Raw genomic sequence first — 72089 nt, 5'->3', positions numbered from 1 at the left:
AGTTGGAGGCCAGTGGAGGTCATGCATTCACCTGCTTTCTCCAGGAGGAGGCAGTATAGGGCCAACACAAACACATGTACTTTGGGACCAATAAATAGAATGAGGTGTAAATATGGGCCACTATGTGTTTTTTGTAAAGAGACAAAGTACAAAAAGACTGTGTCTCGTTGTATTGCTCAGGCTGAACTGCAGCGTCTATTCACAGGCGCGATCCCGCTACTGAGCGGTACGGGGGCTTTGACCTGCTCCGTTGCCGACCTGGGCCGGTGCACCCCTCCTTAGGGGACCTGGTAGCCCCGAGCTCCCCCGGGAGCACCATATCAACACCGAACTTAGCGCGGACACCCGCTCAACATAGCCCACCACAGCTCAGAACCCCTGAGCTCAAACGATCCGCCAGCCTCAGCCTCCTGGTAGCTTGGATTACAGATACGCGCCACTGCACCCGGCGGGAAGCAGTAGCACGAGCAGTGCTTTTGACTGAAAGGCATGTGACGTCACCATGGAGCTATAGCGACATCTAGTGGTTTTACGTGGGTATGAAACGATATTTTTCAGTTATTCTCACCTTAATTGACGATCCAATAAGCTCTTACAATCTTTAGAAGAGCCACATATATTAGCCATAAGAAATCAAGCCAATATCCGGTCTTTATCACTTTTCTTACTATAGTTTTGTGATAGCAGTTAGCGGCATGACTTTCTAATGAAATGATTTATTTAAAAACTTTCACTTAGGATTTAGAGCGCATCGATGAATAAACTGTTTAAAAACTACATGTGTGGCTAGAGTACAGGACAGCTACACTTCTTAGACTCTTACCAAAGTCAGGGAAAAATAGTGGATAAACTTTCACCGGCCACATAATGACATGAAGGGCCAGACTTGAGCGGAAGGGTGGTGGGGGAAGCAATGGCAGACGTGCCATTTGAAGAGAAAGGAGAGCAACTTCAGGTCCGTCAAATTCCCTTGTCATCCAAACATCCAAACTAACATTTGCTGTTAGGTTATAAGGTGACTGAAAATAGAAAAAAAATAATTTTATTCATACTGTTGTCTCTTTTCATCAAGATCGTGGCAGTTTTTGAGTGAGAAAAACAAAAAACAACTTGAAATGTTGGCAGTGGGGATTTCTTCAGTATTGGGGGCAACCATGAAGCAGTACTTGTTGTCCACAGTTTCTTCTTCACAAATCTCTTTTTGATGTTTACTTTCTAAACAGGATTCCACAACCACTGCACACAAAAACTTGGTTAACGTTGTGCATTGGCTCAAGTACATCCTGGTCAGTTTGTCCATCATCTGCTGATGTTTTGTTAGATAAGTCACTATCACTCCAATGTCCCGTGTCTGCTGCTGCATCAGGGGAGCATGTTGAGTGTAAAATGAACTTGTAGGAAGATCTGTCCTCATCCTCACTGTCTGAAATGAGCTCCTCATCAAATCCTTCAATAGGGCACACCAGCATCTGATCAAAGGCGTTGTCCACACTGAAAGAAAGAAACCAATCACTAATGCAGCCTGGAAACAATTTTTATTTTTTATTTTTTAAGTATGAAACAATGCCTAAGACAGGTATTTGCTTAGCTGAGTACTGTATCATTTGAAATTGTTGATTATCCAAAGTTTTTCCTTCTCCTTGTGCATTTTAACAGTTGCAGACACTCTAAAAACACTTGGGTCAAAAATAACCCAACTATGGGTCAAAAATGGACCGATCCTCTACTTGGGTCGATTTGGCCCAACTTTGAGTCAAGAAATGTTTGTGTGTGTGTGTGTGTGTGTGTAGTGTAAAACAACTCATAAATATTGGTCAGATCCTTTACTTGGGTCAAAAAATTGGGTCATTTTGTATAAAACAACCCAGAAAGTCCAAAATTGACCCATACAGTGTGTCAATTTTTGATCCATAATTGGACCCAACTGTTTTTAGAGTGCATACATACAATTGCCACTTTATGCATGTAGCACTGTTAACTCATTTTCTCCCAAAAACATATAAATAAGTTCTGCTTTAAATATTAACATGCCCCCCAAAGACGTATTTATACGTTTTTTTTGTTTTTGTTTTTTATGCTAGATCAGGGATCCTCAACTGGTGGACCGCGGTCTAGCTCCAGACTACGAGACCCTTTCATCCGGAGCTCCAAGAATTTGTAATGTGTGGGAAATAGATTCAGTTTTACCAATAGGCGATTTTTGAATAGGCGCGCACGAGGCCAGCTATGCCTGAGCGGTCAGCAGGTGGCAGCAGAGTATAAGAGATCAACCAGGGCCATGTTGCAAACGGCTTTTTTCCACACTGTTTTAAACAGCTTTGTGATGCTATATTCTAATGCTAATTACTGATAAATTGGAAACCGATAGACTCTAATCTTTCTTTTGTTATGGTTCCATGTTTTTATAGCAATAGAACACAATATTCTGTGCGCTTTGCAAAATCAGTTAAAATCCAGTAAAACAACCGGGATTGCTTCAGTGAAAATGGCTGCGAGTGAATGAGTTAATTTACTTACTAAGAGCTTGTGTCACTCTCATGAACCAGATGAGCCATCGAGACATAACGATGCTTGAGAGCCTCCTCTGGAGCGATTCTTCTCTCAGCTTGAATGTTTAGAAGTCTTTTTAGAAAGCTAACAAATTCATTCTGATCTTCAAATTCACTGATCACCTTTTTTTTATCCTCTTGGCTCTGCTGGGTGTCAACACAAAGATGTCTGATCCACTTATGGACTACAGTATGAAGACCTCTTTTCTAAAACGAGAGCAACTATTGATCAAAATAGACCCTGCCATGTCATTTTGTTGTCTACGGACTCTATTATCTTTTATTGAACATGTTGACAATGAAATGATGAAATTATTGTTTGTAAAACGTACTTGTCAGTTTTCTTATAATGAATAATCATCAACATGGAGTGATAACATTTTGGAAAAGAGTTCTTCCAATTCAAATAGTCATGCATTTGTTCTTTCCTCTTAAAAAAGGGACCACTTACAGTTCTAAGGGCATCCAGAGACTTTAGTCGTATCTTCCATGTTTTCGTCTCTTCTCCGGTCGAAAGCTTATATTCATTTGGAGTCTATAAAACAAACAAAAATGCATATTTTCAAACGGGCTGTCTGAAATGTTTGAAATTCAAGAACGTTCTTCATTATTACCTTTAGCTTCCACTTTTCAAAGTTTAAATGGCTAAAAAACTTCTGGCTGTATTTGCCTGCTACGAGGAGCGAGTCGGCTGGCTGCCCTTGTATTTGTATGATGGTTCTCATCTTGGGGGGGACAAAACATGTTCGATATCATCTCGTCTTACTTCATAACTTTGCGGTATGTCAATATCAAGTGAAGTATTCCGTCCTATTTACCATCTGGTACTCGCAGTTTGTTGCAAAAAGGTGTTGGCCAATGTGCAAGAAAGTGAGCGCACAGCCAAGTCCCCACATGTCCACTTGCTCAGAGATTGGAAGGCCAAGGGTGACCTCGGGTGCTCTGGTTGGAGCAGAAACAAGCAAGTACATTTGACAATTATTTTTGGGGAAATTGTTAACAAATATATAGTGGATATATAGTACAATTTTTGAATTTATTAAGCAAAGTATCTATACTTGAGCCTGAATCAAAGGATGTATATATGACCCATAATATGCCCTCTTTGCTTGGAACTAAATCAACCTGAGATCACCTTTTTAAGGTTGTAAACAGGTTCATTTGGTTGACCCTGGGATGGAATATTTCATTTTCCATTTTTCCCAATGTCATATTATAACAAACAAATCAACCAGGAACGTGGTCGACCTTGCAGGTTCCATGGTAACAAATTTGAAGAGAAATGAACCCTACCTGTACCCCATAGGCTGGATGGTCATTCCAAGGGTTACTGCAGACGTCTGGAGGGAGCAGCCGAAATCTATTAATTTAACCCTGAGTGGCTCACATGAATGGTTTACCAGCATGATGTTGTCAGGTTTCAGGTCCGCGTGAATGATTTGGATACCTTTAAGCGCCTCAAAGGCCGTAAGCAACTGCACAATAAGAGGAGGAAATAAACTCAGATGCAATCATTGTCGCAAGTTCAAAGGGGATTTTAATTGAGTGCAATCTTTTAAGACGTAATGTTAACACAACTCTTCGATGACTGATAACTTTACCTGATGCGCAATCGGCCGGATCTCACTGACGGACAATGGCTTCTTACGTTTCTTGATAACAAAATCGAAAAGGCTCATTTCTAACATTTCAAAAGCCAAACATGTATACCCTTCATGGTCAAAGTTTTCGATAAACTTCACAATGCTCTTTTTTACTGGATCCAAAACACTTACAATCTCAAGCATTTTGATCTGTGGAGAAAACAACACAAATAAGTCACCTAAGCACTTGGTTAGGCCATAGCTTCATACAGATTTAGGATATTATACCTCCTTATTGGACACCGCATTTGTCTTGGTTTTAAGGACTTTGAGGGCTACGATCTGTGACGTGTCCAAGTTTTCACACCGGGCAACTATACCAAAGCTTCCTTCACCAATTAAGTCTTTAAACAGGTAGGAACTTGTTTTACTACTCAGGACGACAGATTGTAATTCTTCAAATGGTACACTTTTTTTCTTCTCCTCTGCAAACGTCAGTAGAATTTTCAATTAAAGAGAGCATGCAAAGGTCATGGAGTCAACACTGATTACTCTATGCTTTAAGCAGGAACACCTACCAGTTTCACTTGGTGAGTGCAGAGTATTTGAGTTTACGCCCATTGCCATTTTTTTTAATTTTCATATTATATTAAAAAAATACATCTCAATAATATAACAAAAAAAAACAACAACTTATTTTGGACTGTTTACATTTGACAAGAAGAGCACTCTCAGCGCCATAACCACTCTATGATGTCGTGCCATGTGATCACGGATGTGACATCTTAATCCATGATGACGCTTACAAGTGAGTGAGATGTGTGTGCGTTGTCATTTTTTTAAAATCTCACTACAGCTTTAAGTAATCGTTATTTGGGTGGCATCCATGTATTATCCTGTGATATGTCTTATGACTTGTGTTATTTTTTTATTAAAGACATGAAAGACATACATGTTGATGACATTTATAGTGGTAGGTATTGCACTTTATACTAATTTCAGAACATCCTTGACAAAAAAAATAAAAAATAAAATAAAGCTATTTGATCAAATATAATTGTACACATTTGGTCAATTGATACAATGCTTGTCTCTAATTTAGTTGTGCTAAAATGTCTTCCAGGTCCAATACAGTTGAAAGTGTATAGTCAGGTGTTACTGAACCAACAGGCAATGCATCACCTGCACCGTTTATCCAAACTGTAGCACGTACTTGTGCATTGAACCCTCCCTGGATGTCAGTTTCCAGTGAGTCTCCAACCATTATGCAGTCCTGGGGTTCCACCTGGAGCAGGTCAAAACACACGTTGAAGATGGAAGGGTAAGGTTTCTGCTCAGCATAATCTCCCCCGACCACAATCCTATCAAAAAAACCTTCACACCCGGCAGCCTTCACTTTCTCCCATTGTGTTTGAGCAATGCCGTTGGTCAGGAGCAGAAGCTTGTATTTCCTCCGAAGTTGTTTCAGAAGATTGGATATCTCAGGGGACAGCTTCAGCAGCTCCAGTCGACTATTTTTCCACATGTAATAGCACTGAGCTGCCAGGGAGGGTGTTGAACAACTGTCCACACTTTCCTTAATGCTGTCTTCCCAAAGACGTACTCGGACTTCATCGATGGTTCTGCCAGCTGCCGGGTCAAACGTCTGATGCAGAAGTTTTTCCATGAACTTGTCGCAAATGTTGATGATGGTGTCATCATCAACAGCAAGTGAGGTCTTCAAAAGTTCATGGGTCTGTAAAAGTCACAAAGGGCAATTCAATTACAACATGTAAGTAAACCATAAGAATGTACAGAAATGTTGGATTTAGAATACAATATAAGTAAATATAAAGTCAGCTCAAAGGTTTTGTTGTTAGACCTACAGGTATTTGTAATATATATATATATATATATATATATATATATATATATGCACCAAAACATAGAAATCAATCATTAGACCTTCATATAGATATTACTTCAGTGAATAATTGGTAATCCAGAGAATTCAAATGATGTCATGTTTTAAAGGGTAAAAAAAAAAAAAATACGCAATGAGCTAACAAATTGGTAAACTAATAGTTATGTAATAAAAGTAGTAGAGCAGGTACGTTTAAATAGAACAGATCATCTGAATGAATAAGAATGAAAAAGGGCATCTTAATTATTGGAAACAAAGTTAGGAGCAGTCGGAAATTTAATTATTTGTCCGCAAGGGTGTGGTTGTTGTCTTTCCCAGTGAATTTGAACGCAATCCATCCGTTGCTTACACAGGTTAACTTGTTCACTTGGCATTAAAACAAGAAAACACTTTTAGCAGGAGAATACTACCTTTTGCATCGCCAATTCACCAGCCTGGTATGTTTCGATGAGCGTGTTGTCCAAGTCAAATAATATAGCCTTTATGTTATTACTGTCCATTGCTACACTCCGTTGAGAACACGGAAGCAGGGAGTTTAGTGAGTGCCGGAAGTAACCGGGACAGGATGAACGCTATTAATAATGGGAAATGTAGTTTTTATATGAAAAAAGCGCACTTTCCATTTACAACCCCTTGAGGGCGTTAATAAACCAAAATGGCGATCATCCAAGGTTCGATTCCAATATCCTATTATCCTTTTTAAAATCAGGATGTTATTACAACACTTGGTGGGTCGAAAGTGTTCACGCAATCACATATACAGCCACAGGGGAAAAAACAAACAAACTAGGAGATGACGCTTGTTTCTTCAGTTTCCTGTTTATTTTAAATGCCTAGTACAACAAATATATACTTGTTTCGACAACCATATTAATGACAACAAAAACATAACTTAACTCGAGTAAGTTTGTTTGTTTGTTTTTAAATAATAGCTAAAATCACTTCACAAGTTCTTTCATAAATAACTATGGTATTGTACTGCCAATTAATGTAAAATCATCAAATGGAAAAAATATTTAGAATCAAAGACTGTAATAGCTTTCTTTGGTCCTTGAATAGAATCCTGTAAAATACAACCGTTAAACAAAATTATCAAAATGGCTTTTTTCTTATAGAAACAATTCTCAGAACTTCTCGCTTCCATGTTTAGTTGTGCCCACAAGCAGCACACGTCAGAAGGGTTCATTTGCATCTGTGAGGCCCCGTGAAGTTAACTTGAGCAGGCCATTTTAATCTTCAATGATATGGCAAAGACATCACGTAGCTACGACGGACTGTTCGAATTTGGCTTTGTAAAGTGCATAAATTACTTGAGATTTCTTCAACAAACGTAAAAAAAAGTCAAACCTCTTATAGTGGCTAGTGGCTAAGTTTGGCTGCAGGTTATAGGCCATAACAGGAAGTGAATAAAATTGAGTGAAATTTGTTTTTCTTATTCATTTTTTTTATTTTTCTTTAATCTAGAATGTAGATTAATATCTAAACTTAAACTACACATTGCAATGCTTAATTACACCAAAAAATGTAGTTCATTTTTCACAGATTTTTGTAAACAGCTAAACTGAAATAATGAAAGTCTGAAAATCATGAATTAATGTTTGAAAACGTGAGTTTTGGTCATGCAACTTATCTGTTATTCTGTGACACACAGTCGAGCAAAAGCAAAACATACTTTAGTTCTTATGCAACCAAGTCATTCTCTCCTCTGGCTGGCAACGAGCCAGCGGTTCACACGCAACTACGTGCAGGCCTTTTTTTTTGTCTCCCAGACCCAATCAGAACACACAACAAGCGCTTCTCACATTACCTGAGATCATCCGTTTGAGTGTCGCTCAGGTGCTTGCGTGAGTACTTCAATCGGCGTTTAAAAAAAAAAAAAAACACAGATAAAATATAAGCCAAGAAATATTGTGAGACGTCTAACTTGCTACTGTCTATCAGAACAAACAACGCCTGACTTTTGCACGCGAGGTGAGAACTAAGCTTATTTAAGGGACAGGCGTGCAGCAACTCGAAACTCTTCTTAAAAAAAAAAAAAAAAAAGTAATCTTGGAAGGAAGTGAAACATTGTAAGTGCATGTGAAGAGATGGAGCTATCACGTGCAGAGTCAAGGGAGAGCTGGAACTGATCTCAGCTGACTGGGCAAAAGGTGGGCAACATCCTGGCATGATCTCGCTCAAGATCCTTGACTGTAAGGCGGACGTGCTAGCAACACGTAGCAGTGTTCCGCCCGCACTGAACGGTTCCACTTTTATCTTTGTGGGTGGCAACACGTACACCATTTCTCAGCTGGCCATGAATCACCCACATAAAAGCAGAGATTGGAAAACTAGGTCAAAAAAAGTAAAAACATTGCCACAGTTTGGCTTTAGCCACAGGTGCTTCTCGTAATGACCTCGTTTACATGCCGGTTGAGTACCAAGCACCTGTAGCGAAAGCCAAACTGTGGCAAGGTTTCTCATCTCTGCGTAAAAGTCATTCTAAAAAGGTGCAACTTCATTTCTACCGTCTAACTAACAATGTTACAATGATTCTCCTTGATTTGTACTTAGGGGCGCGAGGGGGGCCTCTGTAGGTGTTGTGTTTGTGTGGGTATACACGGGAAGGTCATTGCTAATTTTGACTCTCCATGTGAGTCATTAATGTTGATCTTGTTTCAATTTACTCACAACTTTACTTGGTGAAGTCGTCGTTGGCATAGATTGAAAAAAAAATACATTTGTAATTAAATAAAATAAAAAATAAAATAAAATAAATAACCTACTGACAATTTCAATGAAATTGAACTGGCACCTGTGATGATCTCTCCCTGGTTGGTAATCAAGGGCACATCTCTGTCTGTGGTTTCTATAAATATGTTTCGAAGATAAACTCAAGCTGGAATGGAAAAAGAACTCAGCTGTGCTGTCTTTGTCACGATGCTTCCATCGAGCTTTGTCTCTTACGGAGACATATGCACGTACACACAAGCGCGCGCACGCGCGCACACACAGATTGGAGATTATATCAAGGACGGGCATGAACTAGAGCGTCAACAGAAAATTCTGATGTATTTAATGACACTATAGTCGTGCGGAAAGAATGGCAACCTGCACGTACATACAAACAAAAAAAACATCCAGCGATATGCTTATGTAAGATTTTTTGCAAGGGTTTTCCTTCACGTCCATGTTGCGCTGAATAAAATGACGCCACTTAGTTTTGAGTCCTGCACAATAATAGTGGACATGCTTGTGAAGTTCTTTTTGAATGTTAGAATGTGGAAAGATACACTTTCGGTTTCCCAGGGATTACAAAAGTTTCGTATTTTCCTCGGATACACCTGAATTCTCCTGACCGGCCACTGAACCAGCATGCGCTGTGCGGGTGCGGTGTAGTGGGATTGGGTTGGTGAAATGAACCCTCATAACATTTTCTATGAGAGACAGGTCTGGACTGCTGGCAGGCCAATATAGTACGTTGCAAAGAAGCCACGCTGTTGTAACACATGCAAAATGTAGCTTGTTGTCTCTTTTGTTTCTTTGAAAAGCTCCATAAAGAACATGTGTACAGTGATATTCATGTTGGAATTGGCTTCAGGATGCCAAATTGTGCTAAATACAGTACATCGAGAAATTTCAGTCTGTCTTTTGTTTAGCTTAGTCAGTTTCAACTTTTATTTGCTTTAATGGCGCCTTTATAGATGTGCGAGTTACCCATGGCATGGGCACTAAACACCCCTCCAACCCGCATATCATTTATCACAGACGCTGGCTTTGGAACTTTTTAGTACAGACAAAGTATTTTAAGCATATATTTTTTTTAATGTTTCTGACGGGGAGACAACCCCAATTTTTCATGGAGAACACAACGCGAGGTTTACCAGTGTTTTTAGAATGTATATATTTTTTTTATTTAAAAATTTTCCCCGCCCATTGCATTTCAATGGGTGTCAATTTTACTCAGATTTTTGCTATTCATTGGTAGGCCCGGTCTCGGTCGAATAGTGGGGTCTACTGCACAACAATCAATATTTGTCCTTGGTAAACATGTCTCTGTCCCTATTATTTTTTAATTATTTTTTTTTTTCATGTGTTGCAGGCATAAAATTCAAAATGAGTGAATATTTGTTTAAACCAAAAAAAGGGGGTGGGGGGCAAAAGGTAATCAGTTTGAACATCATGTCTTAGTAGTGTTTTCAATTGAATATGTGTTGAAAAGTATTTACAGGTTGACTTAAACAGGACAAGACCAACCAGGTTGGGACAAGATTGGGCGATGGAATGGATTCATCTTACTGAAACGCACAAGAAGCCACAATCCATAATCTGCCTGCCTGCACATTGATTAAATCCATCAAAATAGTGTTACACACACACGTTACACTGCGCCACAACTTAGACCGGTTTTTAGAAGGTCTAAAGTCTAGTCTATTTTCTGCCGCCAAATTGTCAGGTCCGAAAACAGCCTCGGTCTGCCATTTTCTATCAAAAAGTGACTATGGCAGGGGCATGTCGAGGGGTGGGGGGAATCCATGACTTATTATATTCTGTAACAACATGCTACAGTCTTTTTCCACTTTTCTTCGTCCTTTACAACAAAATCATCATTCACCAAATTAAAATCCAATTTGACTCAAAATTTGGCTCCGGAATCATTTATGTTTAACAATATCCATTCAATGTCATAACAACTTTACACAAACACTTTACAATGGATACAAAAGGCCAAAACATTTCCTGGAAGTTTGTTTTCAGAGGTTGTATTGTTTACGATGGGTCTTTCTTTTGTTCTATTTTAAGTTAGTGTGGTAAGTCATTAGCGTTGGAGTTTGTAATGCAAGCACTTCCGTGTGGAATCTCTGACACCATCGCTTTACACATTAGGTTTGTCTTGAAAGAATGTTTTGAAAGTTGAGATGATTTAGTCATCATGTGTGATGCTCACGAGCGCTCAGAACTTTAAAGACTGCTTTTGTCGAAAATGTCTCACAATGAAATACAAGGAAATGGACCACGTATAGGAAATTCCCATTTAAATATGGTGGTGTTCTAATTTGACATACAGACGTCATAAAATTTGGAATGTAATTTTTAGAGATACATCATTGTAGTGAGTTCCAGCATGTTTTCTCTCTCTTTGTTCCACCAGACTGATCACCTGTTTGACTGCACTTCCCAGAGTTCGGCCCAAGGTTGAGGAAACGAAGCCAATCAGTCCTTCATTTTTTTGAGCGTTGAGATTGGTTCAGGATGTGGGACGCAGTGACGCTGGCAGTGGAGAGAACAGATGGCCTTTAGCTGTTACAGGCTGACAGCCGCAGGTGCTGACGCTTTCTATGTGAAGTGCTTTTGCCTTCGTCAAAGGAGGCGTGATTATGACACGACATGCTCAATGTCAGTTGCTTCATTTTGAAAAAAAAAAAAAAAAAGGCATCCAGGTGGAAGGTCTGGCGTGACTCCATATGGATGTTATGTGTCTTTATTGCTTACTTGTGTAGCTTCACTGTGAGATCGCCCACCATGCAGCCTCATTCAAAGTTTCGCAATTGAACTCATAGAAGACATTCCTCTTCTCACCCAGTTGTGTAAGCATTTACTATAAACTACAGCAACGTCCCACAAAAATAATTGTGATGCTCAATTTTTACATTTCTCCCACCATGAACATCAAATTAGCAGATTTACAGAGACGTGCCGCCATTTTCTACTTTGCATCATACTTTCCTTCTTTGTAAATTGTCATCAACCACAAAAATCTGTGAAAAGACAGAAGACAACAAAAACCCACTCATTTTACTGTAATTGTGGAAGTTTTGAGGCATATTTTTCCAGGCAATTTAGTTTAAGCATTCGTTTTGCTGAGCATTTTGCATTTATGTTTCATCAAGTGTTAATATTTGACATATTCAAGGTGAAGTCAACCCAAAAAGTATTTATTTTTTTATTTATGTATAGCCTATGCCCTATTTAGCCTCATTTGCCATTATGTTATGATTAATATTGCATTTGTGGAATGTGAATAAGTTAAAGCGTTAACAAATTATCACAAAAAATGATCGCATTAATCATGTATTAACGCAGATTAATCACACCATTATTTTTGACCGCAGATGATCCTTTAGCTGACAGCGGATGTTTACATTAAAAGGTAGCACAGGTTGTGTTTGAGCAATAAACATAATGCATTAAAGTATTTAATACATGTTTGTGCATGATATTCAGAATATTTGTTCATGTCAAAATATTGAGGTCATTTTTTTTTTCATTTTAAATTATACAATTAACTGATTAGAAAAATAGGAGGATGAGATGCAGTGGATCAAAAAAATGTGGAAGACGTCCTCATAACATTAAATGTCGAAAGACAAGGTGCCTGTCAAATTTGAAGGGGAAAATGCTGATTAAAAAAATGATTAATCAAAATTCTCAAACGTGATTAAACTGATTAAATAATTTACTCTTTGGACAGCTCTAATATTAACACATTTTATCCATCTCCAGGGCAGCCATTTTGCTTCTTGCTGTCGACTGAAAATGACATCATAGTTGCTCAGCTGCTCAGGTAACAACCAATCACGGCTCAGCTTGCGAATGTCACATGACCAAAGTCAGAAAACAGGTGAGCCGTGCTTGGTGATTACCCGAGCCTGAGCAACGGTGATGTCACATTCAGTCGACAGCAAGTGTCAAAATGGCCGCCTGTGAGATGAATAAAAATGGATGGATTTGGTATCCTAATTGATATTCCACAAACAAAATATTAATCAGAATGCTGTGTTTAGTGTGTGGGCACATACAACAAATTTTGGTTGACTTTACCTTTAAGAATCCTTTCGGCATAGACTTATGATCCGGCAATGCAGTAAATTACAACATTCAACTTGCATCAACATCTGTTGTTACTTTGAAACATTCCTGACGGCCCTCTTTGAAGTAACCTGAGGGTACAAATACTGAATTGTAAGAGTAATTTGGTTTACTATGACTAAGAAACCCGGTGACGAGTAAACTGGGATTAAAGGACCGAGTCATTTTTTTTCCAAAGAGTGTTGAAAGCAAATGGTGACGCAAACTTATAGTTGCATTCCTGGAATAAAGTCAGTGAGTCAAACTGTCTAGCTAGTAGAACAGTATGTGTGGACCACAGATCATTACTGTGTCTTATTGCTTAATCCTACCACTGGATTGTGTTTCTAAAGACATGATGTAGCACTCTACAAGCCTTTGTAGTAAATCTGCGTTACCACCGCGAAAGTCGAGATTTGCTTTATTTTCAACATTATTTGGAGAAATTTGCAAGCAAGGTCCTCAAGGATGTTTGGATGAGCAGAGGTGGCAAATCCACGTCCAGAAATCCAAAACCGTGCAACAGTTTGGCTTTAGCCACAGGTGCATCTACTCAAATCTCCACTAAGACGTTCTCGTTCCCAGGAATTACTCTCTCTCGGAAGCTGAAGTAGGAGACCAACATCAACTCCACGCTGAAAAAGGCCCAACTGAGGAGGTTACTTTTGGACCCTCCACATCCTGGTCACCACCTCTTCCAGATATTCCCTCAGGTAGGTACTTTCAAATATATTAAAAAATAAAAATAAATCCAATCGCTCTTCCATTAATGTCCTAAACAGTTGACTAATTCCATAGTGACTTTTTTGCCGGTTTTTCCAAATTTTGTGCATCTCTGTTGTGAGAGAACGTTTTCACACTTTTCACTCTTTGCCCCATTTTAGTTTTTATATTACAGGTATTTTATTTATTTAATTAGAAAAAACAACAACATTTTTTAATGTCTTTTTAACCTTCAATAGTCAAATAGACATTGCTCATGTGGGCTCTAGTTCCATAAAAGCAGTGACACGAATCCAATCCAGTTTACCAGACATTTAGTCAATACCACTGATGACCTTGTGTGACATCTTACATTAAAGCTGCGGTACAGGAAGAAAAGTAGCACACAGTGAAGTCATTTAGCAACGAGTAAACAAATGAAAACAATGGCTTGTCTCTACGTCCAGAGGAAAGCAAAAAGGGAGGAGGAAAAATACATGCAGGTTAACAATGAATATGACACTACATGAGAATTGATAATTACACAACAAATGTTCCATTAGTATGATTGACATGATTGAATTTATCTATATTCATTTACTCAGAATTTACTTTCAGGCCACTAAAAAAATAACAACCTAGACCAGGTTATTAACTTATTGCAAGTTCTGCACTTTAAAACAATCAAAAGTTGAAGAAGAAAAAAAAAACTGTTGTCTGAGGGCAAGAGTTTTTAGTCACGTTTTACAGCAATGCTTGTTTTAATGTGCTTTATAAATAAAGTTGAGTTGAGTTGGGTTGAGTAGATGTCATATTGGATTTTGCAAACAAGGACAAAATTATCCTTGTTTTTTTTTTTTTGGGGGGGGGGGGGGGGGGGGTGTTGTTTTTACAGCCAGATAAATTGTTTATCATTCATCTTGAAAATTTACCATATTCATTGAGCAAACGTTAACATAAAATATTATAAAATAGATAAAAGTTCTTAGGAACTGCTGGTATAAAAAAATAAAATAAAAAAATAAATAAATAAATAAATGAGTAAATAAGTTAATAATAATAATAATAATAATAATAATAATAATAATAATAATAATAATAATAATAATAATGCATTATATTTAGAGGTGCCTTTCTTGGCACTTAAGGGCAGCATACAGTATGTTGAGAGAGGACTTTAAAAAATGGGGTGAGGTGGGGGTGTAGAAGAGAAGAATGACATTTAAGTTGGGTATGCAGTTTTATACAGGTGTGTTTTGAGTTGTAGGTCAGAGCTCTCAGCCTCAAATGCCTGTTTTGCTTCCCTTCAACTGAAAATTTGAGATTAAATTGGATTTAAAAAAATAAGGCATTTTGATTAATGGATGGTTCATCATGAAATGGATATCCTGTAGTTCCAACAACTGGAAAATCCATTTTTAAACAATGAAATAAAACCTAATTTCCTCACCCTTCAGACTTCAGACAATTCTGGCATACGTAAACAGAGTTGCATTTTTCATTGGCCCATTCTTTGCATATGTGACAACAACAAACCCCAAAATGACTGAGACAAGTTGCCCCAAACTACCATGTTGGTTAACACTTGCTCTAGTTTAAAGTTAGCTTAAAACAGAGCAATGACTGAGGCATGACAAGAGGCCCGATTCTCTCCTCTATCGAGTCCACATGATTTGCTGCTAGAATTTGTTTATGTACAACGCCTGTTTCAAAATATATGAAGTTGAAAATGTTTACTTTGGCTTGTGCAAAACAGATAACTGGCACTCTTCTCAGCTCACAATGTGTGTGCTATTCTACCCCTGACCATTTATACGAAGTACTAGCATATACTAGTATTACTCTTTTTCGTTGCGCCCTCTGGTGTAGAAGAAAATTGCAACTTTTCGCTGTCTCGCTGTATCGCGGATTTTTTTGTTAGTGCAATTTTGCATGCATTTTTTCTTTCTTTTTCTTTTCTTTTTTCTTTTTTTTTTTTTACAGTAATGTACCTATTTTTTTAAATTTATGAATGTTTTAACATTGAGGATGTTCAAGAGAAATGTGAGAAAATGTAAATGCCTCGGTAAGAAAAGTGTATAAACTGTGTGGTGTGGGGTTTTTGAACCTTTTATAATAAATGCAAAACATAAAGCCAACTACTTCGCGGATTTCATTTTTTGCGGGTATTTTTTGGAACCTAACCCCAGCGGAACATGAGGGAACACTGTACATTGTTTGCATTCAAAAAAGTTCTCTGCCACTTGTTCAACCTGCACACTGTGATGAACTCTTGGAGCAAAACGGTTATCTGATGCAACAGTCTGTTAATAGTCTGTTAATAGTTACCTCTAAGAGATCATTTATGGATATTGCGCTACCTCTGCATACTCTCTCCCCTCCCTTGCATGTTCTTTCGTGAGAAGACGCATGCAACATAGTTATGAGGCACGGCGGCTGCATGCAATGGTTGTGACGTAACAATAGCTCGCCGACAGCTCATCTTACCGCTGAACAATCTGCGCCGACGACCGCAGCCAAAATCGCTATTCAGAAATTATGCGCAATGAAAAATAATTTTGCAAACAAAAGGTTTTCCTTCATTGCAAAAAAATAAAAAATAAATCGTCTGTTTGCATGCAAAGGTTGTGAAATTCTAGGGCATTGTGTGCATCTGCTACTACAACCTTGTCAGTCCAGTTTGGTGTCTTTGAGTATAATCCTTTACCTCGTTGCAGGAATGTAAACTACAAAGTATGTCACTCACGTACACAACAGACTTGCACGCTGGAAAGAACACGGAGATCTTTATGAATGGAAATGCTTGACTTCATTCATAAATCCTCCTCAAAGTAAAGGAATTTATTGAACAAAAAATGTAGACGTTTCTCATGAGTTGTTTGAACTGTTGAACACGGTGCATTCAAAATGTCATCAATAAAATGCATCTGTGTTTGTTATCCATATTGCTTGTCCGCAGGGCTGGACTGGCCATCTGGCATACAGGGCAGCTGCCAGGTGGGCCGGCGGTGTCTTTTGGGGCCAATGCAGTGCTTTTGCATTATTATTATTATCCATCCATCCATCCATTTTCTTGACCGCTTTTTCCTAACAAGGGTCGTGGGGGGTGCTGGAGCCTATCTCAACTGGCTTTGGGCAGTAGGCGGGGTACACCCTGGACTGGTTGCCAGCCAACCGCAGATTACTATTATTATTATTATTATTATTATTATTTTATTTTATTATTTTTTTTTTTTTTTGGTGCCAGTCCAGCCCTGATTGTCCACACAATAACTCCAACACCACTCGTTCATTGCTTGTCTCGGATCCCTGCAGCCAGCATGCCAAATGCCTGCTCCCTCAAAATCGGAGACTACGTGATAAAACCACACCTTTTAGACTGGCCTTTAAGTGTGAATAGCCTAAGACACACCTGTGCAAACATATTTCTGTCTTATGAGAATTTTGATATGCCACAAGTGTAAGGTGGATTTATGATGGTGGTAAAGGAGAAGAAGTAAAAATTACATTTGACATATCTGTAAAACCGGGTGGATGACTGGTTAGCATGTCCGCCTCCCAGTTCTGAGGACTCGGGTTCGAGTCCAGGCTCCGGCTTTCCTGGGTGGAGTTTGCATGTTCTCCCCGTGCCTGCGTGGGTCTTCTCTGGGTACTCCGGTCTCCTCCCACATTCCAAAGACATGCTTGGAAGGTTAATTGGGTGCTCCAAATTGTCCCTAATTGTGCTTGTGAGTGTGGATGGTTGTTCGTCTCTGTGTGCCCTGCGATTGGCTGGCAACCAGTTCAGGGTGTCCCCCGCCTACTGCCCAAAGCCAGCTGAGATAGGCTCCAGCACCCCCCGTGACCCTTGAGGGAATAAGCGGTCAACAAAATGGATGGATGGATATCTGTAAAACCGTGGCAGCACAAACAAAAATTTTAACAGCACAATCCAGCACTAACGCAGCACCAACGATTGGCCCCATTTCGAAAGAAATGGGGGGCTGGATGATGTCATCACATGAAACAAAAATGTTTAATATCTATAAAACCGTTACGACACAAATGAAAATTTTAACCGCACAATCTAGCACAAATGTAGCACAAACAAATGGACCCATTTCGGGTCCTTTTCTCAAAAATGGGGGACGGCTGAACTCTGGATGACCTTAAAAATAATTTCTAATAACTGCAAAATAGTAATAGCACAAACGGAACTTTTTATGGGACAAACGCAGCACAGACAAAACAGACTATTTCCATCAAATTTTGCGTGGGGTCAGGGGGCCAACATGGGATTTACGTACTGAAGAGGAAAAAGTCCGAGATCTTTGAGTTCCATTCATGAGAAATGGGAGCAAAAAACACAAGTGTTGCAAAGCGCTTAACATACATTTTGTCTCAAGCCAAAAGTTTAGCACATGCACACAAACTTGATACCAAAAGTTGAAAAGTGCATTTGCAGATATTTCCATCCCATTGCTCCTAACTCAAACTTAAGTAAAAAAAAAAAAAAAAAAAAAAAAAAAAAACATACAGTAGCCTCCGTTCCTCCAGTTTGTGAAATCCATGTGGGCCTGTCAGCACGTATCAAAGCCCTGCTGAGACTAAAGTAATCCGGAGTGACAGGTCAGCTCTCACCTCTCAAGCGGCGTACCGGAGCCATCACAACGCTTCTAAAAAAAAATTCTGCCTCAAACTTCAGTCACTGAAACAAAACAATCTTACAGCACATAGGCAAGCACAGCGGACGCAGCCGACACAAAGACGTAAGAAAGACATTATTTTTTTTTTTTTTGCTGCACGGACCACGTTCTACCATCACACGACTCAAACAGGCTCTCATTGTCGGACGAGCCAGCAGTTTGAGGTCATGCTGTCAATCCTGGGCCGAGGGAGGGACACTAGGATGTAATTAGAATTCAGTCTGGGTTATTAGAGCATGTCTGCCTTTGTGCCTTCAAGCGCACACAAACACAGGCCAAGAATGGGAACCTTCGTACGTTTCGCCTCAATTAGACCTGTCAACAGTGGTACCGAAGGCTCAACTTAAACGTACTGACCATTGAAGTCGCTCGGCAGGACGTGGAACACAAACGCTTCAATGCGGTCAACGATGCACCTGCACTCGCACACGTGTGTCATGTCGCCATGTTTTCATCAACTTGGAAAACTTTAAGGCCTGGAAACATATCACTTGCATCAGGTGGAATTCTTGTATCACCAAAATCATTACTTTTTTTAGGAGACAAAAAAATACAATCTTTATTCAACATCAATCATTTGTAAAAATAACTCAGACGTGTGGATTGAGCAATAGAATAGATTTGTGAAACATGAAATTGACCAAATTATGAGAAATTAATTTTCAGCCTGACTCCAGTGATTTCAGCATAATGCAAGAACGTAAATATTTGTCAAGAAAGGCATTGAGGAATATATTAAATACAGTAAGGTTTAAAATTGGTTTATAAATATTATGGATGGGCGAGTACCAATATAATGTATCGGTATCGGGCTGATACCAGGCCTTATTTCAAGATATCGGTACTCGTGAAGTCGGTTGACTTCTTGTTGCCTTTTTACGATCAGGAAATATAAAATTAGAAGAATAGAAAATTTCCATTATTTTCATACAATTTTATGCTATATTGAGATATATAGGTCTCATTCTTTTTTAATTTATTGTGTGTATCTAAAGGACTAGAGGTATTGGTACTTGGTATCAATAATTGTTATAGGTATCAGTAACTAATCCAAAGCTGAGTACTCGTATTAGTATTGGTCTGAAAGAAAAAGTGGTATTAAACGTCCCTAATAAATATATTATTAATGTTATGAACTCTATATGAACTTTTTTAGCATTATTGTAAAATTGCATATTTACTGTTGTATTTTGAAAACAACATATTTCATTCTTAAATTTCTATTTTTTTTTATACACTTATGTAATTCGAGGTTATGCTTTAGTGATGTTTTGAATTTTCTTTGCTGAAAAGAATTTTCAGCAGTGATTTTGTACGTAAGGGGCAAGAGTCAGAGAAAACAAATATATAATTATATATAAAATATAATTATCATCATCGTCAAATATCCAGTCTGACAGACTTTGTTGCAGCATTATGAATTACAGGAATTTTTAGTCACTTCACATTAAAATTGCTTTTAATTAAAGAAAAATATATATTTTTAATATAAAAAAATATAATTATCATCATCGTCAAATATCCAGTCTGACAGACAAAACAGTGCTTTGTTGCAGCATTATGAGTTACAGTAATTTTTAGTCACCTCACATTAAAATTGCTTTTAATTAAAGAAAAACAGTTGTTGTATTGTCCTGTCATAGAAAATTAAATAATGATCCACCCATCTGGTGATTGTTTGTATTCTATTTTATGGATGGAGCAGTACATGTGTTGTAATTTAGAAATTAGGAAAGCTTCAAAGGTGACCATCATTGCAGAACGCCCGTCCACTGTTCACTCTCCCATGTCGCCCGAGGAAGCTTGCGCTGCTCTTCCCATTGATTGTCCAATTGTGCCAAGATCCCCCCACCCCATGTTGAAGAGCACTGACATTCACACAATGTTGTGGCAACATGATGAGAACGTCTGCCTGGCAGTTCGTTAGCAGCCTCTAACCCCCCTTGAGCTCACACCTGCATGATCAAGATGTCGCAGTCTAACCTCATCGAGCTGACGTGAAATTCTTTTATTTGTTTTTTTTACAGACAGATTTAAGATACACTACACTAACTCACAAAACTTCTTTAATGATATCACAATTATGTACTGTTATCTCATTTAAAAAAAAATATTTAACAGCAAAACAAATCTGTTGTCATTATCTCTCACATCAGACATTTTCATTCTGTGCAGACAGTCAAACATGTAAACATTTGAACATACTGAAAGGACAATTTGTTCAGACAAATTTTTCCGCCATTTGAGTTGTTTACGTTCACCTCGCTTTCAGATTAAAACTGGGAAAAACCAGCTCGGATGTATCCGACTTCCGACGATCCTCGAATGCAGCGTTAAAGACAATCAAAGGCCCAAATTAATTACCAGTCCCCAAGCTAAACACAGAGATGAACATGTACATTTCAGACCATAAATAGTCTCTCATATGGGACTATTGTGGGAGGGGTCTCATGGTCCTGCTACAAACCTCATCATGTGCTGAACAATAGCTTCAGGATCCTTTAATGGCACTTATTGATGATGTCGTCATTTCTCTGTCAGATGACCTTGGGACTGCCTAGTTTTGTCATCTACAATATTTGTGGAGCAAGCTGAACACTTCATGTTGTGTTAGCACTAGCCGTAGCATTTAGCCTTAATGTTTAGCATTGTGCGCGGCATTTGTACAAAATATAGGCTTGTTCATTTTTTATATAGCTTTAATTTGATTCCAATTGGTCAGAATTGTCCAATATTTCCAATGAAGACCTGATTTGGAAAGGACAACAAATGTAAATGTTAAAATACATGCAGTAGATTTATTGCCATGACAAAATAGCTTGCGGCATTTTATTGTGGCCCAATTGGTGACTTGTTGAGTCATCTCCCTAAAGTTAGTAGTAAATGCTTCATTATATGTATTTATTTTTCATGACCATATGATGCTTGCTGATTCTCTAGCTAGGTCTTGATAGTGTAAATGCAGACAATCTAAAGTGTGCTTGTACATTCATACATGAACATAAAATAATTGTGTGAATAAAAAAATAAATAAATAAAATTAGAAATCCTAAACTAGTTCAGGACACAGTTGAAAATTACACACAAAATGGACAAATCTACAACATACTGATCTAATTGTCATTATCATTTCAAGCATCCATCTAAGGTTGAACACAATGACATCCAGTCAAGCAAGGCTCATTGCTTGGAAAATGAAACAAAAAAGGATCAAACATGAGAAAATGTAGTCAAGATGCGTACCTTTGTAACGTTCACCCCACCTACAGCTGTCATCTCGACTTCTGAAATGGAGAAGTTCATATTCCAAAGGAGAGCCACGTGAGTAGAAAAGTGCAATTTAGGAATTTAGTTAAAAAGTCACAAACAAAATAGTCCAATCACATAACTTCACACTTCCAAATGTAAACAAATGGGGAGATGTAATGTCACACTAAACAAGTGTGCTCTGCCCGGAACGTTCAATTCCTTGAGCAGCCAAATCAGATCATCCCCACTGTTGTGGCTGAGCATTTTATACACGCTTTATTTTCACATGACTGGCAAAATAAGTCACACTTCAGAGGATAAACACTGCATTTGTTTGGGTTTCTTCAGCCATGAATACACAAATTTGACAATAGATGGTAAAATGATACCAATGGATGAGATCATTTGGGTTATTTGTATTTTGTGACAAATGTTTTTACCATATAAGAATGTAAGACTGATGACGTACAACATATGGAGTCAAAGAAACGGTTTTATTAGAGCTTAGATTTATCAAGGGACCAAAAGCTGCTTAAGTCAAGTCATCTTTATTGATATAGTGCTTTGAAACTGTCACAAAGTGCTTTACAGAAACACAACATAAAACAAAACAAACATAACAGCAATATAATCACAACAAACCAACTTTTTTTTTTTTTTTTTCATTTCTTCATACGCTTGGATGTTTCAAGCAATTCTAAATGAAAGAGACGTGATCACAACATTGCAGATGTGAAAACAGTCTGGTCATCCTCAACTTAAGGTTTCGTTTATCTTTGTGTCGAAGAGCATTTCAAGACGGATGCCAATCTTGCATATGCCAAAATCACATTTCCAAATTTTGTTAACTGACATGGTGCTGTCCTCAACTCATTTTCAGAATTAATGGCACCTTTAATGCCTTGCGTGCAGGGCCATTATTAAGGCCTCACCTCGCTTTCAAACCAGTTATTGCGTTATGAGGAAGTTGTGCTCATGATTGAGAAAACCTCCAGTGATGTCGATATTTTTTTTTCCCATTGAAAATGGAAGGCTCCATTCTCTTACTTTCAACTTAACACATTATAAAACTTCATCTAAATCACTTTTAAGGATTGTGAGACTATTTTTATGTACACAACTTGGTCATGTTGTTAGTAGAATTTGGGGCGCCATCCGACATCAAGGCCCCAACTGAGTCGCCTTGCGTGATTCAGTAAAATCTAGAGCCACCATTTAATTATGCCTTTTGAAAGTGGAAAATTAAATCACTAAGAAGCTTTTTAAGTGAAATGACATAACGCAATTTATTGGTTCAAGATTAGCTATTAGTCTTTTGAAATGTTTTGCTTCATCCCAATAAAAAAAGCCTCCCTTGATGTCTTAACTCATTGTTTCAACTTTACTTTGTTTCTTTGGAAGCCATTGTATCCATTACAGCCTAATTCATTCTGTGCCTCAGACAAGAAACAGCACCTTGCGTGACTTCCACCTCTGCGGGCTGCCGCCCATTTAGCGTGACTGTCTGTCATCATTACATTCTCGTAAAATGCCCAAAGACAGTGCTTGGGAGGGGGTTTCTGAGGAGAGGCAGTCTCCTTTGGAGTGCTGTCTCACCTCTGACCTCTCACAGAGGGAAGAAGGCAAACACCAGAATGAAGATCATCACTAAGCTTCTGTGACTTTTAATGACAGCTCCGGTTTGGGTTAGAATAGCAACACGGTCATCATGCAGAGACGAGATTAGACCTCATCGGGCACGGGAACAAGCAGCGGTGGTCTTTCCTGCTGTGTATCTTTCAACATGGCTACCGGAGAAGGTTTTGTGCATGGGGTTCAATTAGCATTAACCAGTGGCAAAGGAGTTAGTAACTCAACCTTATTCAAGAGCATTTTAAAACAATCACCGCTGCATACAAAGTGCTGTACATAGTGAATTAGAATTGGTCATAAAACAAGGTGACGAGACAGTTAAAACAAATTAAAAAACAGCGAACACATAAGTGGTTTACAATCAATTTCTCGTCAAATCATGTTGACAAATATGACGTCACTTCCGGTCCTGGCCCTACGGTCCAAACCCCGCCCCTTCACTTCCTGTCTAAGTCGCGCCCCCTTTACCCAAATATGGAGTTTCTATATCATATATCCGGTGACCTAGGACATGTCCAGACCGGAAGTTAGGGGGCGGGACTGGAACTGACGTCACACCTGTCAAAAATGATTTGACGAGAAGTGGATTGGAATCAATCTTATGATCCTATTCAGCAAATTTTATTTGCATAAAGCAAGAGTTTCCAAATCCATCCCCAAGTTTCAGATTTTTCTGGTGGTCTTTAATTTGTACATTGAATCCTTAAAGTTGACATGTAACAAGAAGAGTTTGTTTACATTGAAAACTCTTCGTGAATTATCTTTTGTTGACCTTAATTGAATTTTTTTTTGTGCCTTATGTTATTTTGTTTTTAATGTTTATTTTGCTATTTTATATTTTGTTATTATCTTTCTTGTTTATGTATTAATGTTGATTTTTTTTTTTTTTTCATTATTGTGAATGTAGGTGAGACGGAAACTTAGATTTGATGTTTATTGCTGTGATTGTTAAATGCAAGGTTTCAATAAAAAAATAATAATAATAATAATTAAAAAAAGAGAAGTAGATTGGAAACCTCTCTCACATAAAAAAAGACATGCTGAGTCAAAATCCAAAGAATGCGTTTTGAGACTAGTTTTAAAGATGGGCAGGCATTCCTAATTCGTCAAATGGGACCGACAACAGAAAAAGCTCGACCCCCAATTTAGCAGAATAAGATGTACAATGGTTAGTGGGATCAAATAAGATAACTTATGATACATATTCCACTAATGTAATATTAATCAGAACGTCTAGTGAAGTCACATATGACATATTATTATCAAGAAATGTTTAAGGTTGACTTCCACTTTAAGATGGAACTCAGGGGAAGCAATTACAATGAAAACACCAAAGGCCCCAGAATTGAACCCTGTGAACACAATGCGACAAAGCACTGGCCTCTGACATCATCATTTTTCCTTTCTCTGATTGGTTGGCGAGAGCAAGCCAAGTTTGACTCGAAAAACACATTTAAAATCTGTACAATGTAGCCCGTAGGCAGTATTGTGACCCGTTTTGGGCTTTTTGATGGTTCTGACCAAGCCATTTCAAAATAAGATACTGCCTACGGGTTTTAATGTGTTTAATAATCAGAATCAGAATAGCTTAATTTTCATTGTACCAGAGGGTGCAACAAAATGGAACAAACACAACCCATCCGTTTTCCACTGTAACTTATGAGAGCAAAACACCTCAGCCTTCATTAACTTGTCGTCACACACTAGTTATTTTCCATGTAGCCCCTTCCATTAAATTAGACCAATAAAAACAGTGATGGATGACAACAGTTGTCTGACAGCAGCAGAAATGCGAGCAAAGCTGGCGTGGATTTGAAATGCGCAGTCATGCGGCTAGACTCGTATTAAGCCCCCCATTCTTTGCAAAGAAGTATCAAGAGTTCAACTGGATTCAAAAGGTTTTCCTCCAGTAAAACAAAAAAAAAAAAAAAAGAGCCTGGCCTGCACTTCCACTCGGAATTCAAGGGGGAAAATGCCCTTTTAGTGTGAGAATGGAGGGGAGATGCTTTCACGGGCTGCTGGTTACGCTTTGGCAAGGGCCTCACGAGCACTTGGGCCAGACAAAAACAAAACCAAAAAAAAAAGAAAGCCCAAAGAGCTACCTCAATCAATGCTCAGTTCATCTGCAAGGTCATCGGGATTCTCATTAGCACCCATCTGCAGAACTTGGAGAGACAGCAGGTTTTTTTTTTGTTTTCCCTGGAAAGAATAAAATAGCGCAGTGGTGTGGGAGTGAGTGTAGGTTGTCGGACAGCCATTCAGGCGTGATGAGGTGCCCGCAGTCGTACCAAAGTGTTTTACCCGAAAGCTTACCCTGTCGAATGCTCGCCGAGACAGATGGCGCTTTGCTTGTGGTGGTGGTCCGAGGTCCACACTGCAGCAAGTCATTAAGATGACATGCACACACAAAAACAGAACACAAAAATGTTTGATTATTATGGAAGACTTTGTCCTGCATTTAATGAATCTTTATATATTAAAATTTGATGTTTAAAATAATACTGTGATTCGCAAAATGTTGCTTGTGAAATAATTGCATCCAAATTGTCTTAATTATTAAAATAAGTAAATAAATAAATAAAATGAATAAAATGAATAAAGAGTAACTAACAGAAATCTGGCTGCATTTTTTAGCCATTGATACAGCAATTTCATGCATTCATAAAATTGAGTTTAAATTAAAAAGATGTGGGGGGGGGGGGAGTGTGATATTGATTTGTGTTGGTCATTTTTTCTGCCACTAGATGGCATAATTGCATTTTTTAAGATAATAGTGACAGTTCAGTGAATTTTTCTTTTCATAAGAGCAAACTAATCTTTAACATGAAGTAATTTGTGAAATTCTACACATTTTTTACAACTTGACCCCAGTCTCTACAAATATATGCATTATTAATAAATGCATTACTGCTAAATTTGACTGGATATGTTTGCTGCGTTGTGAGTGGAATTGTTACTTTCCAAGTAAGGGGCAGTCATTAATCGTGCGTTAAAAAAATTGTGGCATTAAAGGAATTTTAAATTAACTCAAAATTAATGCACTAATTTTGACACCTCTAGTATTGACTCATCTTGTTTATTTTTCCAATAGTAATCATATCTGGTCACAACTAGTGTTGTTCCGATACCGTTTTTTGGCCCCCGATACCGATACCGATACCCAGCTTTGCAGTATCGGCCGATACCGATACCTAAGGTTTTTTTCCTCAACATGAAAAAGCTGTCCTGCCATTGGTTCAGAGCATTCAAGGGCCAATAGGATATCTTAGATCGACATGAAGTGAGCATGTCACATATCAGTGAATGTTGTGCACGAGCAAGACCAAAGATGCTGCATCCAAAATCCTATATTAGCGTTGGAATTAATGGTATCGGCATGTTACTTGTGAGTAGTCACCGATACCTATACCACTGTTTTTATGCAGTATCGGCACCTCTGCCGATACCAGTATCGGTGTCGGAACAACACTAGTCACAACAAATAGTCATCTGACGATAGATCAAAAAAAAAAAAAAAATGTGGCTTTCAACTTTGTCATGCAATCTTACAATCTATTTGTTTTACAACATTCTATATACTGTAATTGTAAATATGCTTCCATCTGTCAAAAGTAGAGCGTTGTCACAATAACCTATTCGCGTGAGGCGTAGCACCATTTGGTGACGTTGTCATTGTTGACACACGGATGATGAAGTACATGTGCGTGACTACTTCACATGTTTCCCGAACCCTTCCAGTTGGAGGCCCCCGTACTTCCCTCACAGGTTCACAGCATAGATGTGTAAAGTGAGATAAGCTGAGCAAGTGCTCTGAGGTCATGTGTATACTTTCCACTTGAAGGGCCGACATAAATCAAAGTAATGGATGCATGGACTTATTCACGGTGCTTCCTGTGAAAACATACTTCCGGACAGCGAAAAAGACGTGCAGCCCAGTCAGGCTAGAAACACGTTACAGTGTAACTGTACCTTTGCTGCAGGTGCAAATCATCACCTGGACACGCCTTCCTGCCACCTCCTACCTGACCTCCATTCTCACTCACACGCGATGAGCAATTGAACTGTCAGTCACGCTGCAAAAAGGAAGCACTGTTGAGACTGTGGAGCTTTTTTTGGAGGTGACCTCACAGCACCAAGCTTCTCATTGTCATGTCATTTTAAGTTGACAGTAAGTTGCAAAATGTGTTTTATAAAGGTGCTAATTGTATGTGCAAAATAATGAAAGTATCAAATTAATTATATACAAAATATTAACTTTTTATTGCTATAATGGGCTAAATAAGTGAAGTACTGTATCCCTTTAAATAAAGCTATAAGGGAGATAGATATATGTCACAACACTTACTGTAATATGCTTCACGCCATCAAAAGCTCATGACAAAACACAAGCAGAGTAGAACAGACTTGAATTACAGCAGACCTGCAAAATGACAATAGACTATAAAGTTTCTTCCTAGAACACCACATTGAGGAAGGTTCAAAAATAGACAAAGTAAAAAAAATAAATAAATAATGTGTGCATCCTTCCATTCCATCTAACAAAGACTTACTGCCTGGAACTCAAAACTAAATTTAAGGTGGAAAATAAGAGGATTGTTATGGACTTAAAAGGCTTTAGAGCAGGGGTGTCAAACATAAGGTCCGCGGGCCAGATCAGGCCCACAAAGGGGTTTAATCCGGCCCGCGAGATGATATTGTAAAGTTAAAAAAAAAAATGAAAAAATTGACTAATTAATCAGCCAGCCACAATCATAATATATAAAATTTGTAATTCCACAAGCAGTCCTCAGATGAGCGGGGGAATGTATGAGGGAATCATCCTGGATGTCATTATTTTACACACAACTTATTAAAGTTATGGTTTGTTTCATTATTATTATTATTTTAAATCATAGACCGACATAATTTATGAAATACGACACAAATTCAATTACTGTTAACACAAACGGATATGACAAGGATTAGCGTTCTTAGAACATCATTAACTGCGCCACGCAATGCATTCTGGGAACAATATATATGCAAAAGAGGTTTGATTTGATCTGGGCTGGTCCACGAAAATCTGCGTATAAATGACGGTAATCGTTTTTAAGTTATATACCGTTATTTTACCGATGTGGCCCACTTGGTAATGTATTTTCCTCCATGCGGTCCCTGAGCTATTATGAGTTTGACACCCCTGCTTTAGAGTGTGTGGTATTTTAACTAAGCCCTTGTTTAAAAAAAAAGAAAAAAAAAAAAAAGTTCATCACATGACCGTGGGACGTTCAGGATCACTAATTCCCTCACTGACAATACACACTCGTGCATTTTATCTCGCATGTGTGTGTGTGTTTGAACCAACCAAGTCCACTAAATTGCCAAGCGTAAAATGCTTGGGAGCAGAATAGGCACCAGGATTGATGAGCCAGACAAAAGTGACAGGAAGCAGGTGAAACTGACAGTGTCAACAAGAGAGCACACTTTAAAGCCAGCAGGAAATAACAGGTGCAGCATGGTGACAAAAACCCAACTGGAAGATCGGGTTAAATACTGTTAAATAAATAATGAATAGGGTTTATCTGGATGTGTATGTGCGTGCGTGAGTGAGAGAGAGAGATTGTGTACGTTAAGCTCTGACTCTGATTTGATCTTGTCTGAACATGTTGACAAGTTCCTAGAAGGCGCTTTATGACCTCAACCTCAGTTCTTTTCAACTTTATTTCTTAAGTCACATGTATTTACAGAGCACTTTAAAAGGAAGTACTATACTTGGAGTAAAAAAAAATATAGACATAGAAAAACAACAGTTAAAGCAATACTTTAATAACAAAAACAGGAAACAATAATAGTCAACACATACCAGTGGCGTCTACCATCTTATTCAGTGTCACTCAAATGGTCCTTGTTCTCACAACTAAAACATCTTGTGACATTTAAACGATAATATTTAATTATAATTTACAATAATCAAACTAGAGAGAACATGCATCACTATAGTTTGTAAATAAAACATCATTAGAAAGAAAAAGGGTCACAATGCGTGGCTTGGTTTATGAACATGGTTCTCTATAAGTAAAGGAGGCTGGGTTCAGTCCATGTTGGCTTGTCTCCACCCTCCTGGACCAATTTGGAACTACAAATGCACCATCGCACTCAACTTGTCTGCCACTCATCAAGGGACAAAAAAGCTGGACACCGGGTGAGTGCACTTTACCTTCAAATATGTCTTTTATTATTTATTGATTTATTTATTTTAATAATAATAATAATAATAATAATAATAATAATAATAATTATTATTATTATTATTAAAATAAATCAATTATTATAAACTAATCAATAATAATAATAATAATAATAATAATAATAATAATTATTATTATTATTATTATTATTATTATTATTATTATTATTATTATTATTAGTATTAGTATTATTATTATATTTTCTGTTGATTTATTCCCATTGAAAAAAATGCCTTGCATTTCCTGGTTAATTGGGACACATACAACAAAAACACATACATTAAAAATATATATATATATTTAAAATGAGTTGAAGTTCATTTCCAAACAAATGTCTTATATTTAAAAATATTCGAAAGTTAGTGTGCCAAACAGATTACCGCAGTTTTTAAAGGGTTAAGTAAAATGAAATACAAGGGATATTATGGACACTTGGCGTGATTGAATTTAAAATATAATGCAGACAGATTTGCTGTATTAACTGAAATTCATTATTGCAGATAAATATTAATATTTAAAAAAAAAAATAATTGCCATGCATTGCATGCAATTTTAAGGAAATTGACATTTTTTTAAGTACTAGTGTTACAATAATAATAATAATAATAATAATAATAATAATAATAATAATGATAATAACTATGGGTTTTAATGGGTTAGCACATCTTCCTCACAGTTCCAAGTTCGAATCTTAGCTTGGGCTTTCCTGTGTGTATTCATATATATATTCATATTCATATTTATTCATTTTTGTCATTGTGCAAATAAAATGGTTATAAACAACAACGAGATATCGTTATGAGCAACAAAATACTAATACTAATACTAATAATTCCCCATACTTGCTTGTACTCCAGCTTCCTCTCACTTTCCGAAAAATATATTCACTTTTGTAGACTCATAATTGTCCCTAGATGTAAATGTGAGCGCATGTGTGTTGGTTGCATGTGATAAGCTGGTGACCAATTCCGGGTTTAGTCAGCAAAATAAGCTCCACGTTGACCTGCATGTGACCTGAGGGAGGAAACGCGCTATAGAAAATGGACGGCTGATGGGGTTCACTGGCCGTCGGTGTGATCTCAGCTGCTGTCCGCGGTGCTGAAGCGGATCCCCGAATCCCCACTCGGCCAACAGACGTGACCAGGAGGCCGAGAAAACAGCAGCAGTTCACGTCAACACAAATGTTAGTCTGCAACAGATTCCCATCCGAGCATCAAGTCGACTGACTCGCGTTACGAAGCTGCGTCACATTACAGGCAGCATGACTGCATCCTGCAACAAAGAAGACAGAAATGACAAATTGTATTGTGCACTCATTGGTAATTAGCTATTAATGCTTGACATTGTGGGATCGTCTCCTCCTGTTGGCTTGATTGGAAATCACACCGGAAACTTGCTTTTAATGGCGGTCGTCATCCGAATCGGCGTTCTATGCTCCTTTTATGCATCATGTTGAAAGCAAGAAAATAACAAATGGAAGAAATCCGAGCATCATCATAAATGGGATGATGAAAATGAACAAAATCATTTAAAAAGGATAGAAAATAAAATGAAAACAATCGTTTATTTAGGATTTCCCCACAGGTAAACAAAGTATAGACACGTGTGTCATTATGCTAAGTTGCTAACTATAATGTTTTGTTAATTGTATGTAATTAATTGTATTGATAATTGTAATTGCATTGTGGTACAAAACGCCAGTGCATAATGGAAGCTGCATACACGCATGATTATCAGATGTATAGTGCAAGTTCAACAATGAAAATACACACACACACACACACAAAATGTTTCTTAAATTAATTCATAAATGTAAATCAAAAGCATGCACTTTTCAATACAGCTATATTTTCTATTAAATTTGTGCAAGTGGGTCTAGTTTGCACGTTTGCAATTCTGTAATAAAGAAATATAGTGCATGTAAATGTTTTTTTTTTGCCTTATTTGCGGTTTTAATTTAGTTCTATATTAAGCATATAAGCACCATTAGCTACATGAGATAATTGCACGAGTTGAGTTTGATACATCAAAATAATGAATCATGAAACATGACTTTTTCATGTCCAAAATGTTAATGAGAAGAAGTTGAGACTATAGAAAATGTCACTTCTTTTCCATATTCTGTTAATTTGTGGAACATCTTAATTATAAAACTAAATTACCTGAGTATTTGTATTTTTTAACAAATGATTAAAAACTAAATTCCTGGAAAAATATATATATAGCACAAAGTCATGCTCTTGAATCATTTTAATTATCATGATAGCATCTTGACTGCTCACCCATTTATTTTGCGTTGATTATTATTTTGTTATTTTCAATTTTTTTTTTTTTTTTTTTTTGATAATCACAATTTTCATTTCTTTCTGGCCCCTTTCATTTCCCTTTTAAAGAATGAAATACACATTTTGAATTGGATTTATATATTTATTCTGTTATAAAAAAAAAAAAAAGAAATAATTGAGTTTAAAATGTTTTGCTAATATAGCCTATAAATATTATGTGGCCTATATTAAAAAAAAAACAAAAAAACAAAAAAAAACATTAAATAATAACAATAATAATAATGTATAATCTATGTTAAAAATGTCTTTTGCATCTTTGCCTTTGCACATGACGCCATGCACTTACCTGCATAGTGCAGGGAGGGTGGGGTGCCACCTTGTGTAACGACACCTTAAAAAAAAGAAAAAAAAGAAAAAAGTCTGCCCACTATCAAAGCGGAGCAAAGACGCTGCGGGCTGCGATGTTGGGACTTTTGCAAAACTGCAAGGTGCGAGCAGACAGCGCAACATGCTGCGCACTTTATAATTTGACCGCACGCATGGATAAATTATTACAATTTACAGTTAGAAAAGAGAAAATTCAGTTTTGGATAGTTTTTTTTTCATAGTCATATATAGCCTAAATTGACTTTCAATTGCTGTATTTGAATACTGCGGCTCATAAGGCAAGTTTCAAATTGATGCTGTTCCCCCCTGCAGGATGGCTCTGAGGGTGGATGAGAGCGGCGGAGCGTTTCTGACGAGCCTGTTAGTGACTTGTGTCACCCTCTTGCTGTCCTTCCAAGTGTGTCGCTGGTTCCAGCGGCGATCGCTTTTGCGCGTGCCGGGCCCGATCGCCTGGCCGATCATCGGCAACGCGGCGCAGATGGGCAAAGCGCCGCACCTGTATTTCATGCGCTTGGCTGAGAAATACGGCGACGTCTTCCAGATTCAACTGGGCTGCCGGGTCGTGGTGGTGCTGAACGGGGACTCCATCAAGCAGGCGTTGATCAAACAGGGCTCGGAGTTTGCCGGCAGACCCGATTTCACCTCGTTCCGGTACGTCTCCAACGGCAACGGGCTCGCCTTCACCACCACGTCGGACTGGTGGAAGGTGCACCGCAGGGTGGCCCATTCCACCGTCAGGATGTTTTCCACGGGCAACCAGGTGACCAAAAAGACATTTGAGCGGCACATCGTCTGTGAATTTAAAGAGCTCCTGCAGCTCTTCGTGCGCAAGACCCAGCAGCGAAAGTTCTTCGTGCCGGCGGAGGACCTGGTGGTGTCCACGGCCAACATCATGAGCGCGGTGTGCTTCGGCAAGAGGTACCCGTACGAGGACGAGGAGTTCCGCCAGGTGGTGGGCAGGAACAGCCAGTTCACGGAGACGGTGGGCGCAGGGAGCATCGTGGACGTCATGCCCTGGCTGCAGTACTTCCCCAACCCCATCAAAACTTTGTTTGACAACTTCAAGACGCTCAACCGGGAGTTCAGCGAGTTTATTCTGGAAAAAGTGACAGCTCACAGGAAAACGTTCCAGTCGAGCACCGTCAGGGACATGACCGATGCTTTGATTGTGGCCTTGGACAAAATCGGTGAGAAAAGTGGCCAACCATCGGTCAAGGACTTTGTGCCAGCCACTGTTGCAGATATATTTGGAGCAAGTCAAGACACCTTGTCCACAATGCTGCAGTGGATCATTCTCATCCTTGTCAAGTAAGCCACTTTCCTTTCTGTAGGATTCTCATTTAACTCATTCACTGCCTTTGACAAGTATACTTGTCAATTGTATTTTTTACAGCGGAGATAAATGGGGGCTAATCTGACTATGCTCCACTCTAAATATCAAACTTGGAAACAACTTAACTGATACCCAACCACCGGTAGATGACATCATTGCCCCATTTTATAGGAAATAAACACAGTTTCAGAGTCCATGGGAGAAATGGCTGTATTTTGGCAAACCTACATTTTTCTACTGTCAATTCTAAAAAAACGGGACGGGACAAAATGTAGGCAGTCTATTCTGTTATTTGATCGATTCGGTTTATATATAATTATTGAACCTAATATCACATTGGTATTAAAAATTTTGAAATTTTCTGAAATGGCTGGCAGTGAATGAGTTTTAAATAACACAAGTAGCATAGGCTATATGAACATTATTGAAATTGCTACTATACCCAAGAATTTTGGAATTTCCACTATCTTGAGGAACTACTCTGACATAAAGAAATGAGCAATGTATTCTATGGACACCATTCACTTTTTCTAAGCATTGTTTCCCCTCAAAATAACTACACAAAAAAAATGAAAATACAACAACGAAACAATAGACTGAAAGAGACTTAACGACATGAACTGATGTTGTGAAGTTCTCCGCCACCGAGCGCTTGAAGCTGACCTGTAATTCAAAAGTTAGCTCGCAAGTTAAAGCACAAAATTGTCCAACAACGGCTTGTATCTCAAAAATATGGTCAAAGTACTGCTACTGCGTTTAACAGCTGATCACAGAAACAATTCAAATTTGCCCACCCACACACAAGGCTGTGATAAACAGAGTAGACCTCATTCGAATACGTGCGCTTGCATGCAATGCTGTGACATATCTTCATCTTCATATTTGTGCAAAAGCTCATCTGTGAGCTTCTGATTGTGTCGTGCGGGGAAAAAAAATAAGTCACTCCACCTGAATGAGCGAAACAATTTTGATATTCATGATTGGGTGGATAAGCGGCGAGCGATGGCGCCGATATGAAATACAATAAAAACGGGACAGATAAAATCGCAAATGTACGACGGCATATTTGGTAGTGATGCATCGATATGTTTTTTCAAGGCCAATACTGATTCCAATTATTAGTAGTCAAGAACAATATTTCAAGCCAATATTCATTTGCAGTAAAAGAGAAAATATTAGCTTCAAATTTTAAAAATGTACTTTTTCTTTTCATTTTAAACATATAAAGAATTGACAGCATTGTTTAAAAATGCTTAAAAACAACGTCAGGGAGCTTCCCAGGTCAAATAATCTCAGGTGCGATTTGAACCCCGCCCCCTCCCCGCTCTTTGTCACCTGCACTAACCACTGACCCATATGTGACTTGTTGGAATCTTTGAAATGTGTAAAAGTATTCAACTACGTCTTGCTGAATGCCGAGTGTATTTTGCCATTGAAAATATGGAATGATACATTCCATACATGCTGTCAAACGATTACTTAAAAAAAAAAAACTAATTAATCACACAATTTTCCATAATTATTGTGAATAATCACATTTTTCTACATTTGCTTCTACTTTTTTCTTCAAGTAAACTCTTTGAGTTCATGTAAAATCATCAAATAGAAAGCATATTTAGAATCAAAGACTGTCTTTGAAGAGAATATTTCGCCTGTAAAACCGAATTGTTAAAACGATCAAAATGGACTCAAACAAACAATTCTCAGAACTTCTCTCTTACAGGTTTAGTTCTGCTCACGAGCACCACAATCCAGCAGCATTGGTTAGCGAGGCCCCATGGAGGTAACTTGAGCAGGGAATTTACACCAAAGGTGTACAAATAATATGTTATTTGAATTTGGCTCTGCAAGTACTCAAATTACTTTAGACTTCGCCAACAAGCATAAAGCAAATAAATCAGAAAGTAATACTACCTTATAGTCCATGCATCTTCCCACGAGTGATTCCTCCAAGTTTGGCTGCACAGAGTACATTTTTTAATGACGCTTTAATGAATTTAAATAAATTAAAATCGCCAGTGTTAACGCTTCAATTTCAACAGCCGTAAACACCAATAATAATAATAATAATAATAATAATAATAATAGTGGTAAATGCCATTGAATATAATGGATGTTAAATAAGTGGACAATGATTATTATATGAAACTGAACTTGGACTCAAATCTGGGATATGAACCCTGGTCTCCCAACACGTCATTTGCTCTAACCACCGTGCTATAGATGACTTAAAAAAATAAAAATAAAATAAAATAAAATAAATAAATCATTAAAATAAATAAATAAATAAATAATGTAATTGTATTGAATATTGTGGAATAATACTGAAAGCTGTCATTGAATATGAATGCGGATTTTGTGCAGAAATGCATTTTATGATATATTTAGTATATATGCATATCATTGGTCACTGGACAACCCACTCTACCAACTGAGTCACCGCGACAGTAACACCTGGGAATGATGATGAGCAAAATTTGAGGGAATGTCATGCTGACTTGAAATGAACGGGGTAATGTTTGTATATGTCCAAAAAACTAAGGACAAAGTATGTGGAATGAGAAAAATAAGGAAGTTGAAATGTGTCAAAGTGAGCATAAGTGAAATAAAGAATCAGAACTAGACTAAGTGCAATTTCTGGAGAAATTGCGTGGGAATGCTGAATACTAATAGCTCGATGTACAATCCTTATGAAGTAAATTGAGAGATAAATTATGAAAGTATGAACTCCTGGTTACTAGACAATGCACTTTACCAACTGTGCCACTGAGCACCTGGGCATGATGATAAGTTATATGTTTGGAAGTGGGCGTGGAAAGTGATATTTAGAAGAATTTCAATGTCTGTCTCATTGAAAATGAATGGTGAAAAGTTGATATTAAACATTAAATTGTGTAAATACTGTAACTAATGTGGAATCAGACGATATATATACCCCGGAAGGCGTGAATTTTTGAAGCTAGTTGAAATTTGAACAGTATAAATTGAAAGTATTACGTGGGAGTTGTTAGGCGGGGAAATGCTTCAGCATTCCCACAATAACCTAAGAAGAAGCCAACTATGATGACATCAGCATTTGAATGTTTTTCTAACTCTGTCGTTTCTCCATGGTGGATTCCTTATGAACAAAAGGTACCCTGAGATGCATGTGCGTCTCCAAGAAGAAGTGGACAAGGTGGTGGACCGAAGTCGCCTCCCCACCATCGAGGACCAGCCTCAGCTGCCTTACGTCATGGCCTTCATCTACGAAGTGATGCGCTTCACCAGCTTCGTGCCCCTGACTATCCCTCACTACACCACCACAGACACTTCCATCAACGGTTACACCATACCAAAGAACACGGTCGTTTTTGTAAACCAGTGGTCGTCCAATCACGATCCCGCCGTCTGGTCAGAGCCGGAGAAATTCGACCCCCAGCGTTTCCTGCACCCCAGTGGCCATCTGGACAAAGACATGTGCAACTCTGTGCTCATCTTCTCAGTGGGGAAGCGGCGCTGCATTGGAGAAGAGCTGTCCAAGATTCAGATCTTCCTCTTCACAGCTCTTCTGGCTCACCAGTGCCACATAACCACAGACCCGGCCAGGCCGCCGGACCTCGGCTATACTTACGGTCTGACTCTCAAACCAAACCCTTACGTAATAGCCGTATCTCTACGGGATGACATGAGGCTGCTCGAAGAGATGGCCGGCCAGGTTTTCCACGACGACGACAACGCAGATCCCTCGGACTCTTAAAAAAGGATAAAGACAAATGAGGTCAGAAAAATGAGGAGGCAAATAAATGAATATATTTATGAGATGAAATGTCAAGTTCGGCAAAAAACATCGAATGAATTGATGTATTATACAGCCAGTCAGAATCAGATGACACTGGACATGTACTCACAGTTTGTGGGATCTTGCTGTTGGGATTCAAACATCTAACTGTAGGTCTTCATTTAATACAGCATTCCTGCTTAATAGTGACTTTGTGAACAACCAGGAAAATAAGCTGACGCAGCAGCTTAGCTAGGCATGACCTGTTATTTAGGAAGAAAGCTGATGTAATACCAAATAATGTAAATAATAAATTGTGAAAACTACTGTAGGCTTACATGCAAGCGCTACTTTGGGAGCTGTTGCACACTTAATAGACCTACATTAGGTCATGATGGTATTTCTTTAAATTATCCAGTAAAAGAAAAATAACGAACATGAGTGTTTGTTTGTTTTTTTCAATTGCTCCAGTGCTTCTACGACAGCTATGATGTGGATTTCAAGCCAAATTGACAGCAGTAATGCACAATTTTGTTTACTGAGAAAAGATTACACAAAAATGAGTATACATACTCACATTTTCAGCATGTATGATATATTTTCTGTGGAACAACACTGAAGTATCCCCAGACCATGACATTCCTACCAGCATGACTGGAGGCAAGACACTTATCTTTGTCCTCCTCACCTGGTTGCATCCACATACACTTGGTACCATCTGAAGCAAATAAGTTCATTTTGGTCTCATCAGACCACAGCAGGACATGATTGCAGTTAGGGCTGGGCGATATGGCCCAAAATTCACATCACGGTATATAAACTGCATTCCTTCACGGTAACAGTATATATCACGGTATAGAATTTTTTTTTTTTAATTATTATTTCTTTTTTAATAAATTATTCGCTTACTGGTTTACATAGTCCTTTATAGAAGCTAAATTGATTATTAAAAAAAAAGAAATAATACATTTACTTTGGATCTTTTTATCATATTGAGTCCTCGTTGAAAAAGTTTGCACAACTGAGGTCTGCTGTTTGGTCGGAGGGCAAACGTTTGTCTTCGTTCCCGTATTTGAGGACTGACCGGTCGATGACCACATTCGCTGACACTCATAATCGGTAATGCTTTTTTTCTAAGACGATAAAACAAATTGCTAGCAAGCACGGTCACACGGTACATCTTGCAAATTATATGTTTATGCTTTCTGTCAGACTTCAAATTTCGGATTTGAAGTCAGACAGCGATTCGGACATTTCCAAATAACTGACGGAGCACTGACATTTTAAACCAATTCCTCCGGCTCCGTGGATTCGGTGCTTGACGCTATTGTTACGCTGAGTGGGAACCGTGCGCAAGACCGAGACACTATCTGTATCTGTTCAACCATCTAAATTATCTGTAGCTGTATTTGGAGGGGGCGTGGCCTAAACCGGAAGTGGGCATGGCCTAAATCGGAAACTATTGCCAAAACACATTCAAATCAGTGCTTTTGATCACAAAAGTAAGAACTATTTTTCCAACAAGTTTTTTTTTTTTTTTAAATATAATGTATGTGAATGAATATTTACTGAACAGTCTGAGATTTGAGATTCAGTGTTTTTGATCACAATAATAAAGGAACTATTTCCACAAAGTTTTGGATGGATAATTTCTACAGAAAATGAAAGAGTCCCACCTTACAGAGGTCTTTTTTTGTTTTTTTTTGGAGGACCTCCATCACCAGGCGTAACAATGGTTTCAATGGAGGCAAATGGTTGCTACCACACTGTGTACATGCGTGTTTAATTAGCTCGTTTCGCTCGTTAAAAGCACAGTCTACCCACGTATACAAATTCAATAACTAACTTTGACAAACATATGAAACAAAATATGAGTGAGCGGAAGAAAATGAAGGTGAGGGGGAAATGGGCAGAACGGGGGATGTGCGTGACTTAACTGTCCATCACGTCGCGGAGAAAAGAGAGAGAGAGAGAGAGAGAGAGAGAGAAAGCAGCCGCCTGCAGCAATGAGAGAGGAGCGCTGGAGCGTCGGATATGGACAATAAGGAATTATATCCGGGTTATGTTCGTATCTGGAAAAAATGAATTATCCATACCGGATACTCGTGTCGTACGGATATCCGGCTCATCCCTAGCAGATACGATGATGTCATCAACATGCGCTATGCGATGACATCAACATCCATTATGGCGGTAAGACGGTAGAGTCAAAATCTTTACCGTCTCTTCAGCAAATTGTATATTGAATATACTATTTATATCACCCAGCCCCAGTTCCAAAAATCTTCAGAAAACTCTGCATCATTCCTTCCTTAGCACGAACAGCAACTTCTTTGGCTGGCCATGGCGAGAATTGTTCTGAGTGGAGCCTGTCCTGTTAAACCACTGGATGGTCTTGGCTATTGTAGCTCAGTTTCAGGGTGTTGACAATGCTCTTATAGTGTAAGCCATCTTTATGTGGAGCAGTGGTTCTTAATCTGGGCTCGATCAAAACCCAGGTATCCGGCGGAGGTTAAAATGCACAACCGACCTGCACGGTTCGTAATGATACACCACGTTTGGCCATCATTGGCTGCAGGTGTTCATGCTACATTGCTTGACCTATCTGTGCTGCAGGAAATTTGGTGCGCCCAGTAGTCGACTTGTGTCTGTTGTGATGGTACGTCGTGTGATTTGTTAATTATTGGAGTCCCTATATACTATGTTGAGCCAAAAAAAAAAAAAAGTGGCTGAATATGTGCAATATGAATTCACATGTATAACGTATGGTGTTCCACAGGGTTCAATTCCGTTGCCGCTGCTTCCCCTGGGATCCATCTTAAGAAAACAACGATGGAGAGCAGCAGTTATTTTTTTCCCCTGATCTGTGCTAATAACTGTGCTTAATTTGGATATTTTCACTTTGGGGTGTACTCACTTTTGTTGCCATGGTTTTAGCCATTTACATTTACAGTAGCAGCCAAGTGGGATATTAAAAGTGTCTAGTTTTGAACTGCTTAAGTCTCATGGTCCTGCATGCATTTGCGATTTCTATTTTAGTACACGTGTGGTCCACAAATCAGTGTGCACTTCTCACCTTCATCACCATCCAGATCAGGTAAGCACAAATTGATGTTTGGGGGATGCTTTTCCCTGCACAGCTGTTATCTCACACCGCCAGAACATCCTGTACTTGATCAGCTTGAGACATGCGGCGTATAACAAAGTGTGATAAAAGTACAGTAGATGATTACTGATAACGTTGTCAACTGCCATGTTCAAGATGAGGACTTCACGGTGACCCAATTGTGACAGGTTGCAACCTATATTGTTAATAATGGAAACACCAAGTTTAGTTGTTGTAATATGCAGCATTGCCAGCTCATATGTGAAGTCCCTCATACTGTGTCGGACGTGCATAAGCCTGCTGAGAAAAGATTAAACATTGCACAAAGAAGTGCAAGATGTCATTAAGCTTTGTACTGTCAATACTGCATTAACAAGATTAGCAAGAACCTCCACATTTAATCTGGAGTATTCACAACAAGCTGCTGAAGTTTGTATAATTTCAACACCATTTTGCTTTAGCACGTAAATCTGAATGGACATTAGACACGTCCAATTCAAAGAGGAGTTTGCATGCTCTTATGTAGCAATGAATCACGTGTTCGTGCACAAATGCAACTCTTACTTTATCATTTAAAAGCAGCAAGGTTCTTGACAAATTCTCTAAAAATACCAGAATTTCCCCTTGAGGGATTATATGTGGTAAAAATTAAAAAATGCTGCGAGAACACGCAGGTAGATTACTGCTTGTGCTTAGAACATGAGTCACACACATTTTTTTTTGTTTTTTTAATTATAGTTGACTTACTATTGTGGCGCTAGGATGCAGCTGTTTCCCTCTCTTTCAATAAGTTCCATTTCTGATACTATGGTCATCACGTAATCAAAATAAACCAAGCAACTCTCCAATCATTTCTCATTCACCATTGTGCTTACATCTTCACTGTGAGGACGTTAACATTTCCACAGTTGACAGGTACTTGCTCGAGTCGCATCCTCATTGAAACTGTGCCATTACATCAGCTGATACATAAGGAGGAAAACAAACTGAAACTGAAGTGCAATCATGTTGTGTTTGGCCACACAAGACAGAAAGCACACATGAGAATGAGGTGATTTCAAATAATTAAAAGAATTGTCTGGTCCTTCCTCAGGAATTTGAGCTCGAGGAGACAGAACACCGGTAAAATGTGACGTGCTATTATGCAACCAAAGGTTCATTCCTCAAGGCCTGCATGTACCAAAATCAAGATTTAGAGGCAATCACACCCGCAGATCGACTCTGTCTGAGGACACGTTTCTTAGAATTCTGCAGCCCTCTTCAGTGACGCACGCAGGAGGAAGAAGAGGAAGACAACATTTCAAAACAGTATCCTTCCTACATGTCATTTAAATTCATTTGGGAGGTAAATGTAGTTCAAGCATGAACAAAGATGTTGAAACAAGACTGAACCTGCGAGCTATTTGGTTGAATCAGATATGGGAAAAATGTCAATATTCTCCTGGCAAAAAAAGTACATGCCTTGAAAAGAAGTTTATAATAAAAATCATTACATAATTCGTTAAGGTCCAACAAAAGCACACAAGAGGACTGCAATACTATTATTGATTTGCAGATTTAATTACAGATACCATCCATGCTTCAGTTCACACAAGTCTATACAGTAAAAGCCTCGATGAAGTTTATCTGCGTCCTTATAACAAATATCAGAATTCCTTTCAATAGAACAAAATCACACACATGCAACATCACCTTGCCAATATACTTATGTAATGTAACAAATAAGATTTTTTTTTTTCCCAAAAAAGATTAAAAATACATAAAACAAACATAAAGAATGAAATAAATACATCTCTGGCCCTTAGAGTGCAGTTGTTAAAAGCAATTAGGAATGGATAAAACAGTTAAAAAAAAAAATTAAACCCCAACCCTCATAATTTAACAATTCACCAAAAATTACATTCCGTATTTTATGAATCACACATCCAAAGTTTGGACTACAAAATTTTACAAAACCTACTTCTAAATGGCTCTATTTAACTGCAGAGAACACACACACACACAAAAAAAAACGCATTCCACACCACTTTGTGAATTCATATTACACCTAAGAGTGAATTTAAGTGGAGTTCGGTTGCCTTTTAACAATAAATGTGCAAGATTAGTCTGTGTTGAAACCCCAAAGTTCGATTCAAGAATTTGCTGAAATATACAGGATATAAAAATGTCTATTCAATGCTCTATTCGGGAATAATGTGCTAAAAGTTGAACTGAAGCCGATTAATGACATCAGCAATATTTTGCGCCATAAAATGATTTCGCTAAAAGACAGTATAACACACCCATATTAAATAAATAAAAACAAATGATTAATTAAAAATACAACTCACCATTAAGCTGAATGTAGTGTTTGTCTAAGTGTTGTCTTTGTTTTTCTCTTCCAAAGTAGCCAGGCTCCAAAAAATTAAGTATTTTTCTATTTCTATTTCACTTGTGCTTTAATTGTATTTGAGGATGAAGACTTGCAAATTTTGCAAGTGACCGTGCTTCAGGTATCATTTTTGGTCAACATGTTTGTAGTGTAGTACGGCAGATTGTGACAAACTCACTTGATAAATAAATGGTCGTGAGAGCGACAACATGCCATCACTGACACAGGAGGTGTGCCATTGGCAGGGAGGCCAGTGACGAATGTCATCCATTTTACTCTGAACATATGCCAGAGTCAACAATGTCAATCAATAGGCCTCATTACCGTTCACAAAACAACTGCGTGTGATAATTGCATATTGGCGCTACTTCATTATGTCGGGCAGGTGCAACCAGGTGCGTGCAGGAAAATAGAGCCACTCATCAGCAGAACTGGGCAACAAATGGTCACTGTCACTGACTCTGTCATTGTCTGAGCTGCTTTTCTTGATGATGTTACTGACAAACAGGACGGAACAGTCGGTAGCAACAAGGATTTCTTTCCCATTGAAGCTTTGTATTATTGACACAATCTGAAGGAGACAGAGCCCCAGCTTTCGTGATGACCACCAGGGCCCAGCCACACCAACCTTAACGATAAACTGACTATATTCCTGCAGATTCAACATTGACACTATCAACCAATTTGCTTCCAGTGATGATGAAAGTCAACAACTTGCCTCTCACTGGGAGAATTCTGATGGTCTATAGCAGCAGAAGCTACAGGTCCAATTCCAATTCATCTTCAGGTTCTAACATTCCAAGTTCCGGGAAGAGAAGGTCAAGCTCTTTCTGTGCGTCTTCATCCTATTAACGGAGCATTTATATTAGTGTACACACCATTGCCGCTTTTCCAGAGCTAAAGCACAATAAGATTAGATAACATTAGCATATGTGTTTATATTTGCCATTATATCAGATTTGTAACTTATATTTATTTTGTGTGCGGTAGTGCAGTGTTTTGAATATTTGGTCAGGTACATTTAGTGTCCAAGACCTGACCAGGTTTCAGAAAACTTACTTAAGTCTTTGACCGCCAAAAACGTTTAATAACGATTAGTAAAATCACAATCTATGCTGCCATAAACGTTAAATGACGTCAACTACATTTTTTATTTTTATTTTTTTAAATCAATGGGCAGTGCAACGTCTAAGTGCAGTGCTGCCTGATCAATGGGTTGTGGAATCAAAAACAGTCACTCACTATGGCCAGCAGATGGCAGCATTGTCTCTCTTTTCAATGGGCTGCTGGTGTATGAAATTACAATGAAACATGACGAAATCTGATTAAATAGAACGTTTCCAAGGATGACGTTAATGATCAAAGCCTTTGTCATATTATTATTATTATTTCTTTTATATAACGTGCGGCAATAAGAGTTAATAGCATAAGACGGGCCACATCTGTGTAGAGCTGGTGTGCTACCATGCAGGGGCACAGGGTCAAGAAAGTACTCTTTTTTTTTTTTTTTTTTTTTTTTTTTTCCTCTCTTTTATTTTTTTTTCTCCTTCAATGTGACAATTCCTACCTCTTTTGAAACAGACTGCATTGCTGTAGCAGCTTCACACATCTCCCTCGCCTTCTTCATGTACCCAAGGTCTCGGTAGCACTGTCACACAGAAGGAGAGACCATTATGAATCCTAATATAGGATATAAAAAATAAAAAATAAAAATTTGATGATACAAATATGAGATACAATTGCACTCTAATCTAGCCAGATCCCATACAAGATCTCCATTCAAAATTTCGCCTTCACAAATATATTAAGTCTCAATTTTTTGATTGACACTGTCAGAGGTATCAATTTTGCAGTGGTGCATATTGAATGACGTTTCTAATATTTTGTCCCTTTCATGTCACTAAATAAAGTAACCAAAATATTTGGAACACCTGTAGAAAATAAAGAAATGATCCACTTTTTTGTGCAGATTGAGGAATTTTCACTTTTTGAGTCACAATGATGCGAATAGAACAATTTTGTCATTATCCTGTAACAATTTACATTATTTTCAATCTACCAGGAAGTAGCCTGTTTAACTAACAACCGGACAGACAGACACAGCCAACCAACTTTGAGACATCATCATGATGAACCTTTTGTAATTTTTAGGTTATCAATGTTATTTAGCCACACTTTATGTTAAAAAATAGTCGCATACAGTCCACTCCAAAATATTGGAACGGCAAAATCAGTTGATTTGTTTCTGCTGTATTCTGAAGACATTTGGGTGGATTTATGATGTAACTTATGATGGTCATAGCAGAATGAATTACAAAGTCTCATATTTATCTTTTGACCTGGATCCCACATGTTTTCAGTACACAACAAAAACAAAGGAATTGACCTGGCTGTTCCAATACTTTTGGAGGGGACCTTTAAACATTAAAAATATGTTCAAAAGGAGCCTATATGATAACAGACCTTAGCAAGAAATACATAGTTGAGTTTGGAATATCTTGGCTGGATATCTTCAACCTACAACAGAGAAACATGTTCAGGTTAGCTTTCAGATGGAAATGTGTTGATTTCCGCAGGCCTTTGCTCTTCCTCGCTAAACAAAAAAAAACCTTTTGGCAGCTTTGCCTCCATGTCGTGGGCAACATGTTATAACAGGGAGCGAGAAATTGATGGGTACAGATACACAAAACTCAAGGAAGAGGCACGCACATTTATATTAGCCAGAAGCAAAATTCATGTCTCTACTATATAAACAATCAAAATGTGAGAACACACATTAAGCCTCTCTAAACACACCAAGGGTTTGGCTTCTGAGAATTTGGCACAGGAGAGGTTTGGGAGGAATTTGAAATGGAGCGTTTGTCAAATGGGACATGGGAGCATGCCTTCATTTAATAGTGACTTTGTTTTCTTAGTTTTTGCATGAGCCGTGCAGCTGCGCAACTTATGTCAGTCGACTCTTTGCAGCCAGCTCGCCGTGTCTGAATTGGAGTTGGTTAAGTCCGGGGGTGTGTCATCTGGCAGGTGGAGGGTGGGGCAGTCTGGTCGTCAGGGCCACACACGCAGTCTGCTGAGCGACACCAGTACTCAAACCAGTTCAGGGTGACCCCAATTAATAACCCAATGCTGGGGTGACCTACCTTTTTTGCCCCAACATGTACGTTTCAACGTATATACATCGGTGATCGAACCCACGGTGTATGGTTTGGTTGCATAGAGCGCTCCCAGTGAGCTAAAAGGCTTAGAAGCCAAAAGTGGAGTGCTTTGAATATTTTCTTTTTGGCATTGTGCATTAACCAAATGAATATGGCCAAGTACTAATTGTTATGAAGAAAAGCAGAACCTTCAGAAAATTCTTCAGTGCGTCTTCAACAGTGGCACTGGGAGGTTCTCCAAATAATGCGGCAGCGACTTTCCTCTCAAGCCAAGACAACTGGGCGACCTGCAAAAGGGACACCAGACTGTAATAAGATTCATCCTATTTCTTGACAAAATCATGCTAGGCTAAGATAGCTATGATGTTCAAACAGCGTAAGGTTAAACAATATATTTTTAGTTTATGTATTGTAGTTAATCTAAGGGGAAATGTAAATCTACACTGTGCATTGTGCACAAACCTGATTCCTTAAAATAGTACTTTGAACTTCCGGGTGTTAATGGTTCAGCAGTTGTGAATTTTCCTCACTTATTTTTCTTTGGAACCTATTCTCTGTTCTAAGCTTAAAAAAAAACCAAAAAAAAAACATGACTACTTTTCTATTTTTGCTCAGACTAAGCAATAAAAGTACAGCGTTTGGAGCCATTTTGTGAAATGTTGGTGGTTGATGGTCGTTAAATGCATCTTTTTAACAGTCAAAATGAAACTGAAATGCCGTTTTTACTTCTCTCCCGATGCAGCTAATAATAGTCAGTGTAATCTACTTTGCCATTACAATTTGTGTATAAAAGACAGAAATATTGTAGGACTGGTGTTACAAAATATACAAATTCTTTGTCAGGGGCAACAGCCAATGAACCGGTGAGTTGTGAAGAGACCAGTGAGACGACTTCCTACAAGTTGAAGGTCAAACGGCAGATCCTCTAGTACAGGGGTGGCAAACTGCGGACCTCGAGGGCCGGAGTCCTGCAGGTTTTATAGATTTCCCTAATCGAAGTGCAGCTGATTCCAATTAATGGGCTAGTTATCAGGCTTCAGCAGAGCTTGCTGAGGAGCTGATCATGAATCAGCTGTGTTGAAGAAGGGAAATATCCAAAACCTGCAGGAATGCGGCCCTCGAGGACCGGATCTCGCCACTCCTGCTCTAGTACAATAAAGTTAGAAGTCCTACTGAGTTAGTTTTGCAGCAATGAGCATTAGAATATAGCCAGGTTTCACAATTATTGACAAATCTAATTAGAACTGTGAGTATTTGAGTTTTTTGTAACATGGCCCTGGTTGATCTCCTTTGTTTGCTGCCACCTGCTGCCCGTTTGTGTAATAACTACCATTTCTTCAACCCTTCTTTGCAATTGAGAGGCTGCATCAAAGCTTTCTGTATGCTCTAGCATAAAAAAAAAACAAAAAAAAAAACAAAAAAAAAACACTTAAAACATTTTAAATAGAACGTATTTATACGTTTTTGGGAGCATATGAGTTAAATTGTAATTTGTGTATTTTTGCCAAAAACTCGATGTGGTGCATAGTAACGCAATGTACTGTTTATCAATTGCAGGAGCAGTGAGGGACTGGTTTTTGAGCACATATCTCCAATCAACTATCAATAAAATCAAAGACTTATAAAGCTTAGTGCAATAGAGGCTTGGGATTATTTTGGTGGTTAATGCACTGGCACCTCCCTACCTGCATGCTCTTGTTTTTTAATTATTCATTTAATTTGTTGTCAGATGATGATAATGGCCAGAAGTCTGCTTCACAGCATTCATCTGAGTACCGTCTAATTGCAGGTGTAGTATTGCCATGGCGTCATGGCGGAAGCCTTCAAACAGAGGCACTTGCCGAGTGCAAACAGTCGATCATTGTGGGACATGCAAACACGACAGCGAGCCTATAAAACGCAGACTGTGAAAACATCAGGTGTTAGCGCACTGCTCCTGACTCCTCGCGTGATTAGTAAATGTGAGTTTTGTTGACTTTAATGACAGTGATCTCCCTAATAACTTATTTCCTTCCTGACAGCTCGGCTGACATTTTGACTGCGGCAACTCGAGAAAAATAACTCCAAAAATATATGAGTCATGCAATGCTCCAAATAAACTGCTAGTAGCTGAATGACTGGCTGACCAGACATTGTGAAAACAATCGGGAGCTGCATCAACAAAATGTTCAACTGAAAAGATGTTGGAGCTTATAATCTGATTTAAAGCTAACAATGTCCTGTCGTCCTCTCCTGAACATCCTCACGGGGAAAACAAACCTCAAGGAAAACCCAAACTGTGGCGGTGATTATGGGGAATCAGTGGGCGTGTTTGCAAAGGGAGACGAGAGGTGGGGTCGGCTTTCATGGATGTGTGCAGAGATGCGAGAGATAATGAGTGTCACACACAGCATAGCACCAGCGGCCCAGCAGGTAGTAGGACAGGGGGTCTTGAGGCTTCAGCTCGATGGCTTTATCCAGATGATCCTGAGGCAGGAAAGAGCAAACCAGACAGACAGGGAACATTTTTACTGCTGATTCGTGACACGACAGCTATTTCCATCGCCTTCTGTTCGGACCTGATCTGTCCTGCTTCACCAAGCCACAACTATTTCACAAACATCTCTCACACACGCGATCGTGGAAAGCAGCCGCACACTTCAAGCTCTCACTCACCCCACCCTCCCGCTTTTCCATTCGTCTTCTCTATCACTTTTTTTCCCACATATTTCTCTCCTTTTGCTCACCTGTCAAATACCTTTTCAGGTAAACTGTGGTTTGGGGAGGCCGCTAATAGAAGATACAAGGTTAGACGACGCCGTTATTACACATACATGTATGCTTATGCGAAACTTAAGGATGTGGGAGTGGTTCACGGGCTTAAGCGAGTAGCTGTTCACATTATTTCATCGACGAGACTTCATACATGACATGCACGCACGGACGTTTTTTTTTTTGAGACTGATACCAGTACGAGTACTCAACTCTTGAGTTGCCGCCAATACTGTTACTAAGTACTGATGTCACATGTATTGTTTGATACATGAAATTAAAAGCAATTTCCTATACTTATAATTCCTAATTTCTAGTTTCTAATCGTAAAACGGTCACAAAAGGGTGGCATTGGCCGCTTTCATGAGTACCGATACCTTGAAATATATGGAGGACCAAAACAGCCAAAATTCAAAATAAATAAATGACTAAATAAATAAATAAACAAATGACTAAAAGTGAAAATAAAAAGGGATATGAAAAAATATATAATTCAAAAATTAATCCAAAAGAAAGTAAAAACAACAAAATATAAATATACCCCTAAATAAATAAATAATGACTATCGTGTCCACTGTCAACACAATTTGCGACTTGAGTTGCGAGATAATAAGTCAAGGATAGATAGTCGTCTATTGCTGGAGATCTCCGATGCAAGCTGGCGAGACTTCCTTGTTCGCCTAGCTACTCACTCGACCAATAACGGACGCAACGGCAGAGCCCAACCCAAGACACGCTTAGGACCGCCCCTTCTTTTGAATAACATTTCGACCAGTGCAGCACGAAATAAATAAATGTGAGAAGAGAGCATTTTTATTTACTGATTTATATTTAATTCTATTTACATATTTATTTATGTATATTTCTTTCCAATATTTTGACGGCAACCGTATTTTTTCCATATAACTTTATTGAACAATTGTAAACGGATAATTTCCAGCCATTACTGTATCGTGACATCATCGGTAGGAAACCCCAATACAATCTGGTAGTATACATTTTTGTGAATCAATTTTTTCTCATCTGAAACATGCCTTGTCTCAATAAAGGTTGAGAAACGCTGCCATTTCAATGAAATACAGAACAGGAAAATGACTACAACAACGTCAACTTACCTTAAAAATGTAGCCATTCTTGATCTTGTTCTGCACGGTGTCATATTCAGCCATAATTCCACACATGATGGCATACCTGAAAAATACCACCATGGCAGTTATTCTAGTACTGAATTAAAATACATTTCTGAAACACGCTTGGTCAACTTACAGTTGTGACCAACAGGTAAGTCACTAAATGTTGCTGTTTCATTGAAAAATAGGCACACAAATAATTATTATTTTTCCAAGCAAGTTCTTAGGTGTTATAGGTAGTCCTCAACTTACAAACACAATGGGTTCCGATAGGCTGTTCATAAGTCAATGTACATTAAGAAGAAGAAAAAAAAAAAAAAAAGGTAAATTGACTGCTTGTTGCTGTTTGTGCTATGCTATGCTATGTATACTGCTTTACAAAGTATCACATTCACCCATTCATATAAACGTTCATGCACCTTACTAATTAAATAAAAATATAAAAAAATAAATACATTAATAATAAAATAAAATAAATAAAACAATGTGGGACAATACCAAGTACGGCACAGCCAGGCCATGATAATACTCTGGCGTGATGGCGTAACATAGCTGTTCAACTGTCAACCAAGATAGCAAGCAGCCAACAAAACCACAGGTCACCAGTCTGACTAGTAAAACTATTTTATTTTTTTCTGTCAGAGGAGGAACCCCCTCCTGTTCTCAACATCACTGTGGCGTCACCCTAGCGATCAAACGCACGCGAGACATGTGGCGTGTAGCATTAGCCTTTACTTGTTCAGCCATAGTAAATAAAGTTTACTTAAATAAACTTTACTACCAGGGGAGCAAAAGAGAGTGAAAGAGAGAAAAAACAAGACAGACAGAGAGGGACAGAGAGCGAGAGATGCTAGTATGGCGTGCTGCTCAGCAGGGTTGTGGCAGAAAAGGGAACTACAGTACAGCACCATATTGTATGATGTAGTGCGCACTGAAAAATATGAACTTACGATCACAATGCGGCATTTTATGCTATTTACGGACATCAGCGTTTCTTCGTATCTGCAAATGTTCATACGTCGAATGTTGTAACAAGAGGAGTAACTGTACTCTCAAACAAAATCATTTACTTCATCTTTCCCCTCATCTTCACTATTTAACACACTGACTTTGACTATAGAGCAGGTTGTGGCGTTTTGGAATCTGTATGCCAGAATGAATGAAGCTGAGGGTTTGGAGAAGAGTAGAGGGAGCTGATCAATGTATTTTCACTGCAAGGCTGCTTTAATCCTGCTGGTACTCTGTCAAACACCACAGAGCCACATAAACACCTTTTATGTACCATGGCGGTGCTGATGGCAGTTGGAATCTGCCACTGCATGAGACTGTGTACTGGAATGTGCAAGGGGATTTATTTAACAGTGCATGTTTTGGCGGTGGGCTACTGTTTGAGCTAATCACTCAGTCTCCCAAATGAGATTAGGGAAAGGATACATATAATTACAATTACCAGAGTACAAATAAGAGAGAGTGCTTGAAAGCGCAAAGATATTGTTCATTTCATGCAAATCTGGAAAACAGATGGAAACAATCATGATGTGTTTTGGCAGTCTAGTTGTTCATCTGAATGAGTATCACGCTGTTGTCTGCATCATAATTGCTGTGTGATTCACTGGTTTGGAAAATGGATGATTAGTGAGCACCACCCTAGTTCAGCATAGAATGATACTTGTAGTCATAATTGATAGGTATATGAAAACACTGTGTTCCCATAGATAAGTAGCTTAGCGGTGACGCAAGTAAGGATTGCCAAACAGTTTTCAATCAGTTTTAACATCAACCTAACATTCAAAGTTTGACCTTAAATGCCTCAGTTACAGTAAGTAGTTGATAGCTATTGTAAACAACATGTCTTATAAACTCCTGGTTAAAAAAATCAAAGACAGCCTGTTCAAGACTCCATACACCAAGCAAACCTGCAGACTGACTGTGTATCTAGTCTACAATAACTTTGCTACAGAAGTTGGATTCTGGGAGGGCAGAGCCCAATCTTGCCATGGTGACACCAGCAAGGCAACAGAAGCTCATGCTTGAAATAAATGGTTGCAGCGGTCAAAGACACCCTCTCTGTGCCCTCTTCTGACTGGCCACAGGCTTCCCTGCTAATCCGCACAACTCTGTACAATCACAGAGGCCGCAAAGGCAGGGATCCACATGGCCTGAATTTGCATGGTGAGATAATTGAATACTTACAAAGGTGGCTTAAGAGTGCAAATGCATCACCCAGCTGTCAGCCTACTAAGAAGTCAATGTACAGTGCCTCAAAATAGTATTCGTACCTATTGGACATAATCACAATCATGACGCTAACGATGAAAATGATGTTCTTCGGATAACGGAAATCGCAAGTCCTTTATAATAGTAAATCGTTTCATTTTGTTTTCAGTGTTTTAAAAGCAGTTCTTTTTTCTTTCTTTTTTTGTGATCGAAAGGCACTGATTGACATATGCCGGTCACATATTTTTCCACGGAAATCGGACGATCATGATTGGTGGCCCATTGATCGGAGCGTCAGTAATATGTGCTTGTCAATCATTTTTATGGACAGGTTAGAGTTTTTCATTTCAAGAATAGGTGGTACATTAAGAATTATAGTTGAGGCAAGCGATTAGATGGCTCCATCAACACTAAAAATGAGTGTGTTGAATTTACATTAAAAACTATTTTGTGTAATTTTCATGTTCGTGAAACATGATTTTATCATGTGCAACCAATGCCCATGTTATATAATAAACAGCTATTATTTTTGATATAGTGTAAAGAAACTCAAAAGTACATCTGGATATATGTAAACTCAATTTCTTTTTAAAGCTTAGATTCAGGTCCAACAATGAGGTATTATGGACACTAATTTAATTTGTCAACACATGTAGTACAAATAAAATTGAATAAAATAAAGTGACTTGAGTGAATGAGTAATTATTTTGTGAATGGAACAATTTAGCTGCATATATTTATAGATCACAGACAGTAATTGGACACAAAAAAAGATGTGTACAACTGGTTTGACTAAACAGGGTTTGTACTTAACCCAACTGGATTTACAGAATGACGTTTCAAAGTAAACTTTTGGATGGCGTCCAGTAAAAAAAAAAAAGAAAAAAAAAAAGCTTGCTTTGTAATGTAAATGTAATGGCTGGAAAAAAAGGTGGGCAAAAAAGGTGTCATGGACTCACACCCACATGCCCCACTTTTTTGAAGATAACAATATTGCCAGATCCATTCAGAGTTAAAACAAATTTAAAAAAAAAATGAAGAAAGAAAAGAACAGCTGGCAAGGTAAAGGTTCCTTAATCCTGCCATACAGGGCAAGGAACGCTCCGTAGTAGTTTCAGTGTTGAAGCAGAAACTGAACGGCAGCTCTTCGAAGCGTCTGCCAAATTGTGACAGGCTGGGCGGCACATAGGAAAACATGTGACAAGTTTTCTCACGGCATCAGCACACTTTGTAAACAGTTACCTCAGACATAAACTTCCTCGTGACACGGCCTGGTACCGTTCCCAGTTCTTGCCTCTCCCCTTTACAATGTACTTTGTAACCACTGATCTTCGACGGCGTTTTTGCTCGGTTTAAGGATCTTGCAAATGCCATTAAGTGGGTGCAGGATTAAAAATTAAGCTTTGGAAAAGCTCTTTCTTTTAATTAACTAAACAAACACGGTGTTATATTCCTTAAGTGTTGTAGCACATGAGTGACCTAATGCTAATTATATCCTAACAAACATGACTGAAGTCAGTTTCGGTGTTTTCCACTAGAAAACTGTGCATTCAAATATGCATAAAATAATACACTCTAAGTAACACTAGATTTTAACTGGGGTAAAGTAACGAAAATTATACACCACATGCACTTTGGAGTGGACAGTAGAAAACTACTGCATATAAACAAACAACACCATACACCTTGCATAAAATGATTTCAGAGACTCGACTCAAGAACTGTCAGTTGGTCTTCACCAATACAGCTGTAGATTCCGTGTATGATCAGTAGTCAAGTTTTGACATGAGCATCATTTCAGGTGCGGAATGTACCAATGAGGCTTGCACAAATACCAACAGGATTTCTAATGCCATCAGGCCCATTCTGCCACACAGATTAAAAGCAAGGGGATTTCACAAGCAACTAGGGAGGCATACCAAGAAAAGAAAAAAAAGAAAAAAATAGCCCTCCTCCTTTTTGTCAATGTGTCCAAGTTGACAGTGAGAAACACGTCAAGTGTGCTAAATCAGAGAATGTAAATGGTTAAAGCAATGTGTAGAATGCGACATTAACAAGCAAAACTGAATTCGATACATCCGCTGCACAGGCAGAATTGTCAGAATTAAAATAGGTTCAACCAACACAAATCCATATACCGGTATATGAATACGGGAACTGAAATAACCCCCATCATAGAAGTACAGCAGCAATAAATGCCAGCTGGTCATCACTTCCTCATGTCAACCATGTCAGTTTATTGAGCAAAGTTAACCAGTTGGCATTCCCCAAACTTAAAATACTCTCAGGTGTGTGATTGGGTGATCTGAAAGTGAGAAGGACACCAACATTTGAACCATCGCTTGACTTCCTTATTATAAAAGTAGACACTTATCGTAAGCATTTGTATTGTCATTTGTATTATTTGAACAGCGAGTCGATGACATGTCATTAAGAAAAAGTACTTGTTCAAAAACGCAACCTTATAGGCTATCAAGCTGTCTTGTGTGAGTTGATGTTTTTGTTTACATTTATTTTTTCTTTTATAGGTCCATGTTATTTATGGAAGGGGTAACAGCTTGGAGAATAGACAATAGAACACTCGAAGAAATAATTAATTTAACATACCACTGGTGACTTTCAGCACATTTTGGGTTCAGTGCCACTGCATCCTCACCAACCTTCTTTCCTGAGAGAGAAATGTTGAAAAAAATAAAAATAAACATAATGATAATGTACCTGTCCGTTTTCTATACCACTTATCCTCACTTGGTGTGCTTTTGTTCCCCCCCCCCCTTTCTTCACATGTTGACATAGTTGACATGCCTCCAAAACCATAGATTTAGTTAACCTTATTAAAGGGGATGTGGACATGCCAAAAACGCATTAAACAGATTCAGGAGTGGATTAGGTCTTATTCCAATTCCGAGGATTTACATTATTTGTCAACAAGATTTGTTGAATAGTTTATTTTCCTGGCTCGATATAATCATTAACTTCATTATTATTTAGGTTCACTGACATATGTTAGCCTCATGATATTGTTTTCCCTCAATTTGAAAGAATGCATTCGTTTCCAGGAAAAGACTCAGAAGAGATTCAGCCCGACCTACTTCTTGCTGAATTAAATGTTTTAATTGGATGTGTTATATTGTTTTTTGTTTTAGTGCCAAATACATCAGTAAGCGTGCGGAATTTCAACAGGGTATAAAGTGAGCGTGCAATCAATCGCCTTTTATTATCAGCTAGTGCCAATTACAGGATTTGTAGTCAAGTCTGAATTGTGGCATTTGAGTGGTTGAACAGTGGGTTGGATTTGTGTTGTTTTGTTTTTCTAACATTCCACAACAGTACCATTGAAGTATTTGTGTCACTAAGGAAGAGTGCATCAGAGAGTACATCACCAGAAGCAGCTAAATGTAGGAACATGTTACGTCTAACTTAGGGACAAAGTGTACAGAACATTCTGCCTAAGCGGCTCGAAGTCAGAATGGGGGTCAAATAGGACCACGCACTTCCTAACCAGATACAGGTGCATGGGAAAAAAAATAAAATTAAAAAAAAAATTAAAGTTAAAATTAGTTAGTGAACCGATGTACATTATACTATTACTATATTAATATCTTTTATTTTTATAATACCAGTATATTTCTCAGTGCATGTATAAAAGGGCCCAAAACGTCAAACAAACAAAAAATAACCACATACTGTGATTTTCTTTCTTTTTTTTTCCCCAGTGCAAACTGCAAAACCATTCAAGGATGGCACAAAACTGCTGAACAGCAAACCAACATAAGTGCAAGAATTCTTTTTGTGCATCCACCCCAACCACTGAAATGCACCGGGATATTTTCTTTTGTAAACCCCAAAAAAATCTTCAGAAGATGCTGATAAACCTCCCAGTCAAATTTTTGATGAAAAAGGTGGGTTTGCAGTAAGACAATCTAAGTTTAAGATTACCAGTTTCTGCATGAGTCTTCTTTTCTTCAAGCGTGGCACTTATGTCATGAACGTCGCAATGTGCTCTGATTAGACGCCAAAGAAATGTTGAATTCTGTCCAAACTAGAAACATGAATATTAAGTGAGTGAAAACCAAAATTGATACAAAGGCCATTTCAAGCTATTTTAACAAACCTCTTCTCGTTGCGTTGTTAGGATGCTCAGACTTTCTCTTTTGTCAGCATCTGTGCCCTGATGCATAGAGTCAATCCTCTCAAGTAAGCAAGTTAAGTTGTCTAGTGTCTCCTGCCTTTCATCCCACTCTTCATCATCACTTTGATCCTCTTCATCAGAGTCTGTTAGTGCAGTGATATACCTGGAACAACAAATATAGACGACAAATATCTTCATTTCATTGTCACTGCATGCGATTACTAAGTGTGTCGGTAGTATTAGCGTTATAACAAAAACAGAACAAGGCAAACATTTTGTTTTTCGGATCAGCAAACCAAAAATGGCAGGCGTCCATAATAAGGAATGGAAAACGCTTGGTTGCTGTGACACTTGTATTGTAGTGGTTCATGTTTCTGCCTTTCAAGCAGATGGTACACATTTGATAACAAAATTGCCTGTTCATGTACAAAATTATTTAAAGTGCTTTAACATAAAACATTAAAAGCACTACAGAAAGAGAAACAAAATATTATTCAGAAATCACAAGAAAATAAATAAATGTATCTAAAATAATTAGATTAAATTAAGATGATTAAAACAGATAAAAAGATAAAAATGGGTGGGTTACATCAGGAAGGGCTTCGAGTGTAAAAATAGTGCCAAACAAACCAGATAAGTGACATTTTCTATACTACATAGGTACTCCGTATTCCAGAACATTTTTTCAGTGCTGTATATGTCGTGTTGGTGTGTTGCAGGGCTGGACTGGCCATCTGGCATACAGGGCAGATGCCCGGTGGGCCGGTGTCCTTAGGGGCTGATGTGTTGCTATTCAATTATTTTACTCCAATATCGAGATCAAAGTGAACCAATAAATATCAGTGGGAGAAGCTATGGTAGCCAAGGGCAGGAATCAGGCTGGGTCGGCGGGCCTATAAGTCAAAAAAATGCCACGACCGATTATTTGTGCCAGTCCAGTCCTGGTGTGTTGTGTAGTTTGTCACAAAATATTCTAGGTTTCAGACACAAGAAAGCTTCAGTAATCACGCTTTCTAGGCATGGCAGGGTAATATGATCTGTTAACAGCAGCTAAATAAATCACAAAACATGTCTCAAACATTTTGTTGGTCAATTGCTCACAGAATGTCAAAACACAATGTCACAATGTCAACAATATAACATTTGTTTACAAGATTGTTTTCAATATGGGTAGATGTCCTTTTTGATATTTTACATGTATACCTTAGGGCTTCTGTACAAAGACAGAGAGGCTTGTTTGAGGCACGCAACACTCGTATTAGATGTTTTATAGAAGCCTTTCAACTATGGTGAGTACACTAGTTACACCTAGAAAGCAGTAATCAAGTGCAATTCTTTATCAATAGTAGAGCTAGACATGAGGGGGGGAGAGAAGTGCTATTAAGCTCCATGTGCGTCAATGGTGGTTAAGGGAATGTTTTGGGTTATTGGCCACGGTTCTCGAGCGGCGTGTCATAGCGGGCTGCAGACGTAAACATCAGTGACCCAACAGGTGCTTTGCGCCGCAGGCTCCATCCACAACACACACCTTCCACCCTTAGTGCTATGATTACAAGCATAATTTGAGGACATTTGAGTTCCACAGATTTGAACCATAATTAACTAAGTCAACAACATCAATTAAGTCACAATGGTGTGACGACAAACTATTAAATGCAACTGTATGACCAGAATATACTAACTGTATGAAAGTGTATCTATAAACCCAGGTACCTCTGAAAAATGTTGTACATGGCAGTGGTTCTTAACCTGGGTTCAATTGAACCCCAGGGAATTGGTGAGTCAGTCTCAAGGGTTTGGCCTAGGTATGATCTTTATTTTTTTTAATCCCTTCATCATAGAAACTATGTCGCGCAATAAAAGAAAGTGGTCGGACGAATTTGCAATATGAAGGGAATTCACGTGTATAACGGAACATTTGGTGTTCCACAGGGTTCAATACTGGGGCCTTTGCTGTTTTCATTGTATCTGCTGCCCCTGGGTTCCATCTAACGAAAAGAGTAGTGGTTGTGAGTTATCGACATTGTAATATAGAACAACGCCCGCAAAAAATAAGCGTTGACTTTAGCTATGGTAAAACATTTCATTGGACTTTTGGTCATTCATTCATTCTCCAATTAAATTATTGTGACAACAAATTTATGTGCTATATACAAACAGTATTTTTGTGTATGAGAACCATCATTATGCTTGCAAGCAAGGGAGTGTGAGCTTTTTGATAATTTCTTTGAAGAGTCATTAGAGAACTTACAGCAAGTCCTTTTTTGTTTGCCTATTATTTTCTTGAAGAGGACATTGTAGCCTACCTGTATTAAAAAATTAGGGATGGGAGAGTACCGTCGGGCAGATACTAGTACACATTTCACGCACGGTATCGGCACGCACGACGGATAGCAATACTGGTATTGGCTCCCACTCTTATGGACGTTTTTCGGTCAGCAACTTAAAGCTGAAATGGTTAATTTGAATTTATTGACAGGGGGGCACATAAGTCTTCAGTTGTACTCAACAATTGAATTAGCTTTGAAGTGTAGCCAGATCTTTGTATAATATATAGTATATCGTCACTGAATACTGCACTGCTATGAAATGAATGACAGAGAACGTGAAACAGGAAACGGGGAATATAGAGCAGCCTTCCAAAGTAAAAGCATGGATTTCAAAACAAGATATAGTTAAACATCACACATTAAACAGCTTGAGGAATTCATAACATGGTAGATATTACTAAGTTACACTATTGTAACACTATTGTATTGAATTGAATTCTTTGCACTTCACTGTATTCCTTATAATGAATGAAGTTGTACAATCACATATTTTGATTGGGACTTCTCTCTGAGCAAATTGAAAAAAATATAATTGATATTAATTTCAAGCAATTTGGGGATATAAATTTTTTTTTTTTTATTGTATGTATCATAAGTACTAATGTTATCAGCACTTGGTATTGTTATCGGTGAGTACTGAAGATTTGAGTATCGTATCGGTCTAGAGAAAGTGGTATCGAACATCCCTATTAAAAATGCTCTATAAAATATATGACCAATTTTATTTTCTGATCTCACATACATGTATAGTGCAATACTGCATACAGTATGTTTAAAAAAAAAAAGTCTTCTCCTAACCCACTTGAGTATCTGAGATCTATGTGACAAATCATTTTGCACAGGTGTTTCATTCTTGAATTTAGAAGCATTATCTGAAAATCAAGTCACCAATATCAATGAGTAATGACATTTTACTTTGAAAGCTTCTTTTTTTTTTTAGCTGGACAATGATTTGACCGTACTAGACATAACTGTGGTATTTCTTTGTTATTTATAGGCAGAGTAGTTTAAACAGATGCCTGACAAACTAAAATGAAATATTAAAATAAACCGCACATAAAATCCACGAGGCTGCTGATTGATTTATGGCTGGAGTTTCACTTTTGGCATTGCAATTCGCATGTGGAAACGAGCACAGTGCAAACCTCAACACAAGTAACGCACTCCAAAGTTATGGAGAGCTTTGGCGTTTGTTTGTCCACAGGATATGTACTCATTAGAAAAGCTACCGAGCACAGAGAACCCAATGGACATAGGCAAGCTTTCAAAAGAGCTTAGCAAAATCTCCTTGGTTACTCTGTACAAAAACAAACCTGAGTTACCATGTCTACATCAGCGGGCCTTTAAGCATGCAGCCTAGCTTATTCAACATGCAGCCACTTCCAAGGCCAATGAGAACCTTTCATCGGTAACAATCGTTGACAGATTCGACAGGGCCTATTTTGCTACAGATCAGTTGCTGAATCACAAAGATGAAAGATAACATCATTGGATTTTTAGTGAAGCTCCTCTCAGGGAAAAATAATGCTGAGTGAAACACAAAACGTCAATCTTGGTCGAGGCTGTAGGACGGAACTAAAGGTAATTGAGCAGGATGTGATCAAAATAATTTCATTTCAACTAGCATGTGCATTTAAGCACTGTAACATTTTGTTCACAGGAGGCAGAAGCTCATTTCGAAAGCCATGCATACTTGATGAAAAGAAAAAGGGCAGAATGCAATACTTTGTAAGCTGTGACTGTCAGCGAGAAGTGGAATTAGCTATATTTGGTGATACATCTCCATGTGGGTGACATGGCTCAGGTGGTAGAGCGGTCAATGCTGATTGTCTCCCAACCTGAAGGTTGTGGATTCAATCCTCAACTTTCGCAACCATTAATACATTAAAGCACAGGTCTCAAACGCCAGTCCTCGAGGGCCGCAGTCCTGCATGTTTTAGAGGTTTCTCTCCTCAAATACAGCTGAATCATATAATGAGGATCATTATCGGGTTCCTGCAGAGCTTGCTGATGAATCAGGTGTGTTTGAGGAGAGAAACCTCTAAAACATGCAAGACTGCGGCCCTCGAGGACTGGAGTTTGAGACCTGTGGATTAAAGCATTTTGAAAATGTATGGTAGAAAAGTGCTCTACAAGGGTAAACCCAAATCATGCACAAATTAACTCACACCAACACTCAAAAGGAGAATTCAGATACTGGCTTCAAAACAGCTGTACCCCTAATTTTGACTCATTTGCATTTGAGAAAGGACCATTGCCCCCAAACTAGCTGTAAAAACTGAATGAAAAGTAACTAATTCTTGATTGTAGGGTGCTTTTAACTAAATCATAATCAAATACAAAGTAAAAAAAATTTAAATAAGACACCTGGGCAGTGGGAACTGTTTGAACTGTTGAACATGACATTGTAATTTAACTAAATTCAATAAATTATGTTATATATTAATATCAAAAGAGCAAACATTCCCATGACGGAAGTTACACAAAATAAACAAGCAAATTCATTTGCTTTCTTAGGAACAGACAGCATGTTGAGCAGACTTGCCCGTCACTAAACACTACTTTTATGCTTAAATCAACAGTTCTCCAATGTCATGAATGTGTTAAACAAAAACAAAAAACAAAAAACGAAGCTGTAATATCCTTGAGCTACAGTCGCATGACGTCAATGAATGCAGCGGATACTGTTCTGAATTACAAGTTTCAACAAGACATGTTTCAATGAGGCCTCTGACAACTTGGCACACCGACAGGTTGATTGATTTTTTTTTTTTCTTTTTCTTTTTTTTCCCGCCAACATCCAGGGAGATAGCTATGGTAAGATATGCAGAACTATAACTTTACAATAGTCACCATCCGGCACTGACGTTTTAGAATTTTTTTGTTACGCGACTTCCATCTGAGCTGAACTGAAAGGACAAATTGTGCAACCGGCTTCTTTGGTGGGAAAGCGGCATGATCCCTAAAGGGGTGGAATTTTATCTCTTTACCACCCCCACTCGCCCCAACACTCTTGGATAAAAACAAAATAAATAAATAACAGAGCGGTAATTAAATGAGTTATATCCATGGTGGGATTTTGAAGCATAATGCCTGCGTGCAATATTGCGACCAAATACATAAAAAGTGAACTATCAGGATAGAAGACTGATCCAAATGTTTTGCTGAATGACAGAAATGTTATTGGAGAGCTTCAAGTGTTTGCTCGTAAGTTCACTGTCACTTCTAGTTATCGAAAAGAGGGCATCGTCTTGATTGGAACACCACCAGCCAAACTGGATATTCAATTTCTCTTTGAGTCAGTGTGGTACAAATGCTCCGCAAGATGAAAGACAAATCATAGGGTGAGGACAGTAACAGGTGGGGATGAGCAGTACAAGCGTGATCTTCAGTGCCACCTACAGGTATGTTGTGATGTCTTCTTGGCTCTGCTTGTGTGCTAGTTCCTCAACAAGGCTGCACAGGTCAATTCGGGTTAAGTACTCAAAGGAACAGCCAAGAAAAACAGTCTGCCTGACAGCAAAAGACTTAAAACCTTGACTCAATCACCACCATTCAACCGGTGAGGTCTGATTCTATGAGAATATATTCAAGTTGGAGGAAGTCTGTTTAAAAAAAAAAAAAAAAAAGAAGAAGTAACATCTGTTTATGTTACAAAAGGTTGGCATGAGTTCAAGGCATTTGGCTGTTGATAAAGATGGGCCACTGGGCATGTGGTCCTTCATTACTCTGCTGTTTACACAAGACTCTAAAACAAATACAGCATACACGACTGTAAATTAAACCACACAACCTAGAAGTGAGGCAAGGTACATTCTTTCCACAAATCTAGGACAAAATAGGAAAGTAATATGATTCCTTCTGATACAAGTTAAGAGCTGGTTGTCATAAAAAATGCTAAGGGGAGGGACTTTGCAGTTTACACATGCCTTAGTTAATAGTCAATGACACCAGAGTGCGCTCAGCTTAACAGGTTGGCCAAATCCAACTCTGTAAACAATGTGTGCTGAAAAGTGTGTCAGGATGACAGTGTGAATTTAATACAAGGCAGCTATATCTACCCTAAGACCTGTCAAACTTGAATTATGTAATACGATATCTATGGTTGGAGAAATGCTGCTGTTAACTGTCTGAGAGTCGATCTCTGATTTGTTTGGATTAAGCATCTTTTTCCCAAATGATGGAAATGTATGTGTTCCAATGTTACATCATAAAAAAAACAAATATTACATCGATAACACTAATTTGTACTTCACTTTAACCAGTTTGTCTTTTTTTTTTTTTTTTCATTGGATGTCGCGGGTGATCATTGAAAGTGTGTGATATAAATCTTGGTAATATGTAACTCATTTGTGTTTAAAAATAAAGGATGGCAGGGTCAAAAGTACAGTTCAAAACGTCAAAGATAAAACATCTATGAAGCCTGATTTACTACGATCCCATATAGCTGGTGATAAATTGTGTGTTTTGGTTTAATAGATTGCATATGCTGTAAGTGAGCATGCTACACATGGGACTAGGAGTGTGAATTGCCTAGTACTTGACAATTTGATTCGTATCACAATTCATAGGTAGATCATGATTCGATTTGATACTGATTAATCCCGTTACGAAATTATAAGTCGATTCTTGCAATTTATTTTTACTCAAATTTCGAAAATACTAATTAGTAAACTTGTACATGTACACTGTAAGATTTGTATGAAAATGTATTATTTATTTACCTGAAACTTCAATCTTATGACTGTGAGCCACTGTATTTAACTCATTCACTGCCAATGACGACTATAGACGTCAAAAATCCAAGCAAACAGCCAGTGCAAATTTTCACAAGAAATTTGAATTTAGTTTTAGTTATTCATTGTTTCCATTCATAGTTATTAATCCCCATTGTTATTAATAACAACAATGACAACAATTTCATTGCTAAGTGCTACCATCGTGCATAGTGATCGGTCTTCGTCTTACTGAGACCACAAACTGGGTCTCAACCTCCAGAAGTCAATTTAGTCGACTAAAATTGCTCCTTATTTTTGTCGACTAAAGGTTGGATTAAAACTCAAATACAATCAGGTGACTAAGTTATGACTAAGACTTTAATTATATTTAGTCAGAAGACTATAACTAAAACTAAATTGAAATTTCTTTTTTTTAATTAAAATTTTAATTTTATTTTTTTTTTTTTTTTTTTTTCAAAATTAACACTGGCTGTTTGCTAGGATTTTTGACGTCTATAGTTGTCATTGGCAGTGAATGAGTTAACAAACAGGTTGTAATCTGTTTCATATTTGAACAGCACTGAAATAAAATATTAAGGTTTCATTTTAAATTAATATAACATTCATGCTTAAGGTATGAATGCTAACCCTAAGTAAGATGTTTTGTTGAATATTTTCCATCAAAAATTGACGTTTCAAAATCGATTCGGCCACCTACTGAATTGATTCGAGAATTGCGCACTGTAGTAATCGTGCTATATTGCCGAATTGATTTTTTTTTTAACACCCCTACGTGGGACACTACTATTGTTTGTTTGTTTTCTTTATTAATACCCCAAATAGTGACCACTAGATGACATGTGCATTCATGAGACTGCGTATTTAAAAGAGGGGTTTGCACTTTAGATAGCCCCCTGATCACCGGGGAACATTTGTGAAGTCATCACAAGACGCCAGCATCAATTTAGAGTGTACTGGAATGAACCAGATGCACTGAAATGCAGAGTCATGATTATACAGTGTGACTACTTCTTGTGAACTTGGATCACGGAAGCTCCAAAATTGCACTGCTTAACAGACATGTCACAACAGTCATTGTCTACTGAATTTCAAAATTGTTCAATTAGAAAAGTTCTCCCCGCCGCCTCTTATTTTGCCTGTGCTAAGCTTGTTGTTTACACATGCCTTTTAAAAAGGTTATTTAAAGACAGAAAATCAGCCATTGCATGTCATCTCAGGTGTGAGTTTGCCAACTTGCCCTTATGAAATTTACCCATTTAAATAATATTCCTCCCAGAATGCTCATCATGAAGTACTGTAGAATTGTATGGCTTTTGCAGACACAATCCTGCTTGTGCCCAGTTAGTAGTTCAGCTTCCACATATATCATATGTCTAGTTGGGGGGCGTTAAGAGGTGTTGTAAATAGGTGCTTTCCGAACTTTTATGACATATAATTCTGCTGAAAACTTCTCTATGCTTAAAGTAACTGCAATTAAACAATTAAACACAATTTTGCACTACAGTAGGGTGCACACTGATTTTTTTATTATTGTTTTTTCAGGTAACCAGACCTAACGATCAAGCACCCCATATACTGTATATGCTAATACTCACCCTCCCTCACTTTCCGCTTCTTCAGAACTTCGCCCCGCTGCTATGGCCACAGCAATGCTGCCTCCAGCTCTTTTCCTCCGTGTTGGTGTGGTCCTGTGGAGAGCAGCAGCTCGATGTGCATCTGTCCTATCACCTCCTCGCAGATCTTCGCTAACTTGACCATGCCGCATTGGCAAGGAATTCTTTAATGCTTTCATCTCATCTTTCAGTTCGGACACACACTGAAGTAGGGCCTCAAGGCGGTCCAGTACTTCAATCTGGTCCCCAGGTATACCGGGACTATTCATTAACGTCATGCCAGGTGCAAGTTCATTATTAGTGCGCAGGTAGCGCGCTGGCAATGAGGCTCTTCGTCTCATCTTATAGCCCTGGTAACATGCCACAGCCAAGCCAATGCCAGCCGCCCCAGCCAAGGCGCCAAGAATCAGGACTTTTCTGTCTGTTTGGGCCATCCTGAAGGCCTGCACAGAAAGGAAATCTTCAGGTTACTAATTTGGGTGGAGGAAATTCATGAATTGACATCAATTCAATCAGTGGTGAGTACGATTGTAATTAGGGATAGACCGATTATCGGCCGGGCCGATTATCGGTGCCGATATTTGGCAGTTCGACAAATATCGGTATCGGCCTTTTGACCAATCTGAAGGCCAATAAAGCGGGTATTTTGAACACATTCTGACAATTTTTGCACCTTCTGCAAAAATCTTTTGAAACTTTTTATGAATCCTGATGAAAACCCCAAATTTGCTACATTTGCATTCATTTTTTGCACAGTGAAATACAGGAACTTTTCATTCATGGATCTATTTCAATTTCCACTTTATAAATAATGATATTGACACTGGGAATTCAATACATGTTTTATTTTTTAAGAATTAAAAAAAAAAAGTTAAAAAAAAAATGTTGAAACTCCCTGCAATTTTTTTTTAAATATAATTTTTAAATATCGTTTAAAATTAAAAAGAAAAAGTACTTTTTAATTTTTACACTAATATTTTCTCTTCTACAGGAAATAAATATCGGCTTGAAATATCGGTTATCGTTCTCCTTGAATACTAATAATCGGTATCAGTATCGGCCTTGAAAAAGCCATATCGGTCTATCACTAATTGTAATGTGGACCAAACACATGTGAAATCATCTTTGTTAGCTTCTTAGATACTAAAATAATTATAAATCACACAATACAACCACTTGATTTGCAATTAACAGTGACAAATTTTAATAGATAGTATAGCCATGTTTTACCTATAATCTGAATAATTAACACGGGGGGAGGGGGGGAACAGTAAAACATCAGGAGCGTGAGTTTAATCGGTAATACAAATAGAAACTAAACACTGCACAGGGGACACGCAGTAAATGTTACCTAGCAGCAGACAGCAACTCGACGTAACCCGAACAATCCGTCTGTGTGTCAGTGACAATGTCGTTGCTTTGTATCAAAAACAAAAGAAACAAATTATACTGCTTTACTTACGCGTTTTTCCCTAGCTTCTTTCAGCGACAGTCCTGTCAACGACCAAAACAAAGTTGCTGGCTTAGGTTCGTAATCGTAACACCTTTTTAAACACGTAGCATAATTACATTCGGTATTTCAACACGCCAAGTCTTGTTTCTATGAAAATAAAAACAAAAGTCTACATTATCGCGGACCTAGTTGCTGAAGATTATTAAAATAAATAAGCCTGGCCAGAAGTGGTTCGACTAGATCCCTGGTGCATCGAACAAAACAGTCCGTGCGGCTTCAAACCCAACTCATGAAAAGTTCCGCTTAACCAAAAACGCTGAACTGAGTGTATTCGTTTACGTGTGCATTTTTTAGATCCAGCGACAGAGCGATAGACGGATGTTATTTAGGAATCGTTCAAATTAGAAACCACACGGACTTGGGCGGTCATCGTATGATTGAAATTGTTTGTCACCCGTTGCTGGAAGAACCACTGTTGCCTCTGTGATCACGTGACTGATGAACTTGTCAGAAGTTCCCAGCAGAGGTTGTGATGCACTTTGCATAAAACAAGCTATCAAGTCCAACATCACAGCGTGCAGATGAAATCATCATTACTGACTTAAGTGGAGAATAAAAGCTGTTATTGTATTTATCTGTGTGCTTATTCTTATTGTGTTATAATTTGTAATTTTGAAACATGATGAATTTCACGTTCGTTATAGCAATATTAAATATAGACACTTACCTCTGGAATTTGCTCCTCTCACTTTCTCTTCAGAGGACAGACTGTCTATGTACTGATTTGCTCACTATCAAATCAACCTTGTATGTGGTTATTGCAGTCCTCAGTTAGGTTTATTTAAGAGTTAAAAATAGCTTTCAAGGAAGGGCTGGCTGAATATTAATTTTCCTGTTTAGGAGCTTCTTCATGAAAAGAAAGCAAACGAAATATGTAACTTTACTAAGCAATGGGTTATACCCGTAAGCCTACTGTGTGTGAATAAGTTGTGTTATGTGATGATGTAAGCTACATGCCTTTTTACACCAAACACTTTGAACACAGTATTGTTCCTTTGCCCACCACAGCTGCATTCTGCCAGCAGGGAACAAAACCTCTCCTGAAATCCAGAGGAATGGCTGTAGGGAGAAAAGAACGGGCTATAGCTCTGGGTATGTCCTGCAGGCATAGATGTGGTGATAACGGGCTGTGTACACACTGTACAGTCGTGGCCTTGTTCCCATTGGGTCAAAGTCAGCAGATAAGCAGAATCGTCAACACTGTAATTTTATCATCCCACTCACATCTGCTCAAATGGTCATGCTACCCAGGAATACATAAAAGCAGCCACAGATTTTCTTTGGTGCATGTAAAAACCCAAATGCATTTAACAAACCATGCACAAAAGGTGCGTAAATAGAGACATTACATCACATGCTTTGGCACACATCAATGCAAAGCCATGATATTTCCAATTCGTGATTTCGACGCAGTGCAAGATGGATAAGCAATTTCAACATCTGTTGCATGTCATGTTGTTATGGTCTTGTGCAACAAAAAGCACTGAATCTTTTTGGACTTGCTCACCTGCAAGCACGAGCTCAGTGTTTCAATATTTGGGAAACAAAGCCACTATGACCTTTTACTTTTGTTTTAGCATGTTTTGCAAAGAAACAAAACCAAAACTGATTTGAATGTGTACATGCAACCGTCTTTTTCTTAATTTGGTATCAGTATTTATTTATTTATTTAGTTAGTTAGTTTTCATTTTTATTTTAACCCATTTGAATATTGGCGAGAAGTGGGGTACATCCTGAACTGGACAGGCCGTGTACAATATATACAAATAACAATTTACTCCCACACATTTTCATCTATTTGGAAATTTAGATTCTTCAATTAACCTAACTAACATGGATGCTTTGGAAATGTGTGAGGAAGCCCAAATACCCACAGAAAAATCCAAGCACAGGGGGAGCATGCAAACTCCTCACAGATTCAAACCCAGAACCTCTTTATTGTGAGGCATAAACAGTAAACACTAACCACATGCATCTCCGTGCCGTCATGCGTACAAGTCATAGAAAAGCAATGGAATTTATCAAAAATGGCACACTAACTGCTTAGAGACAAAGTACAGATTAAATTTAAGGTCGTAGTTAAATGATTAAAAGTCCAATGGTCCAGCCAGGCTGCCAAGCAGATTAGCAGGCAACCAGTACAAACATTACAAACAGAAACCTGAATTACTGAATTACTTTAATGATTACTGAACCAACAGGGATGAATAGAGAAGGGACCTAAATGAAGGGTTAATATTCAGGAGAATTGTGTAGGAAGTGCTGAGTTAATGTATATTTACTAGGGACAGATGGGTAAAGATCTTTATTATTTAGCTTATCGGTCAGTTCAGTGTTCGTTCGGATATTGTTTTCATGGCACTAGTGTAGTGTATATTGTTGCAACTATTCCACAAGTGGTTAGATGGGCTACAAATGCATTGTGCCTATAGGTACAAAAAAACAACACACTGCCTATCGTTTTAAATCTCGTGATTTTAACTGTGTGACATTCACTGCCCTCTGGTGTATGTCATACTGAACTGCACATGCCTGTTTCTACTTGTATAACGAAACAAACTTTTTAATGTTATCATTAAATGTATGCATTTCAAAAACATGATTTGTGCACCACTATAGAGCATTACTGTATATTCCTGAATTAACTTCCTTGATTGATGAGACCTGTCAACTTTGGGGCCTGACAATATTTGTGGAATAATTTGACAATATAGCAGATACAATATATGTACTGCAAGCTGGGTTCTCCCCCTTCGAATTTTTTATTAAGTAAATAAAATGTCACCATAGGTGAAATCGTTCTTATAACTGATATATACTGATATATAAGAATGCAGATTACATACTACAGGAATATCCACCAGAGCTGTTGCCCATCAAGTGAATGTTCATTTCCCCATACAGTATAGTGAGTTGTAGATTAAGGAATTTTTTTTATTTTTTATTTTTTTTGAAGCATGGTTGCCCTCTTTTTTGGACGTGCCCGGTGAAGAAATGTTAAGCCGACCACCCCGCCGCCCCAAACTCACCCTGACCGAACCCTCGCCCCTTTATTGCTGTTCTGCCACGTATGTGCCTCTCTCCCGAAGTCACCTTGAATAAGCTCCAGCTCACCTGCAACCCTAATAAAGAAAAGTGGCGTAGAAAATGGATGGATGGATGGATGGATGGATGGATGGATGGATGGATGGCACAAAGCCGAATATGTTATTATACTGTACTGTCTGTACTATATTTTAGATAAAGACTATGGACTGTTGGAGCGGGACAACTGGCATTACGTAACTCGACCAACAGGGGGCAGCCAAATATTACATTTTGTACTACTATGTGTCATGGCCCACCATGAACGTGTTCACAAATTGTGAACTTAAAATCACAAACTTCCGTATATTTTTGGAGATTTTATGTAATAGACTAACATCTACAGAAATCCACATCTCAAGTGTGACAATCTGCCTACAGGACAACTGTAAGTCATGCACTCCACAAATCTGGATTTAATGGAAAAATGTCAAGAAGAAAAGCACTGTTGAAAGAAAGGCTTAAAAGGTTTGCTATGTAGGGGACACCGCAAACGTGTGGAAGAAGGTGCATTAATGAGACCAAAGTTGGATGTATTTATTTATTTTATTTTTTTAATGTGAGGAGGAAAACTAACACTACTCATCACCCTGAACACACCACACCGCCCCCACTTGTGAAACATACTGGAAGCAGCATCATGCTGTGGGAATGCTGTCATTCAGCAGGGGCAAGGAAGCTGGTCAAAGGTGATGGGAAGACGGATGGAGCCCGCGTGGGTCTTCTCCGGGTAGTCCGGTCTACTTCCACATTCCAAAAGACATGCATGGCAGGTTAGTTGGGCGCTCCGAATTGTCCCTAGGTGTGCTTGTGAGTGTGGATGGTTGTTTGTCTCTGTGTGCCCTGCGATTGGCTGGCAACCAGTCCAGGGTGTCCCCAGCCTACTGCCCAGAGCCAGCTGAGATAGGCTCCAGCACCCCTCGCAACCCTTGTGAGGAATAAGCGGTCAAGAAAATGGATGGATGATTAAAATGTGGGTAATTTTTCACAAATTACTCCTGATGACATAACGTATTACAATAATTTTGCTCCTGACTTAACTCTGTTTTCATACTTTGTAGACAGGCGTCCTTGAACTTTGTGTAAAAACAGACATCTTCATTTTCCTTTCCTTATACTCTGTTTACAGTGGGATCAAATCGATTCATTTTAGAGTAAAATGCACTCAAAAAAATTTACTGTGTATAAATGCACTTTGCGTACGCCAATCTCTCGGACCCCAACGAGTAAATTTCAGCTTCCTCAACATGTCCATATATGGCTCATGTCCTACTCGTCTTCAAAAATCTGGAAAATCTTGTCATGTTTACGGAATTCTACAACCTAATAAACTACCTAACCGCCGAAACACACCCTGTCACAAATCCAAAAAAGTCCTGCTGACAAAAACAACGCGCAACGCTGCAGCTCCTCCCTCATCTGCAAAAGCTGCAATTTCTCCTTTTCCTCCATTTCTGACTTTTTGCATGTGGTTGCTGAGTGAAAACCAGCACGGTGCCTAGAATAGCTGAGGGTGGGGAAGCACAGCAGACTTGCATTTGGCCTTCTGTGTGCAACGCTGTGGAGTGTCTTTCAACCCTCCGTTTGGCCTGTGGAGTGGAGGCTGCTTCCTCATATGCATGCCGGTGGTCAGCGCATTGCCTACACACCCTCAACTATTTCTGTCTTCTTTCATTTTCTCTCACTCCCTTTGTTTTACAAACACACAGTCACCTATACAGTATATATGATATTCATTCATAGGAGGCACATGGATGGAAGAAATGTTTCATTTAGCTCCTTTCACTATTGCAGGCTATAATTAATATTAGGCAAACTTGCGGAACAAGTAATGTCATCAAAGTAAACGATGAGTAAAGTTGCAGCTATTCTCGGACAAAATATTTAAAAAAAAAAATGCAAGGCATCAGTCATCAGAGAGAAATGGACTTTTAAGGATAACGCTGACATTCTTGTGGTTTTACTGTTGCTTATCACAAGATTATGTGGAGCTGATTAAGACTAAAGCCATAATGAGTCTTTGGTTCCACAAAAATATGAAGCATTCCTCAAGTTTAACGTCTGAATATGTCAGCAAACTGCCGCAGTGGGAAACATAAATGCAAAGCAATTTAATAAGGGGCATGGGAATTTCTCAGCTGTACAAGCTGAAATTGTAAAGGACAGACTTGATTTAACCCGTTTTTCTGGGTTGAACAAATCTGCAGTGTTAACCAAAAAAGGCTATTTGAGTTCAAGTGTGGCTTGTCCGGTACAAGCATAAAAAACACTTAGTGGTAAAAAAAAAAAAAAAAAAAAAAAAAAAGTACCAATTTAACCCTAAAATTCATCCTTATCTCTAACTCACTTCTTCCCTCCCTTCACCTCCCTCTTTTGCTCTCAAAGCCAATGGACACATGAACACTACTGTGCATTGCTACAAGCCAGGTCCACCTCTCATAATGAAGTGACCAAATCATGGCTCCACTTTTTGAAATGTAAAACGCGCATTGACATTCATCATCTTGTCCTTCCGTGACACATGATCTAGTAAGTAACAGGAGCTGAAGGCTCCGATTGACAGACAGTTGTGGCTCCAAAAAAAGAAAGATAAGCCTCCGGATGTGTCTGCCCGTGATTTAACCCTTGCTGTAGGGCGACGGATGGAATCCCTACGACTTCTTCACCCATGACATACACGCACCCCACATGAGGGAGGAGTAGCTCTTTTTTATCTTCCCTCTGAGGCAATAAGAATATCCAGAGCAGAGTTTTCAGCTCTGGATATGTAACTTCTCATTGAGTTGCTCTACTGTATAAATTTTAGCTCACACATGGCGCTTAAGGAT

At 38.4% G+C, this 72089-nt stretch overlaps 4 protein-coding genes and 1 long non-coding RNA gene across 9 annotated transcripts; 2 read left to right on the top strand and 3 right to left on the bottom strand.

Moving 5' to 3' along the window:
* Positions 1-1076: 1076 nt before the first annotated feature.
* Positions 1077-4816, bottom strand: LOC144001748 (homeodomain-interacting protein kinase 1-like). The gene is made up of 9 exons (XM_077496296.1): positions 4711-4816; positions 4421-4617; positions 4151-4342; positions 3843-4024; positions 3368-3491; positions 3164-3274; positions 3001-3084; positions 2518-2756; positions 1077-1491 (listed from the first exon to the last, which is right to left on the bottom strand). The coding sequence occupies exons 1-9, from the start codon at positions 4757-4759 to the stop codon at positions 1209-1211; spliced, it is 1461 nt and encodes a 486-aa protein (XP_077352422.1). The 5' UTR covers positions 4760-4816; the 3' UTR covers positions 1077-1208.
* nanp (N-acetylneuraminic acid phosphatase) lies at positions 4064-6594 on the bottom strand. Its single transcript, XM_077496297.1, has 2 exons — positions 6446-6594; positions 4064-5867 (listed from the first exon to the last, which is right to left on the bottom strand). The coding sequence occupies exons 1-2, from the start codon at positions 6533-6535 to the stop codon at positions 5226-5228; spliced, it is 732 nt and encodes a 243-aa protein (XP_077352423.1). The 5' UTR covers positions 6536-6594; the 3' UTR covers positions 4064-5225.
* Positions 6595-7860: 1266 nt separating this feature from the next.
* On the top strand, positions 7861-14363 carry LOC144001750 (uncharacterized). The gene is made up of 3 exons (XR_013278580.1): positions 7861-8185; positions 11167-11338; positions 13449-14363. It is a non-coding gene; the product is annotated as an uncharacterized LOC144001750 (long non-coding RNA).
* Positions 14364-29190: 14827 nt separating this feature from the next.
* cyp1b1 (cytochrome P450, family 1, subfamily B, polypeptide 1) lies at positions 29191-37556 on the top strand. Of its 2 annotated transcripts, none has more exons than XM_077494655.1 (3): positions 29191-29312; positions 32343-33338; positions 36496-37556. In XM_077494655.1, exons 1-3 carry the CDS (start codon positions 29209-29211, stop codon positions 37097-37099), a joined length of 1704 nt encoding a protein of 567 aa, XP_077350781.1. In that variant the 5' UTR covers positions 29191-29208; the 3' UTR covers positions 37100-37556. The 2 variants fall into 2 exon arrangements, with proteins under 2 accessions (XP_077350781.1, XP_077350782.1); XM_077494656.1 differs by lacking the exon at positions 29191-29312 and adding an exon at positions 32075-32131.
* rmdn2 (regulator of microtubule dynamics 2) lies at positions 29589-66534 on the bottom strand. 4 transcript variants are annotated; one of them, XM_077494660.1, is made up of 12 exons: positions 66127-66530; positions 64647-65107; positions 55965-56145; positions 55790-55892; positions 54458-54518; positions 49619-49694; positions 48141-48218; positions 45941-46039; positions 45061-45114; positions 44165-44245; positions 43316-43442; positions 29589-30630 (listed from the first exon to the last, which is right to left on the bottom strand). In XM_077494660.1, exons 2-11 carry the CDS (start codon positions 65096-65098, stop codon positions 43356-43358), a joined length of 1272 nt encoding a protein of 423 aa, XP_077350786.1. In that variant the 5' UTR covers positions 65099-65107; positions 66127-66530; the 3' UTR covers positions 29589-30630; positions 43316-43355. The 4 variants fall into 4 exon arrangements, with proteins under 4 accessions (XP_077350786.1, XP_077350785.1, XP_077350787.1 ...); XM_077494659.1 differs by lacking the exon at positions 29589-30630 and adding an exon at positions 41763-43249; XM_077494661.1 differs by lacking the exon at positions 29589-30630 and having other exon boundaries at positions 41763-43442; positions 66016-66534.
* Positions 66535-72089: the final 5555 nt, after the last annotated feature.

This window comes from Festucalex cinctus, chromosome 14, assembly GCF_051991245.1.
Source record: "Festucalex cinctus isolate MCC-2025b chromosome 14, RoL_Fcin_1.0, whole genome shotgun sequence".
Taxonomy (NCBI): Eukaryota; Metazoa; Chordata; class Actinopteri; order Syngnathiformes; family Syngnathidae; genus Festucalex; species Festucalex cinctus.
Note: the sequence above shows the minus strand (reverse complement) of the source record. Positions and strands in the feature narration are given on the sequence as shown.

Excerpts from the sequence above, each read along its gene's own strand:
- cyp1b1 (XM_077494655.1), top strand. The coding sequence starts at position 29,209 with ATGTTGGCTTGTCTCCACCCTCCTGGACCAATTTGGAACTACAAATGC. Across the intron at positions 29,313-32,342 it reads ACAAAAAAGCTGGACACCGG|GATGGCTCTGAGGGTGGATG; the intron begins GTGAGTGCACTT and ends TCCCCCCTGCAG. Across the intron at positions 33,339-36,495 it reads ATCATTCTCATCCTTGTCAA|GTACCCTGAGATGCATGTGC; the intron begins GTAAGCCACTTT and ends TATGAACAAAAG.
- nanp (XM_077496297.1), bottom strand. The coding sequence starts at position 6,535 with ATGGACAGTAATAACATAAAGGCTATATTATTTGACTTGGACAACACG. Across the intron at positions 5,868-6,445 it reads GTGAATTGGCGATGCAAAAG|ACCCATGAACTTTTGAAGAC; the intron begins GTAGTATTCTCC and ends TGACTTTTACAG.
- rmdn2 (XM_077494661.1), bottom strand. The coding sequence starts at position 65,098 with ATGGCCCAAACAGACAGAAAAGTCCTGATTCTTGGCGCCTTGGCTGGG. Across the intron at positions 54,519-55,789 it reads GAAGACTCATGCAGAAACTG|GAAAGAAGGTTGGTGAGGAT; the intron begins GTAATCTTAAAC and ends TTTCTCTCTCAG. Across the intron at positions 43,443-44,164 it reads TGCAGTCTGTTTCAAAAGAG|GATGAAGACGCACAGAAAGA; the intron begins GTAGGAATTGTC and ends CTCCGTTAATAG.
- LOC144001748 (XM_077496296.1), bottom strand. The coding sequence starts at position 4,759 with ATGGCAATGGGCGTAAACTCAAATACTCTGCACTCACCAAGTGAAACT. Across the intron at positions 4,025-4,150 it reads TCCGGCCGATTGCGCATCAG|TTGCTTACGGCCTTTGAGGC; the intron begins GTAAAGTTATCA and ends CTTATTGTGCAG. Across the intron at positions 3,275-3,367 it reads CAAACTGCGAGTACCAGATG|ATGAGAACCATCATACAAAT; the intron begins GTAAATAGGACG and ends GTCCCCCCCAAG.